We start from the raw sequence: 72,089 nt of genomic DNA, 5'->3' as shown, positions 1-72,089 counted from the left end.
CAGCATACCTGGAAAGAACACCAAAACTAGATGAGGACACAACCATTGTCAGACTCGTTGACAATTTGTAATTTTTGGTACAGCAGAGATGCTTAAGAAAGACACACGTACACATATGTATTTAGTAGAAAATGAGTACTGTCTTTACTTTTTTTTTATACAGCATTGTTAATTAAAACAAGGGGAAAGAAAAAACATCCTTTTTTCAGCTTAATCCTTATAAGCATGGATAAACACTTTTAGGAAAACTTTGTTTATGATCATAGTGTTCCATATTTTTTATCAATTAATTTGTGATTAGTTATTTCTAGGCAAACACACACATATATATATAAATTTTACACTTGGCAGAACATTTTTTTTCCTATCTTAAGACAGCAACAAGGACACAGTTCAAAGAGTTCATACTTTCTCACAGAACTGCTTGTTTTGCTAAGCACAGCAAAACTTAACTGTGTGCGTGAGCTCACAAACCATAAAAACTACAAACCAATATCCTTAATTAACAAAATCCTTCACAAAATACTAGCAACCATAATCCAAAAGCCCATTAAAAGATGACTCACCAGCTGAGGATATAGCTCAGTTGGTAAAGTGCCTGCCTCAAATGCACAAGGCCCTGGGTTCAAACCCCAGCACCACAAAATAAACAAACAAAAGATGACTCACCATTATCAAGTGAGATTACACTCAGGAATTCAGTATGGTCCAATATATGCAAATCAATGAGTGTGATATATAACATCAACAGAATGAAAGACAAACCATATGATCATCAACAGATGTAGACAAGGCATTTAATATAAAGCAAGATTCTTTCCATGATAAAAGCTGAAAAAATTAGCTGAATGTGGAGACACATTACCTCAAATCCTATTTGCTCAGAAGCCTGGGCAGAAGATTGCCAAGTTCAAGGTCAGTGTGAGAATTTAGGGAGACCCTGTCTCAAAATAAAATTTTTAAAAAGGGCTAGATTGTAGCTCAGTGATAGAAAGCTTTTCCAGAATGTCTGAGATCCTGGGTTTAATCCCTAAAACCAGAAAAACAATAATGATTTAAAAACAAAAGGAAGGTATTATTAAGAATTGCTCCCTGTTTATTCTCTGTGTATCTTTCTCTCAACTCTCACTGAAACTGTACCCACTAAGTGCGTACTCCTAGGCCTCACCACACCTGCTTGCTATTAGCACAGCCCAGGAGAGTCCAACCTCGTCTCTAAGCAAACACACCTATTCATGTCTTCGTAACAGTGTCATTTCCAGTGTAAAAAAGACTACTACTATATCTGTTTAGACTAATATCTCCTATTTAGGCCTAATTTAGTGCACTACAGGCACTAAGATAAAAATTTAACAAGAAACAACAACAGTTGGATTTGACAACTGATGACTCCAAGACCAGAGAGGGGCAGGAGGAACCAGGGCAAAGTTCCCTTTGATGTTTCAGGTGTAGCTGATGGAAATACCATATAGAAGGGAAGAATGGAGGATGTGGTTTCACTTAAGATTCATAGAGCCTGAGGGGCCCTCAAGTAAGTGAACCATTGCTTTAAAGGCTGGGGAAGAGGCCCACACAACAGAGAAATATGTAGGAGTCTCAAACCAGTGTGCAAAATACGAGTCCAGGGGTCCATTTTTAGAATACAGTATTTAGCCTTAAATGTAAACTGGTATAAGAAAGGCAACTTGTAGCCTATCTATCTAAATACCTGGAGCTTCCCAATCTGTATCCAATCATAGCCATTTTAACTTAGCCCTTTTCTTTACCTTCCTCAATTTTAAAATTAACCACAATTGCATAGATCATGACCCCGAGCTCCTCCTGCCAGAGCAAGGGGCAGTACTGCATTAGGGATAAAAACAGGTGGACTGCCCACCAAGTTGTGCTTGCTTATTGGACTTTGTTCAGTAGCACACACTTCTGCAGAAGTAAAGTTTGGCCTTGCCCAGCTACTTCTGAGTATGTGTCTGATTCCTTGAGGTACCCTGGTACTTCTAATACCACAGGGCTCAATAAGACAAGAATGGCAGAGTAGGTGAATGAGGAACAGGACAAAACACCTCGATAATCTTTGTTAATGAGAAAAAAATAGAATTCAGGGAAAAGAAGAAAAAAGCACGAGTAAGGTCATGACAGAAGACTTGAATAAGGCAGATACAAGAACAGCTTTGGAGTTGACTACCATTTAAGTTCCTGGTGAACTTTTGAAAAACTGAACTAAGACTAAGGAAGGGTAGGTTAGAGTGCAAATGAGCACTAGACACATTTATCAGAAAAGACAACTTTGGACACTCTGCATTATGATTTACATACACAGACAATGTAGCAACATACTGGCAGTTATTTAAAGCCCTGTACCAGACTCTGTCCTCCACACATTCCAGGTCTTCCAAAGCTATGTGGGACCACATGGTTTTAGCAACTCCAGAAAACTGTTTTAATTGATTTGTTTTAGCACTAGATTCTCTAATACTAGATTCTCTAATACAGCAGAATGCTGTGACTCTGCAGTCTGGCAGTGAAGCACTGTCCACAACATCTATGCAAGCCTCTGTTTTAGATTACATATGCCAGGAGAACTTAGCGTGTTCTCCTCTTAGTGTCAATTCCAGCCATATAAAATAGGTCTCTTGGCCATGGTATCAGAAAGATCAGAAACCAAGTTGCATGAAGTTCAGGTGGCTCCAAGGTTTTATAATCTGGCTCTATCAACGTATCAACTTTTATCTTCTTTGTGATGTTAAATTTATTTGATTCTAATCCCATTTGAATTAAGGAGTAAAAGCTCCTAAAATACACTAAAACAAGCTGAGGAATACAACTTACCACAGTGGTATTCATTTTCTTTGTTCCTGGAGGCAGATAGGAGACTATGGAATTACAGTTGGAAGACAAGGTGAATGGAAGGAATCATGAGAGTTGGTGTGCCTTGTTCCTAGGTTCTCTTGTACAAAGATCTCTACACAGTAGCTGGTGGAAAAGAATAAAAAAAAGGCTAAAAACCAATAACAAGAAAGCCTCCTTTTGTGACTGTAGTCCCTTATATGTGAGAATTATTGAAAATATCTTGTTAAAGGAACACTAGCAATTCTATTATTGGTGAAGATTAAACATACAATTTATCCTTAGGTTAATGAAAACACTCATTTGCCATTGATTTAGTAATAATGTTAACATGATGAAATAATGTAAAATTTTAAGGATGATTGTTTAATGAAACTAAAGAAAGAAACACTATGTAATCACTAAAATTTAAGTTACACAACAAAACTTAGGCAGTGTTAACTGTTTTCCCAATAATACAGATGGATAATGTAGCACTCTGTATTAGTGTTTCTGTTAGAACATCTCTTGATTTTACATATTTAAATTTCATAGAAAGCATGCATCTTACAACCTATTGTCTTTTCCGAAAAACAGCATGGGAATACTGTGCATCTGCTATAGTACACTTTTGAGTACCACTCCCTAGGGTGTGTCTCCGTACATCTTCATCTCCATATTAACCCTAACCCTTCCACAATGACCCTGGGCTTCACCATTTCAGTTGCTCTGGCCAATGGGACAATAATAAATGTGATAAAAATTCTTTTTGAAAAAGAATTTGCCTTCTTAGAATCCTGCCTGACATTTTGTGAAGGTGCCTGGAGCTAAACTGTTGGATACATATGGCCAGCACAAACCAGCAGACAAGAGTAAAGCCATCTTCAAGGAGCCAGTCGTTTAAGGGACAAGATGACTAATGCTTCATTAGGGATCCCAGTCAACACCAGCAAAGGCATTGCCCAGATGCATCCAGCACAAAATGCTGATGCACAGAATCATGAACAAATGACATGCTTCCTTTTTTTTTTTAAGCCCAGAAAAATTTTGGTGATACATTATGTAACGAACAGATACCTGTGATCTTATAGTATTCAATGTTTTTAACATACTGGTAGAGCAGTGAGAAATAATTTAATGATATGCCAAAAATAATCAAAAGAACTTCATAATCACACATGAGTGATTTCATAAGCACAATAAATATTAACCAGAGAGACCTCAGCAAGACTTAGGCACTGAGGCCATGGGAATCAAACAGAGAAACTGGCAATCATGTCTACATTTTTATATTGTGATCTTATCACTTATGTGTTGCTAGTGTACTGTTTTAAGAAACTAGAAGTAAAAGCAATTGTGCTTAATTTCCCATTTTAAATAATGAAAAAATAGGCCCCTATTGGCTGTAGCACTCATGAATTTCAAGAACAGATTATAGACATTAAGTTAAAAAAAATCTGTATTATCTCCTAGGGTTCATACAATTCACAGAAAACCACTGGGATTAAAAGGATAAGCATGTTCAAAGCAAAAATCTTCTAAAATAAAATTTGTTTAAAATTGACTGCTGAAACTTACCTCAAAAACAACAGATTTTACTTCATTGTGGCAAAATAGGTAACACTAGTCAAAAAGCCAAGATGCCCGACACCTACAAAACATGAGACCTGGTACTGTTCACTTACTACCACAAATCCAACTTTCTCTACCTTTCTCATCAGCCAGCAAGATGCTGGCAAACTTCTTGAATTACTAGGAAGAACCCCCAGGATATAGAGAACACCATTAAGTCTAGAGAACAATGTGGTGAAGATGAGGTTTGGGAACTTAATTCTGTACATAAAGAGGACAGAGTAAAGTTATAGAAGTGTTATGGAGCAATGTAGATAGGATTTGCCAAACAGGACAGGCTGACCCTCCACCCCAGGCATACCCTCACTGTCCCAAGAATAAGCAATATTTGCTAGGCCCTTCCCTAATAGTCACAGCCCACCTTAAATTGCTCTTCCAAAAGTTATCCAGAACTTCCAAATAGCATCCTGTCTCTGATAGCCTCTGGATGAGGTAGTATTGCTCAAATCTTATTCACACTAGGTGGTAGTATCAATAATTATTTGGTCCACATCAAAGCAGGACCTTCTCTTTTCTTAATCTCCTTTGCCTGGGCTGTTAGAGAGAGGATTCAAGTTGCAAGGATATTCTTTAGGGTGGAATTTTTATTCATGAAGCCTCCTACCTCATACTATATAAGGACTACTTTGTTCCAAAGAAAAACAGGACCACCATCCAGTACCCCAATATGCCTTGTAGAACTCCCTGTCCCTGGAAACGAGGTCTTCTATGAACTCCCTAAACTCACACCAGGAGTGCTAGGCAGGCTATGAAATGCTGGATTAGATTCAAAATTTTCTTGCCAGAGACATTAATAAATCACATGATGGACTGGGGTATAGTTCAGTGATAGAGTGTTTGCCTGGCATATACGAGGCCCTGGGTTTGATCCCTAGTACAAAAACAACAATAAAACTCCCACAAATACTAACTTTGCTTAGGACACTTTACAACTGCTTCTCTGGGAATTCAGTGGCATTCACTAGTAATAAAAATACACTCATCTTACATATGGGTGAACTGAGTGTCACTCAGGTTATGAGAAGACCCTGCAGTGGTAGAGCTAGAATGTGAACTCACACTGCACACCTTTCAGGCTTAAAACCCCATCATCATCCTCATCTTGGACTCAACCACACTATTCCAGAGCTTCCGAGTCAGACTTTGTATGTCTGGAAGCATGCTCCCAGAACTGTTTTCTGGCAAAACACTAATTTGAAACATGTGCAGCTGCAACTTCATCATCCCCAGACCTGAAGATCCCACACCAGTGTCACCCTTCCTGACAGCTATCTGAAACCCTAGGGTTCCTTGAAGCCCCTGGCTTGTCTTCCAACTTTCACCTATCTTCAGGGACACAGAGTTCAATTTGGTCTGCAGAGAATCCTAGGGAGAGCCACACAGTAAAAAATTTCTATGCAGAAGATGGTAGACTGAACGGAGTTGCACATATACAGAAGGAACCTGGAAGAGTCCTCCTCCCTCCTGGACCTCTCCCAGAGATATCATCATATTTCCTACGAAACTCTGAGCTCTTCCATTAGGAACAGGAAGTTTTGTTATCTTCCCAATAGAGTGTCCTGTTAGTAGGAAACCAGGTCCTAATAAACCAAGAAGGGTCAATTATTCATGTAACAGCCAGGTGGAATTATTATTCCTTATTAAATCTGGTTTAACACCCTGGGATGTTGCAATAGTAATAAGGAAATCTGGATGTTGAGACAATTAATGACATTAAAAACAAGCTTTGTTTTAGTACTCATATTAGTATCACTACCACAGAACCCATGTTTACTTTTTACAGATGCATGCCAAAACATGAAAAAATGTTAGATTTGCTAACAGACAAAAAAAATGGCAAATCTCTACCAAACACACTAATTTGAGTTTTCCTTGGATTATAATACAGTTAGAGAAACTGCTCTTGTGAAAATAATGGAATAAATGGCAGGGTAATATGGCTGTGTTTCACAGTCCACATGCATGTTTAAACTTCCAGTGTCTACATTATTTACCCTAACTATTCCTTCTGTGGCTTCTGCTACAAACTAGACAAGGACATGGGGTTTCTCAGAGTTCCACTGACAATGAAGTTTCTCCTCAAGCAGGGAAATGCCCAGCTTGAGCAGGCGGAGGTGATGTGTGCATTGAGTGGTATTTAGTGAAAGGGGAATGAGGTTTGTGGGAGGGGTGTGAGAGGCTTGACTCTTGCATAAGAGCCTGGCTGGCTCTTTTCCTATATATGCATTGCATTGTTCACATGCTTCTGTCTCCCTTGATTAAAATGACCCCAACTCTTCCATATATCTAGGGAACCCAGCCTGGATCCTCTCAAAGGCTTCTGTCCTCATACTTTGAAATTCTCATCTCCCTTCCTCAGAGCTGTGGATCCTGGATCTCTCTCTTAAGCATCTATAGGTATGGTACCTGGGATCTGTTAAACAGGTAAATGGCATTTGGTGAGGGGAGTTGGCAGCACCTCTGGGATATGGGATGTTGTTCCTTCACTTAGTGGGCCTGGTTCTTCTATTGACAGAATTGGAGATGGCAATACACTTATGTGTGCAGACCTCACCCTGAGCCAGTTTGTAATAACAGAAAGGATAACAATACAACCCCTCTCATCCCTCTACAAGAAGTCCTCAGAGGCAAGACATGGTAGCTCAGGGAGGATACCAGGTGTTCTCAGCACAAGCCACAGGTTCTATTATTCAAGGTTCAAGTTCTCACATCTTTAAAAAAAAATTATTCCTAAGTATTTTCTTTTTGATATCATTATAACTGGAATTATTTCCCAAACTAAGTTTTTGGGTTATTCTTTATTTGTGTACAGAAACAACTGATATCATACATTGATTATGTGTCTTGTTACGTTGTTAAACTTGTTACCTGCACATATGTGATCCTAGTACTCTTCTTCCAGTCTATATATCTTAGAATTATTTTCCTCTTGTCCTGGCTACTACTCCAGTACAATTAAGAACAGATATGTGAGAGCATGTGTTTATCTTTTGTAATCTTAGAAAACAAATATAAAGGGGGCTGGGGTTGTGGCTCAGTGGCAAAGTGCTTGCCTAGCAGGTGTGAGGCACTGAGTTTGATTCTCAGCACCACATAAAAATAAAGTTACATCCATCTACAACTTAAAAAAAAATTGCTGGATCTTTGGCTTGAATTCTAATTAATTTCTTTTTTTTAAGAGAGAGAGAGAATTTTTAATATTTATTTTTTAATTTTCAGCGGACACAACATCTTTGTTTTTGTATGTGGTGCTGAGGATCGAACCCGGGCAGCACGCATGCCAGGCGAGCGTGATACCGCTTGAGCCAAATTCCCAGCCCCTAATTCTAATTAATTTCAATTTAAAAAAAATATAAAGATTTCACCATAAAGTGTAATACTGATTATGGAATTTTATGAGGTCATTTTCAGCTTGAGTAGTTACCTTTTCTTCCTACATTATTGAGTCATCATGATAGGTTTTGAATTTTGTCATCCTGTTGTCTCCCTCTACTGAGGTGATATGTTAAAAATTGTACTGTTAGACTATTATATTAAATGATTTTTGGATACTAATCCATCGTATATTCCAGGGATGAACAAACTAGGTGACAGTATATATTTATCATCATATGTTGATGGGTTCTGTTCACTTATGTTTTTTAAGTATTTTCATCTCTATATTTTTTTCTCCTTCTCTTCCAATTCCCCCTCCCTTTCATTCTACGGATTGAACCTAGAGGAGCTCTACCACAGAGCTACATTCTCAGCTCTCCTTACACACACTTCTACCTCAGGTCTCTTTGGAGGAAAAATGAAACTAAGACACCAAGAGAACTAAGCAAATCACAACATCCCTTACTTTAACCAATTCCAAGATACTGGTGGGAACCTCAGCCCGACACTAGCCCCTATAAGCCAGAAAAAGGGAGGACAGGACTCCAAGGCTGACACATTCACCTGACACACGAGATGACAGAACAACCAGGCAGCAAACTGTGCAACTACCAAGAGAAGACAGGAGCTATAAAGATCACCCCATCCCCAAAACGAATTCCAAGAGTAAGTATGAAATTTCTGATAGTAATAGCCTTCCCCATATGTAAACCAGAATTGTTTAACTGAAGATAATAATGCATGCCTATTAGCTTTAGAAGAAAAGATATGTTTAGGCAACAATTATCAGAAGTACTTTAAAACAAAGAGAATATCACCACATGCAGCCACAAAGTACACCAGGTGCCTTACATTCCAAGGTTGCTGCTAAGGAGGAAAGAATCACAGTACGTGACTTCTACAATCAGATTGAATTGGTCACCTTGTCAAGCTGTTGCTGACAGAATAGTTTTCCAGATTTGCACAGTTTTGACCGCTACCACTTGATATTGGCTACATTGGCATGATGCAAATGGTCACACAGATTTAAGATGCAAGGAAGCTGGGTTTCCTTCTGCTGTTGAGAGAAACCATCACAAACACAATGGTTAAAGTAACAGAAACTGACACTCTGGTTGGAGTGGCTGATGTGCATCTGGATAAGTGATGCTACACTAAACCAGTGTTAACACGACCGCACTCTTTCCAGAGGCTGTAGAAGAGATTGGTCTAGCTTATGGTGACCTGTGTTTGCTTTCTCTAAATTTAGAGGGAGCCCTCAAGTGTGAAGACAGGCGAGCTTTTCCAACCCCACATGCATGGCAGAGCCTCCAGGGAACCTGTCCTCATCCAGTGCTTGCCAGAACTAGGAAAAGGCAGCTCCATGCACAGGAAAATAATGGAAGGGAGGGGACCTTGGGAATGCAGAATAGAGTAGGTGGTGGAAGACCCAAAAGAGTGAGACATGGGGAGAAGACAGCCACGTACACTGCCTCTGATATCCTGCACAGGGAAAATTTAAGAAAGATCCCAAACCAGATGAGCTCATTGGACACAGGCAAACCCAGACAAAAGAGCAGAGGACGGAACCATGTTGGGACTGAGGGCCATACTTGTGTTTCTTACCAGACCCTGGAGCCTTTCCCAGCTCCACTAAGCCTGAGATCATCCCAGTTCTTACCCCTGTTATCCTTTGCATACCCATGTTCTTCCCCATACAACCCATGTGGAACACCATATCTACTTCAAACCCCAGGGTATATACATGTCAGTTAACTCTGTGCGTATATTATTCCCTCCTAAACCTTCTCTCAAAAACTCTGTACTGTGAGTTTTTGTGGTCATCTCTGTGAAACAAACACTTTCATCATGTCACATCAGCATGTCTCCATGCTCTCTTCCATGTGCTCTGCAAAGCTAAGGCAATTGTAAGACCTACCCAATTTGATCCATTAAAAAATAATGTCCTCTTTGTGGCTTCAGAGGACTGACTCCTCAGGTAGAGCAACTTGGGGTATATGGTGCTTCCCTGAGTGACAGAGGAACCTATGCTGGTAGTGGTTTTGATAGGGAACAGACAAACATGAGCAGTGGGAACAGGAAGTTAAGGGTTTAATTCTATAAACTGGGTCCACTGTGCTGATGGCCACATGCTTTCTTTCCTATGAAGCAATTTACTATAGCCCTGCCTGGCTCAAGTTGAGAGTATTATTACCTTCCTCAGCAAACTACCTTTTATATGCAGGCCCCCAAATGCTGAAAATAACAAAAGTTAGCTTGAAGGGGGAGGCTTTTGTGACCTACACACAGATCAGATCCCAGAACTCAGGAAGCTAAGAATAATTGCCCTTAACAATAAAATCTGTAAGAACAGGTTCCGATTAGAACTGGTCAGCATAGGACAAAGTGACCCAGAATTGTCATAGCAGTGTGGACTTGAGACTCTGCTGTCATCTTGCTTAGTCCAAAGTCAAGAGGTAAACCTGGGTGGGTAGGATTCTCTGGAAACTTCCTGGAACCCCCAATAAAACTGGAGGGAAGGAGAGGCACTCTGTCCCTTTCCTTTCTGAGAGAACCCAACTTTCTCCCTTGAGTATGTGTCCTTTACTTTTTCCCACCCTTATTAAACTTATACCTGTTACTCTGAGTGACATGTCTGAAATCGTTCTTGACTTGACCACAAGAATCAGGTTTTGAAAGGGGGTGCTTGGTGCTTCCTAAGTATTGCAGAAGGCCCCAGCCTATAACACTGAATCATGATCCAGCTTGGATACTGGTACTTTCCTGCTTCCCTTGGAGTGATTCATTGGACATGGCTAGTCCTCTGGTCCTGCCAAACTCTCAGGGAGCTTGGGGATGTGGAGACTGGGTGAAATGATAACATTTTCAATACTTAGCATGAACGTCGTACCCATACTGGGAAACCCCTGCATTCTCAAAGCAATCCAATAGTCCCTTCTCCCAGCCTGTAAACAGGTGATAAAATAATCCTCTGTGAAAGATAAAGCCAGATGCCATTAAATTGGCAAAGAATGGTTTTAATCTGTAATATACTGTTGCACTAGGAAAAAGAGTCATGTAAATTCAACTTCAATTTGTACAGAGGTGATTTTATAAGAAAGCATAAGTGCCACCTTCAACTTTTTAAAAGCAGGTGGAGAAACTCTAACCTCTGCTTGATCATCATTTCCTTCTTAACTGCTTAGTGCCTTCTTAATATTTGCCCCAAGGTGATCATTAACTCTACCTGAAATCACCATCCTGGGGGCCACATAATGACAAGCAGAAAAACTGAATGTGGAAGTAAAGGAGATGGGAGACAGTCTGACAACCCAAAAGTGAGGAGGAAGAACCAGAATCTGGGCTCTGAATAGACTGAAGGATTTGGATCCCAGCCTGCAATTCCTGGAGTTCCAATACTGCATGTGAACCACACATGAGGTCCAAGCAGGGGGTAGGAAGGTTTAGGGGAAGGAAAGGAGAGGCACAGTCAGAGTTGAGGGGAAGGCGATGAAATAGGAAGTTCTGGAATAAAGAGAACAAAAAGCTCCTGCTATAGTTGGAGCCAGCACTTTTGGCTGGACATCTGAATTGGCCTTAGTTGTCTCGGTAGTTTTAGGTACCCTAGTCTCCTGTTCGTTCAACCCATCATCAACTTTTAATTCATAGTAACTCCACACCCACCGATTCTGTCTGAATAATATGGGAAGATACACTGATGCTTAGATCTTTATTCTAGGCCTGGGGCTGTGAAGCAGTGGGCTACTGCAGCACAGGACATACAAGAAGATATCGAATACACACACACAGGCATGGGAAGAAATGAGACTCATTAAGACTGGCCCTTTCCTTCTCATAGGCAGATGTGTGTATTGTAAACAAGGGACAACACAATGAAGGCAGTTCATAGGGAAAATGAGTTAGCAGCAATTTGAGGCTCAAGGTATTTTTGGAAGGCAGCCCATGGTAAGAAATACATTTTATATCATCCTAGTACACACCTATACATCCTTGAAAATTTCAAAGACATTCAAACAAAATAAAGCTTATCTTTCAACGTGTGAAGTTCTCTGATGTATTATTTTGCATTGTGTTCTATTTCAATTATAAGTAATCATCAGCTCCCCAGAGTCAACTCTACCTGCAATTTTAGAAAATGCTGCGTTAGGGCTGGGGTTGTGGCTCAGCGGTAGAGCGCTCGCTTCGCATATAGGAGACCCTGGGTTCGTTCCTCAGCACCACATAAAAATAAATAAGCAAAATAAAGGTGTTTAAAAAAAATGCTGAGTTAGAACAATGCATCCAATGGTCAGGTACTGCCTGTTCCACCTTCCCCTGCCTCAGTTCCAGATGGTGAACTCACTAAGCCAGCCCATCTTCTTCTATGTGTTGGGATGGGCAATGTTACATTTTCCTCTAAGACTTTCCAACTTTGGTACCACATACTTTGATTTTCAAACAGATCCCCTTTATCCAGTGGCAGAGTTTAATCTTGCCGGCCTAAGAGTCACTCTCCTACTTTACAACATATCTGCACTTAATCCATTTGAGAATTTTATCCGGAAGCCAATTTTATTTCAGAGGTCCTGGAAGGGTAGCTCTCTGTTATACCTCAATATTTCTCAGCACTGCTAATCAAAAGAATAATAATAATAATAATAATAATAATAATAATACTTGGTTCCTATATCATAATACAAAAATTCCACAGATTTAAAAGCAAAATGTAGCCTGGTGGCGTACCCTGTAATTCCAGCAACTAGAGGAAGCTGAGCCAGGAGGATCATTAAGTTCCAGGCCTTCATCAGTAATACAGCAAGGCTCACAAGCAACTTGACCAGATTCAAAAACAAAAACACGGGCATGTTTTAAATTTTTTAAAAAAATAAATAAAAAAAGCAAAAGCACAGGCAAATTTTACAAAATGAGAGTAAAGAAAACCCAAATTCATTAAACAAAAATTTAAAGATATTGAACATATCAGAGGTAGTATCTTCAAGTTCTGTAGAAAAGCAAGATCTCTCGGGGAAAGAAGAGACCATAGAGGTCCCATAGGTCCTCTAACACAGGAACCCACACACAAAGTGAAGATTCTCCCTCATCCTGTCCTCCCCACAGTGTATAGAGGGAGATACACGGGGCTGCAAGCTCACATCCGCCTAGGAGGGCTCCAGCAGGGCTGAAGTCTCCACGCAGAGACCGGACCAGAGACCACGGTTCAAGCTGCTGCCCAGTTCACCCCACAGCCTGAGAGGACAACTCCCAGCTGCACAGAGGGCTCCAGCGGGGCAAAGTCGCCACTCAGAGAGGGACCGGAGCCCTGGGTTGTGGCTGCCGCCCAGCCCACCCACGGCCGCGGGTAACCAATGTCCGGTCACCCAGGAGGACTCGGCCTGCAGGAGGTGGTCCCGCCACAGCCAGCGCGCGGTTCCCGACGGGTGTCGCCGGTCTCAGAACTCGGCGGCACACTCACCATATCCGGCTTCCGGGGAGGCTCGCGCACTCGGGGTGGATGACAGGGCGACTGGGGACGGGCAGAGCCTCCGAGGCCTGCCAGGCGGAAGAACGGATTCCAATATGGCGGAATCCGGGAACCAAGATCCGGGAGGTTAGGAAATCCTGCCTTCTCCTTTCTAGAAATGTGCTTGATTGGACAGTCCTCATGCACATGTCCCTGATTGGATAGAGCTTGAGACCCCGCCTTCTTATGAGAGTGAATGGATAACCTTCAGCTGAATGAGGCCAAAATAACATTCTTTGCTGGATCTTTCCATTCCCCCTACTATGCAGGTACATTTGCATTTTTAACCTTGTATATAAGATCATATCCATTTATCAATTGTATGTGTATGTATATGTTAATCACAAATGGACAGAGTACAATGAAAAGAATTTTTAAATTTCCTGTAATTTTGGTGTCTATTCTTGTGAGGAGGAACTTGAAGTAAACAGTCACTTAAGAAAACTATGTGCAATACAAATAATTTAAAATTTTCTTGGATTTTTATATTAAAAATTAAGAAGATTGCCAGGTGTGGTGGCACATGCCTGTAATCCCAGCCGCCCAGGAGGCTGAGGCAGGAGGATTGCGAGTTCAAAGCCAGCCTCAGCAATGGTGAGGCAGTAAGCAACTCAGTGAGAGCTTGTCTCTAAATCAAATACAAAATAGGGTAGAGGATGTGGCTCAGTGGTTGAGTGCAGCTGAGTTCAATCCCTAGTACCAAAAAAGGATGAAATTGTCATATTTTAATCCAAAATATTATCATTGTTATTAACATAAAATTATTGTGACATCTATACACTAAGTCTTGCTACTAAGTCTTCAAATCTCACATTGTTGTAAGGCTCTAGCACTGTCCAGCTGAGCAGCTACATTCCAACTTTTTGAGCTATAACTCCCTGACCTCAGGGAGGTGAAGGGCTTGACCTCCATTTCATACCACATGTGAGGGAACAGAAAATCTGTAAGGCACCTACTGTTTGCCAGACAACTTGTAATCAACATGTCACTGAATATTAGCATCCTGCCTATCACTATTAGTTTATCCATCACTAGATGATAGGTCATCCCAAAATATATTAGCTTATAACCAGTGGTCAGCAATTTATACTGAGCTCATCTGGGCTCCTCCTCCTGTATGTGGTTAGCTGGCTAGGTGGCTCAGCTTCAAAGTGTGATCTGGCTGTCATCTGAGATACCTATTCTCCTCCCCTTGATATCTCATCCTCCAGTAGGCCAATGTGGGCTGGTTCTCATGGATAGCAGGGTTCTAAAAGAAAAAGAGAAAGCATTCAAGACCTTTTGAGCCCTGGCACCATACTGATACACTTTTGTCATCACAGCTTTGTATGAGTTGTAGCAAATAAGGCCATCCCAGATATAAGGTTTGGTAAACAGACTCTGTCTCTTGATGGAAGCAGCAGTAAAAGCACATTGCCAAGGTAATTTCCTGTTTCCATGATTTAAAGTTTAATCTTTTGGTAGATACTGTTGAGTTATGCAGGCATATATGTAGAACTGCATGCATGTGATTTGGCTTAAGCTCACATAGTACCCCATGCTACAGGAGAAACACACATTGGTAGCCTGACAATTAAGTCCAAGGCTGAACTGCAAAATAAGTTTGCTTTAATCTATTTAAACTCTGAAGGTCAAGGCTTTGGGAAGATCTAAAGACATGAGATTCCCTCCTCTTCCCTTGTTTGCTCTCCCATCTCTGCAAGAGGGATGGGCCTTGGCCCAGCAGAAAATGGATAGAATGATATACCTTTGGAGGCTTCCTGGTGGAGTTCCCTGCCATCTGTCAAGGCATTGTCTTTCCCTGTTCTTGACCCTGAGGAGAAATATTGGTAGGTAAAAGTGTTTCATCATCTGTGGCATGAAATGGAGCTTCAAGTCCTGCACTTCCCTGAGTTCAGGGGAGGAGTCAGCTTTCAAAGCTGAAATGTGACTGGTCTGCTCTGACATGTGCAGGAGGCTTAAAATAGAGTGAGCTTTGAAGATTTATAGCAAAAGTATATTTACTTCACAATAATTACATATTGATACATACTATAATGATAATATTTTTGATGTATTGTTATTACAGTCAACTTTATCTTTTCTTTTAGTATTTTAATGTGAATACTAGTGCCTCCCATTTTATTAGTGTTGGATATTGCTGCCTTAGGGTATTGCTTCCCAGTTCTAAGTTCATGCTACTGCCTCACAAGACCAAAGATCAGAAAAGCTATGGAAACTTTAAAAATAATATTCACTACATTCTTTCCATTTGTGAATAATATGTACATTCACATAATTAAAAAGTTGATATGACCTTGTTGGGCCCATAAGTTGGAAAGCAGCCTATGTTAGGAACTCTTAGGGTTCAGCACTCTGAACCCAGATGTTGCAGTTGGCACGCTAACCATGCTCAGCCTTATCACCATGGTAACCTGGCTTCCCTTGTGTGCTCAGCCTGTTCCTTTCCTGCTGTTTTTCTGCCATTGACCTTTTAGTCCATGGGTCGCCACTCCTAAGCATGTTGCTAGCTCATTGGGTTATCTGACCCTCAGATCAATCTGCCCAGTAACAGGATATACATACCTTATATATAATCAGAGAGATGATAAATTATTGTACAATGGTACATTAAGAATTGTAATGCAAAATAAATAAATAAATAAATAAAAATCATTAAAAAAACCTTGCCTATGCAGTAATAAAGTAGATTGAGTTTTTTTTTTAATCAAATGGGGTATAATTTCTCATTTTTCTTTTTTTTATTGGTTGTTCAAAACCGTACAAAGCTCTTGACATATCATATTTCATACATTAGATTCAAGTGGGTTATGAACTCCCATTTTTACCCCAAATACAGATTGCAGAATCACATCGGTTACACATTCACATTTTTACATAATGCCATACTAGTAACTGTTGTATTCTGCTACCTTTCCTATCCTCTACTATCCCCCTCCCCCCATCTTCTCTTTCTATCCCATCTACTGTAATTCATTTCTCTCCTTGTTTTTTCTTCCAATTCCCCTCACAACCTCTTTTACGTAGTTTTTTATAACAATGAGGGTCTCTTTCCATTTCCATGCAATTCCCCTTTTCTCTCTCTTTCCCTCCCATCTCGTGTCTCTGTTTAATGTCAATCTTCTCTTCCTGCTCTTCCTCCCTGCTCTATTTTTAGTTGCTCTCATTATATCAAAGAAGACATTTGGTATTTATTTTTTAGGGATTGGCTAGCTTCACTAAGCGTAATCTGCTCTAGTGCCATCCATTTCCCTGCAAATTCCATGAATTTGTCATTTTTTTAGAGCTGCGTAATACTCCATGGTGTATAACTGCCACATTTTTAATCCATTCATCCATTGAAGGACATCTGGGTTGGTTCCACAGTCTAGTTATTGTGAATTGTGCTGCTATGAACATCGATGTGGCAGTATCCCTGTAGTATGCTCTTTTAAGGTATTCAGGGAATAGTCCGAGAAGGGTAATAACTGGGTCAAATGGTGGTTCCATTCCCAGCTTTCCCAGGAATCTCCATACTGCTTTCCAAATTGGCCACACCAATTTGCAGTCCCACCAGCAATGTACAGGTGTACCCTTTTCCCCACATCCTTGCCAGCACTTGTTGTTGTTTGACTTCATAGTGGCTGCCAATCGTACTGGAGTGTACAGGTTGTAGAATCACATTGGTCATACAGTCAAGTATATACACACAGCAATACTAGTGTCTATTTTATTCTGCTGCCCTTCCTATCCGCTCTTCCCCTCCCCTCTCCTCCCATCACTTCTCTCTACCCAATCTAATGTGACACACTTTTTTCCCCCTCACATCATCATACATGTATTCTGTATAATGATGAGGGGTCTCCTTCCATTTTCCACGCAATTCCCCTTCTCCTTCCCTTTCCCTCCCACCTCTCTTCCCTATTTAGTAGTAATCTTCTTCTCATGCTCTTCCTCCCTATCCCCTTTTGAGTCCTCCCCCTTATATCAGAGAAGACATTCAGCATTTGTTTTTTAGGGATTGGCTAACTTCACTTAGCATAATCTGCTCTAATGCCATCCATTTCCCTGCAGATGCCATGATCTTGTTATTTTTTAGTGCTGAGTAATATTCCATTGTGTATAAATGCCACATTTTTTTTATCCATTAACCCACTGAAGGACATCTAGTTTAGCTCCACAGTTTAGCTATTGTGAATTGTGCTGCTATAAACACTGATATGGCTGTGTCCATGTAGTATGTTGTTTTTAGGTCCTTTGGTATAGTCTGAGAAAAGGACTAGCTGGGTCAAATGGTGGTTCCATTCCAAGTTTTCCAAGAAATCTCCATACTGCTTTCCATATTGGCTGCACTAATTTTCAGTCCCACCAGCAGTGTATGAGTGTACCTTTTTTCCCACATCCTTGCCAACACTTGTTGTTGTTGTCTTCATAATGGCTGTCATTCTTACTGGGGTGAGATGGTATCTTAGAGTAGTTTTTATTTGCATTTCTCTGATTGCTAGAGATGATGAGCATTTTTTTCATATATTTGTTGATTGATTGTATATCCTTTCCTGAGAAGTGTCTGTTCAGGTCCTTGGCCCATTTATTGATTGGATTATTTGTTTTTTTGGTGCTTATCTTGTTGAGCTCTTTATATACCCTAGATGTGTGAGGGGTAAAAATATGTTCCCAGGATGTAGGCTCTCTATTCACCTCACAGATTATTTCTTTTGCTGAGAAGAAACTTTTTAGTTTGAATCCATCCCATTTGTTGATTCTTGGTTTTAATTCTTGTGCTATAGGAGTCTTATTAAGGAAGTTGGGGCCTAAATCCACATGATGAATATTAGGGTCTACTTTTTCTTCTATTAGATGCAGAGTCTCTGGTCTAATTCCTAGGTCCTTGATCTATCTATTTTGAGTTAACTTTTGTGCATGGTGAGAGAAAGGGATTCAATTTCATTTTGTTGCATATGGATTTCCAGTTTTCCCAGCACCATTTGTTGAAGATGCTATCCTTTCTCCAGTGCATGCTTTTGGCACCTTTATCTAATATAAGATAGTTTTAATTTTGTGGGTTAGTCTCTGTGTCCTCTATTCTATTCCATTGGTCTACCAACCTGTTTTGGTGCCAGTACCATGCTGTTTTTGTTACTATTGCTTTGCAGTATAGTTTAAGGTCTGATATAGCGATACCACCTGTTTCACTCTTCCTGCTTAGAATTGCTTTAGCTATTCTGGGTCTCTTATTCTTCCAGATGAATTTCATGATTGCTTTTTCTATTTCTATGAGGAATGCCATTGGGATTTTGATCAGAATTGCATTAAATCTGTATAGTGTTTTTGGTAATATGGTCATTTTAATTATATTAACTCTGCCTATCCATGAGCAAAGTAGATTTTTCCATCTTCTAAGGACTTCTTCTATTTCTCTCTTTAGGGTTCTGTAGTTTTCATTGTATAGATCTTTTACCTCTTGTTTTAAGTTGATTCCCAAGTATTTTATTTTATTTTTGAGCATATTGTGAATGGGGTAGTTTTCCTCAATTCCTTTTCAGAGGATTTGTCACTGATATACAGAAATGCCTTTGATTTATGGGTGTTGATTTTATATCCTGCCACTTTGCTGAACTCATTTACTAGTTCTAGAAGTTTCCTGGTGGAGTCTTTTGGGTCTTCTAGGTAAATCATACCATCAGCAAATAGTGCTAATTTAAGTTCTTCTTTTCCTAAAGTTATTCCTTTAATTTCTTTCATCTGTCTAATTGCTCTGGCCAGTGTCTCAAGAGCTATGTTGAATAGAAGTGGCGAGAGAGGGCATCCCTGTCTTATTACAGATTTTAGAGGGAATGCCTTCAGTTCTTCTCCGTTTAGAATGATGTTGGCCTGAGGCTTATCGTACATAGCCTTTACAATGTTGAGGTAAGTTCCTGTTATCTCTATTTTTCCTAGTGTTTTAAACATAAAGGGGTACTGTATTTTGTCAAATGCTTTTTCTGTGTCTATCAAGATGATCATATGGTTCTTATCTTTAAGTCTATTGATGTGATGAATTACATTTATTGATTTCCGTATGTTGAACCATCCTTGCATCCCTGGGATGAATCTCACTTGATCATGGTGCACGATGTTTTTGATATGTTTTTGTATTAGACATACCAGAATTTTATTGAGGATTTTTGCATCTATGTTCATTAGAGATATTTGTCTGAAGTTTTCTTTCTTTGAGATGTCTTTGTCTGGTTTTGGAATCAGGGTGATATTGGCCTTGTAGAATGAATTTGGAAGTATTCCCTCTTTTTCTATTTCCTGAAATAGATTGTAGAGTATTGGTATTAGTTCCTCTTTAAAGGTCTTGTAAAACTCAGCTGTATATCATTTTGGGCTTTTCTTGGTTGGTAATATTTTGATGGCTTCATCTATTTCCTCACTTGATATTGGTCTGTTTATGTTGTATATATCTTCCTGACTCAGTCTGGGCAGATCATATGACTTAATGAATATATTGATGCCTTCACTATCTTCTATTTTAATAGAGTATAACATTTCAAAATAATTTCTAATTATCTTATGTATTTCTGTAGTGCCTCTTGTGATATTGCCTTTTTCGTCCAGTATGCTAGTAATTTGGGTTCTCTCTCTTCTTCTCTTCATTAGCATGGCTAAGGGTCTGTCAATCTTATTTATTTTTTCAAAGAACCAACTTTTAGTTTTGTCAATTTTTTCAGTAGTTTCTTTTGTTTTGATTTCATTGATTTCAGCTCTGATTTTAATCATTTCTTGCCTTCAATCTATGATTATTTTGTAAGGTATATAGGGACAGAATTTTATTTTTCTTCATTTATATCCATTTGATTTAGCAACATTGGTTGAAAGTTTGATAACAATGTGAAAAAGCAAAAAACTAAAAATTTAATAGAACATACATACATCATCTACTATATCAGAAGATGTATCATACACCTCTTTCTATCTTCACAACATCATGTAGTATAAGTCCTTATTTTTAATTGAGAAATGAAGAAAATGATATTCCAAGAGCTGAGCATGCTGCTCAGAAATAACATCTACTAATCAAAAGAGCCACAAATGCAGTGGAGGAAACCAAGCCAGATATTTCCCTGGGGATTACGACTGAATCATCAGAGTCACCTTTTACTGAGCAAATACTCTATAAGACCTGAGGTAGAAATGTGTGTAAGGAGAGTATTTTTGAAAGTAACCTCAAAGAGTAGGTGCAAGGAAGTAGGAAAAGTGAGACAGGAAGGGAGGAAAAGGCAGAGAAAGGTGTGCTGCTGAGTTGTGGACCACTGTGAGAAATCAGGGTTCTGGGTAGTCCCTGAGGGTCCAGGTTGCAGGCATCTCAGTGATCCCCTGAGCCATGGGAAGCTGACACCTCTGCCTCTCATGTGGCAGTTGCCATCAGCCACATTGACCTCCCTGTGAATGAGCCAAGTGAACTCTCTTGGACTTGGGAAATAATTGTGGCAAAAGAATCGAGAGTCAAGGCTTAAATTGATTGGGGCTGTGTCCCTGTGTATGGGGTCTGTCCTCCAAATCAGCAGCTGGGCTGAGGGGCAGAGCCAGGGCCCTCAGAGGACCTGTGCACTTTAAAAGTGGCATTCAAACCCCACTGCAAGTCTCGCTTTCCTCTTAACTCCTCAAGGCTGGCAGCACCCTCTCAAGTAGAGCAGCAGCTGGAACAATTAGTAGAAGAATCAAGGTCCTGCTGCTGTAGCTGGTGCTGAGGCTGTACCCGATGTGACTTCTTCATACATTTCTTCAGTTTTAAGTTGGCACAACTGAACACTCACACTTAGGGCTACGTGGCACACAGGGAAGGGACACTTGTTGGAGAAAGCACACATCTGCATGTGCTGCAGCACACCTTTTAGCATTTTCTACTAACCACATGGTATATTAACTAGCACTTGCAGAATTTTATGATATTTAACAGTTTTGTGAATTATTTTCAGACAGTTTCAGCATTTGCCTGTGAACATGAGAATGACAATTGGGGAATTTAAAGCAAAGCAAAAGTTTCAGCCACCCAGATCATCACAGCATGTGCAAAGCCCACTAAGCTCACAGGTAGTAACAGGACTATTCAGAGGATACCATCACTTGGTTCAGTTTAACTTTGTTTACGAGTTGATGCATCACTGCCCAGGGTCCATTACAAACATAGTTCCCAGGTCAGTCAACTTGTTCAATTCTAGGACTTCCAGCATGCCCTGTGAAGAGCTCTGTGCATCTACCCCCAACCCCCAGCAAAATCACAGGAAATTGCTAAACAGAGCAACAGCAGCAACAGCCAGTCATGTTCATTCATTGGGAATGGTTCCAGGATGTATGAAGATGTAAAAGGCAGTGTAACGCTCAGTTTCTTCTTTTTACTCTTTTTTTTCTTTCTTTTTTTTATTGGTTGTTCAAAACCTTACAAGGCTCTTGACATATCATATTTCAGACATTAGTTTCAAGTGAGTTATGAACTCCCATTTTTACCCCAAATACAGATTGCAGAATCACATCAGTTACACATTCACCTTTTTACATAATGCCATACTAGTAACTGTTGTATTCTGCTACCTTTCCTATCCTCTACTATCCCCCCTCACCTCCCCTCCCATCTTCTCTCTCTATCCCATCTACTGTAATTCATTTCTCTCCTTGTTTTTTCTTCCAATTCCCCTCACAACCTCTTTTATGTAGTTTTTTATAACAATGAGGGTTTCTTTCCATTTCCATGCAATTCCCCTTTTCTCTCTTTCCCTCCCATCTCTTGTCTCTGTTTAATGTCAATCTTCTCTTCCTGCTCTTCCTCCCTGCTCTATTTTTAGTTGCTCTCATTATATCAAAGAAGACATTTGGTATTTATTTTTTAGGGATTGGCTGGCTTCACTAAGCATAATCTGCTCTAGTGCCATCCATTTCCCTGCAAATTCCATGAATTTGTCATTTTTTTAGAGCTGCGTAATACTCCATGGTGTATAACTGCCACATTTTTTAATCCATTCATCCATTGAAGGGCATCTGGGTTGGTTCCACAGTCTAGCTATTGTGAATTGTGCTGCTATGAACATCGATGTGGCAGTATCACTGTAGTACGCTCTCTTAAGGTCTTCAGGGAATAGACCAAGAAGGGCAATAACTGGGTCAAATGGTGGTTCCATTCCCAGCTTTCCCAGGAATCTCCATACTGCTTTCCAAATTGGCTGAACCAATTTGCATTACCACCAGCAATGTACAAGAGTACCCTTTTCCCCACATCCTCTCCAGCACTTGTTATTGTTTGACTTCCTAATGGCTGCCAATCTTACTGGAGTGAGATGGTATCTTAGGGTAGTTTTGATTTGCATTTCTCTGACTGCTAGAGATGGTGAGCATTTTTTCATGTATTTGTTGATTGATTGTATGTCCTCCTCTGAGAAGTGTCTGTTCAGGTCCTTGGCCCATTTGTTGATTGGGGTATTTGTTGTCTTATTGTCTAATTTTTTGAGTTCTTTGTATACTCTGGATATTAAGGCTCTGTCTGAAGTGTGAGGAGTAAAAATTTGTTCCCATGATGTAGGCTCCCGATTTACTTCTCTTATTGTTTCTCTTGCTGTGAAAAAACTTTTTAGTTTAAGTAAGTCCCATTTGTTGATTCTTGCTGTTAACTCTTGTGCTATAGGCATCCTGTTAAGGAATTTGCAGCCTGATCCCACAATATGTAGATCGTAGCCAACTTTTTCTTCTATCATAAGCAGAGTCTCTGATTTGATATCCTGGTCCTTGATCCATTTTGAGCTCACTTTTGTGCATGGTGAGAGGAGGGGATTTAGTTTCATTTTGTTGCATATGGATTTCCAGTTTTCCCAGCACCATTTGTTGAAGATGCTATCCTTCCTCCATTGCATGCTTTTAGCCCCTTTATCAAATATAAGATAGTTGTAACTTTGTGGATTAGTCTCTGTATCCTCTATTCTATACCATTGGTCCACCCGCCTGTTTTGGTACCAGTACCATGCTGTTTTTGCTACTATTGCTCTGTAGTATAGTTTGAAATCTGGTATTGCTATACCACCTGATTCACACTTCCTGCTCAGAATTGCTTTTGCTATTCTGGGTCTTTTATTTCTCCATATGAATTTCATGATTGCTTTATCTATTTCTACAAGCAATGCCATTGGGATTTTGATTGGCATTGCATTAAACCTATAGAGGACTTTTGGTAATATCACCATTTTGATGCTGTTAGTTCTGCCTATCCATGAACAGGGTATATCTTTCCATCTTCTAAGATCTTCTTGTACTTCTCTTTTTAGGGTTCTGTAGTTTTCATTGTATAAATCTTTCACCTCTTTTGTTAGGCTGATTCCCAAGTATTTTATTTTTTTTTTGAGGATATTGTGAATGGAGTGTTTTCCTCACTTCCGTTTCAGAAGTTTTGTCACTGATATACAGAAATGCTTTTGATTTGTGCGTGTTGATTTTATATCCTGCCACTTTGCCGAATTCATTTATTAGTTCTAGTAGTTTTTTTGTAGACCCTTTTGGGTCTTCTATGTATAGAATCATGTCATCTGCAAATAGTGATAATTTAAGTTCATCTTTTCCAATTTTTATGCCTTTAATTTCTTTCGTTTGTCTAATTGCTCTTTCCAGTGTTTGGAGAACTATATTGAATAGAAGTGGTGATAAAGGGCATCCCTGTCTTGTTCCAGATTTTAGAGGGAATGCCTCCAATTTTTCTCCGTTCAGAATGATGTTAGCCTGGGGCTTAGCGTAGATAGCTTTTACAATATCAAGGTAAGTTCCTGTTATCCCTAGTTTTTCTAATGTTTTGAACATAAAGGGATGCTGTACTTTGTCGAATGCTTTTTCTGCGTCTATCGAGATGATCATATGGTTCTTATCTTTAAGTCTATTGATATGGTGAATAACATTTATTGATTTCTGTATATTGAACCATCCCTGCATCCCAGGGATGAATCCTACTTGATCATAGTGCACAATTTTTTTGATGTGTCTTTGTATCCGATTCGCCAGAATTTTATTGAGGATTTTTGCATCTAGGTTCATCAGAGATATTGGTCTGTAGTTTTCTTTCTTTGAAGTGTCTTTGTCTGGTTTCGGAATCAATGTGATGTTGGCCTCATAGAATGAATTTGGAAGAACTCCCTCTTTTTCTATTTCCTGAAATAACTTAAAAAGTATTGGTATTAATTCTTCTTTAAAGGTTTTGTAAAACTCCGCTGTATACCCATCCGGTCCTGGGCTTTTCTTGGTTGGTAGTCCTTTGATTACTTCTTCAATTTCATCCATTGATATTGGTCTGTTCAAATCGTGTGTGTCCTCCTGACTCAGTCTGGGCAAGTCATATGTCTTAAGAAATTTATCGATGTCTTCACTATCTTCTATTTTATTGGAATATAGGTTTTCAAAATAATTTCTAATTATCTTCTGTATTTCTGTGGCGTCTGTTGTGATATTGCCTTTTTCATCCCTTATGTTAGTAATTTGAGTTCTCTCTCTTCTTCTCTTCATTAGCATGGCTAAGGGTCTGTCAATCTTGTTTATTTTTTCAAAGAACCAACTTTTAGTTTTGTTAATTTTTTCAATAGTTTCTTTTGTTTCAAATTCATTGATTTCCCCTCTGATTTTAATTATTTCTTGCTTTCTGCTGCATTTACTATTGTTTTGCTCTTCCTTTTCTAGGGCTTTGAGATGAAGTGTGAGCTCATTTATTTGTTGGTTTTTCCTTTTTTTGAGGAATGACCTCCAGGCGATGAATTTCCCTCTTAAAACTGCTTTCATTGTGTCCCATAGATTCCGATATGTTGTGTCTGAATTTTCATTTATCTCTAAGAATTTTTTGATTTCCTCCTTTATGTCTTCTGTAACCCCTTGATAATTCAGTAACACATTGTTCATTTTCCATGTGATATTTGATTTTCCCTTCCTTCTTTTATCATTAATTTCCAGTTTCAATCCATTATGATCAGATAAAATGCATGGTATAATCTCCACCCCTTTATATTTATTGAGGGTTGCCCTATGGCATAATATATGGTGTATTTTTGAGAAGGATCCATGTGCTGCTGAGAAAAAAGTATATCCATTCGATGATGGTTGGTATATTCTATATATGTCAGTTAAGTCTAGGTTATTGATTGTGGTATTGAGTTCTATAGTTTCTTTATTCAACTTTTGCTTGGAGGTTCTGTCCAATGGTGAGAGAGGTGTGTTGAAGTCACCCATAATTATTGTGTTGTGATCTATTTGATTCTTGAACTTGAGGAGAATTTGTTTTATGTATTTCGCAGCACCGTTATTTGGTGCATAAATATTGATAATTGTTATATCTTGTTGTTTAATGGTTCCTTTCAACAGTATATAATGTCCTTCCTTATCCCTTTGGATTAACTTAGTCTTGAAGTCGATTTTATTCGATATGAGGATGGCCACACCTGCTTGCTTGCGCGGACCGTGTGCGTGGTATATTTTTCCCCAACCTTTCACCTTCAGCCTGTGTATGTCTTTTCCAGTCAGGTGTGTCTCCTGGAGGCAGCATATTGTTGGATTTGTTTTTTTAATCCATGTTACCAGCCTATGTCGCTTTATTGGAGTGTTTAAACCATTAATGTTTAGAGTTACTATTGATATATGGTTTGTACTTCCAGCCATGTTTGATTATTTATCTCTCTCTTTTTTTTAATATTTTGTTTGTTTCTCCATGATTAGCTTTCCCCGCTCCGTCTGTCTTTACTGAGGTACTTCCCACTGTTGGCTTTGGTTATTGTTTTCCATTTCTTCCTCGTGAAGTGTTTTGCTCAAGATGCTTTGCAACGCTGGTTTTCTGGCTGCAAATTCTTTTAGTTTTTGTTTATCGTGAAAGATTTTTATTTCGTTGTCGTATCTGAAGCTTAATTTTGCTGGGTACAGAATTCTTGGTTGGCATCCGTTGTCTTTCAGTGTTTGAAATACGTTGTTCCAGGATCTTCTCGCTTTCAGCGTCTGAGTTGAAAAGTCCGTTGTTAACCTTATTGGTTTACCCCTGAATGTAATCTTTCTCTTTTCTCTTGTAGCTTTTAATATTTTCTCTTTGTTCTGTATATTGGATATCTTCATAACAATGTGTCTTGGCGTTGGTCTACTGTGATTTTGTATGCTCGGTGTCCTGTATGTATCTACAATTTGTATATCTGTTTCCTTTTTTTATTTCTGGAAAGTTTTCTGCAATTATTTCATCTAGTAGATTACTCATTCCCCTGGTTTGAATCTCTATCCCTTCTTCTATCCCAATGACTCTTAAATTTGGTTTTTTTATATTATCACATATCTCTTGTAGGTTTCTCTCGTTATTTTTAACCAGCCTATCTGAGTTGGCTAGACTCTTTTCCAGATGATATATTTTGTCTTCGTTATCTGACGTTCTGGCTTCTACTTGCTCCGCTCTATTAATGATACTCTCATTTGAGTTTTTAATTTGGTTTATAATTTTCCTCATTTCTAAGATCATTGTTTGATTCTTTTTTATAGTCTCTATCTCCTGATAAAGATGCTTAACTTCTTCTTTTATCTGTTTATGTACTTCATTCTCAATGTGTTCTTTCGCTGCTTGAATTTGCTGTCTCGTATCCTCTTTAAGGTTCCGTTCCATCTGTCTCAGGTGATCCATGAGTTCTTTATATGACCATTTTTCTGATGACTCTATATCCTCCTGAATATTTAGGCTGCCCTGCATTGTTTGCACTCCTTTTCTTCCTTGCTTTTTCATGCTGTTCATATTGTTTCTTGTTCTGTTTGACTGCTGAGTTACTGTTTACTCCTATAAATTTATTTGATGCTTGGGAGGAAAGGTATTAGAAGGGATGGGAAGAAGTCACTAAAGAGAATGAGAGTAAGCAGGTAGAATTCAAGGAAGGGGGAATAAGAAAATTGGAAAGAAATGTAAAGGCAGGAGAAAAGAAGGAAAGAACAAAATAGAAAATTTAAAAGAATTTAAAAAAATAATAATAGTAGAAATGAAAAATGAAATTAAAAAAATAGAATAAAATAAAATAAGATGGATTAAAAAAACATTTAAAAGGACAGAAAAAAAATTATAAATGTAGTCCTAGAGTTCGATTAACTGCTCTTCCAGTAGATGGAACTATGCCTACCGGGCCAAGTCTCTCCTCTCAGTAGGCGGGAGTCAATCACTGTGCAGCAGTTCTTCCTCCTGGACTGGGTGAGTCTCCACTCCTGCTGTGGGCGGGGCCTTTCCCAGAGCTGGTCAGGGGTCGTTTGCAGCACTGGGCTGGCAGGTGGGGGGTGGTCGTCTGTAGCTCCAAACCACCAGAGGAGGTTCACAGAGTCGGGCCGGCCGGGGCCGAGCAGGCAGCGCCCGCTCCCCCACTCACTGCAAGGTTGCCGGCAGCAGCTGCTTGGAGCCAGCCGGTGGTGGTTCACAAAGCCACGGCGGGCGTGGGCCCTGGCAGGCAGCACCTGTTCCTAAGTTTGCTGTAGCGTGTGGGCGGCAGCAGTTCACAGAGCGGGGTGGCGGGGCCCAGGCGGTCAATGTCTGCTCCTATGTTCGCTGTAACGTGTGGACTTTAACCACCCGGCAGCGGCCGGTGGTGGATCACGGAGCCTGGCCGGTGTGGGCCCAGGCAGGCCACGCCCGTTCCTAAGCTCGGTGCACCCTGTGGGCCGCTCGTCTGGCAGCGGCCAGCAGCGGTTCACAGAGCCAGGCTGGTGTGAGCCCAGGCAGGCCCGCCCGCTCCTATGATTGATGCTACGTGTGAGCAGCGGCTGGCTGCGGTTCACAGAACCGGGCGGCGGGGGCCCAGGTGGTCAATGTCTGCTCCTACGTTCGTTGTGCATGTGGGTGTATTAATGAGTCTCTCTGATCCCCTTACCACGGACGCATTGAATGTGCTGCCTCTTCGCCGGCGGCCATGTTGGGCTCTCCTCTTCTTTTTACTCTTAACTGAGCTAGAAAGCAATAGTATGAAATTACAAATAAAACATACCCTTCTTCCTATACCATATGGAAATGTAACATATTTGCTAATTAGAATACAAAGAAGTTGGGTGGCAGTGAAGCTATAATGGGTTAATGTGACTCCAGGTGATAAATCAGGAAAAAAAGAAAAAATTCAAATCAAGAGAGCAATGGATAATAAATAAGGTTAAGATGACTAAATTCATAAATACCTTTTACCTCTCAGCTTTTTCAAAAGGCAAAACACCAGGGAAAAATAGAAGACTCAGGTAAATTCAGATATTACACAGGAGATGTTACTATCTCCCTTAGAAAAACAAAATTATATTTAGAGAAAAGTAATATGAACAATTATTATGTCATTGTATTAGGTAATTCACATGAAATGGGCCAGTATCTGGAAACACAGACTAGACACAAGATAGAAAATAATGTGAAGAGACCTATCACAAGTGCAGAGGGTTTCATCAGCAATAATTATTGGCTGTACACCAAGAAGTCTCATGTCCCTGTTATAGTACACTGGAGAATGCTACCAAACACTGGGGGATATAATATTAGTTCTTCCCCAGTGCTCTAAAACATGAATAGTAGAAGCAGGTCTCATCTCATTTTGAGTCAATAGTGCAGCGATGCCAAAATTGTACAAAATTATTCACAAAAAATAATAAAAAGGGACTGGGGCTGTGGCTCAGTGGTAGAGTGCTCACTTAGCATGTGTGAGGTCCTGGGTTCGATTCTCAGCACCACATAAAAATAAATAAATAAAATAAAGATTAAAAATAATAACAAAACTACTTATTCTGGGCTGGGGATGTAACTTAGTGGTCTAGTGGTTTTGCCTATAGCCTATGAGTTTATGTGTTTCATTCCCAGCATGCAAACAAACCAAAAAAAAAAAGCCATAAAAATTCTTTTTTAAACAAAAATAATTATTTTTTTAAATGTAGTTCACTTGGCTTTGTTGTTTCAGGGCCTTTGGTGAGTCAGTGTCATGGTGGGAGTACATGCTTGAGCTGAGCTTCTCACCTCAGGGTGACTGGGAAGCAGAGAGAAAGCACAGAGACAGAAGATACCCTTCATGGTTATACCCTCAGTGACCTGCCTCCCCACTACCCCACCTGTTAAGGTTTTACTACTTTCCAGCAGCCCATGTGTCATTGCTAGAAACACCGAGGTGCCACAAGAATTCAGGCATGTAGATGGGCATGGCAGACTCTACTCCTGCCAGAAGGGTGTGCCACCAAACCTGGCTGGCAAGTGCTGGGTGGACAGTCTGCCTGCTTTTATCCCTGACACAGTGTCTGAAAGGCCAAGGTCCGTCGTCGGAGATTAAAATGCACACACAAAGATAGCAGTGACAAAGATGAAGCACTTTACTGCAAGCTGGTTCTAGCTTATATAGAAAGTGAGAGTCAGTTATCTTAAACCAGGAAGCTCCCGGGGCCAATCATACTAAAGGTCAGATCATCACCTACGGTGCATGCACGTCTACCCTGCATAAGATTCATGGGGGGCACGAGCTGTCCACGATCACAGAAGATGGGAGGACCAATTAGAAAATTTTCAAAACAACTTGTTATCTGCCCACTGGCAACTTGCCTGCCGCCATGTTGCATTAGGGGCTCCTTATCTAAAAGGCCCAGGGAGTTCTAGCCGCCCACTGGCAATTTGCCCACCACCATGTTTGAAAGGCCCGGGGAGTTCCCAGGGAGACCCCCAACAGTGTCACCCCTTGCCCTGATAGGAGGAGGTCTGGGTTATACTCTGTCAGTTGGCTAATTTTAAAATTGGGGTGGGCAAAGGGAAGGGCTAAAGTTAAAATGGGTACAATTGGATCTTACCAATTAAGGCTTAGTACTATGTTCTGAAAGTGGACGACCAAACTTTCTGTTTCTCACATTATGAATCTACATATGGATTAATCCTTTGATGAGGCAGAACCCTCACGATCCTATCACCTCCCAAAGACCTCCCCTCTGAATGCTGCTGAACTAGGGACAACGCCCTCAACATATGAATTTTGGGGGGACATTTCACATCAAGCCATAGCTTAGCATGTATCACTTCCATTTATACACCATTGGCCAACCAAGGCAAATGGAAGATTATAAATGATCTTTGAGTTTCACTGTGAGGGGATCTGTAATCCTTAGTCATAGAAAACCACCACAGTTAATACTATGTAAGAATCATGCCCCAACCCCCACCAGCCCCCATCTATGTGGAAGCTTATTCTAAACCCAAATATGATTGTATTTGGAGATTGTGAGAAACACACTCACCTGTCCAAACCCAAAGAATGGATTGAGAGACAAAGGTATGGAGAAAGCAAGACTTTAATGATGATCTTGCAAGATCTGGTGTCTGAGGGAGCAGGCACACCCAGAGCAGTTGCAATCAGCATTTTATCCTTTAGTACATAAGCCCCTCCTTGCCCCTGCACCCCTACTGTGGGGTATGCCATCACCTAGGTTTTACTGTCTCCTATTGGGTTTTTTAAAGAAATGCATCTTTAATTGTCCCCCACCTCCCTTTGTTCTCTTGTAGCTGGAAAGCTTTCTTGAGGTGAGTGCATCTTGCAGTTTACCTCTCTGTTGGTTCAGCAGGCCCTTTCCCCTCACCTCCTATCTGTAAAGGGACTGTGAATTTTCCACACTCTAATGTTACCTCCTTGTAACTTTCCATTCTGTTCTCTCCTGCTGCTTTTCTTACCTCCCGTATTTATATTCAAGGCTAAATACTGTATTTTGAAAATGGCCACCAGACTTTCCATTTCTCACGGAGATGTCATTTGGGAGGTAGTTATGGTAAAATGAACTCCTCAGGGTAGGCTATAGGATTGATGGTGTTGAAAGGAGATGGGATTCTCTCTCTTCTTCCATGAAAGGATATGTGTAAGCCAGGAGGAGACCACACCAGGAACTGAATCAGCTGGCTGCTGGACCTGGGTTCCCAGCCTGTAGAACTGCCAGAACCAAGTTTCACTGGAGCATCTCAGTCTGTGGTATTTGTCTTGGTATCCCAGCCGCTGAAGTAGGGAGGGACACAAAGATTGCCTATCATACATTGTCTGTGTTTGCTTACTTTCTCATAGCAACTTTGAATCAACTTGTTTGCATCTACAAGTGTGTAGTTTGTATGAGATAATCACAGTGACTGGCTTAGGGAACACTGATATCCCTATGCACAATTTTACTTTTTATGAATGTCTTTTTATTTGCTTTTTTTTTTGTCTTCCATTTTTATTCTCCTCTCATCCACTTGCCTACCTTTTGTTGTCTTGCTGGAAGATTTTTCTTTTTTTTTTTTTGAATTTTTTAATATTTATTTTTTAGTTTTCGGTGGACACAACATCTTTATTTTATTTTTATGTGGTGCTGAGGATTGAACCCAGCGCCTGGCGCATGCCAGGCGAGCGTGCTACCACTTGAGCCACATCCCCAGCCCCCATAATGCATTTCTTGATGTCCTAACCTTAGGATCTCAGTAAGTAACCTTCTTTGGAAATAGGATTGTTACAGAAGTAATTCTTTTTATTATTATTATTATTATTGATTGTTCCAAACATTACAGAGCTCTTGATAAATCATCTTTCATACATTCGACTATTGGGTTTTGAACTCCCATTTCTACCCCAAATACAGATAGCAGAATCACATCTGTTACATACTCACATTTTTACATAATGGCATATTAGTGACTGTCTTGATCTGCTACCTTTCCTAACCACTACTATCCCCCCTCCCCTCACCTCCCACCTTCCCTCTCTGCCTCTTCTGCTGTTGTTCAATTCTCTCCCTTTTCCCCCCTCCCCCTTGCCCCTCATAACCTCTTATACTTTTGTGTATCATTGAAGGTCTCCTATCATTTGCATATCCTTTCCCTTCTCTCTCCCTTTCTCTCCCCCCATTTGTCTTTGTTTACAATTAGTCTTTTCCTCATGCTCTTCCTTCCTGTTTTGTTCTTAGTTGCTCTCTTTATATCAAAGGAGACATTTGGCATTTGTTTTTCAGGGCTTGGCTAGCTTCACTTAGCATAATCTGCTCTAATGCCATCCATTTCCCTCCAAATTCCATGATTTTGTCATTTCTTAGTGCTGCATAATACTCCATTGTATATAGATGCCACATTTTTTTATCCATTCATCTATTGAAGGGCATCTAGGTTGGTTCCACAGTCTAGCTATTGTGAATTGTGCCGCTATAATCATTGATGTGGCCGTATCCCTATAGTGCACTCTTTTAAGGTCCTCAGGGAATAGTCTGAGAAGGGCTATAGCTGGGTCAAATGGTGGTTCCATTCCCAGCTTTCCCAGGAATCTCCATACTGCTTTCCAAATTGGCCTCACCATTTTGCAGTCCCACCAGCAGTGTACAAGTGTACCCTTTTCCCCACATCCTCGCCAACACTTATTGTTGTTTGACTTCATAATGGCTGCCATTCTTACTGGAGTGAGATGGTATCTTAGGGTGGTTTTGATTTGCATTTCTCTGATTGCTAATGATGGTGAGCATTTTTTCATGTACTTGTTGATTTATTGTATGTCCTCCTCTGTTCAGGTCCTTGGCCCATTTGTTGATTGGATTATTTGTTATCTTATTATTTAATTTTTTGTGTTCTTTGTACATTCTGGATATTAGGGCTCTATCTGATGTGTGGGGGGTAAAAATTTGTTCCCAGGATGTAGGCTCCCTATTCACCTCACATATTATTTCTCTTGCTGAGAAAAAAAATTTTAGTTTGAATTCATCCCATTTGTTAATTCTTTGTTTTAACTCTTGTGCTATACGTATCTTATTAAGGAAGTTGGGGCCTAGCTCCACATGAGGAAGATTAGGGCCTACTTTTTCTTCCATTAGATGCAGAGTCTCTTGTTTAATTCCTAGACCCTTGATCCATTTTGAGTTAACTTTTGTGCATGGTGAGAGATAGGGATTCAATTTCATTTTGTTGCATATGGATTTCCAGTTTTTATTGATGTTTTTATTATTTTATGGATGTTTGTATATATGTAAAGACTTTAATATGTGGTATTTATAATCTTCTACTTTATTGAATATTCCTATTTTGAGTCACTTTTCAGGAGATTCTTTTACAATCTTTAATTTTGTTTTCCCCTTTTTGTTTGTATTAATGTCTCTCAAGTAGCACTCAGTGCTGTGATGATGGAGAATGCTTTTCCTCCCTGTGTCCACTTGAACTGTCATGCTGCCTTGGGTCTAAGACACATGTGTTCACATTCAGGTCATGCCATCATATTGAAGGTGCTCATTACAAGTGGGATATTATTTTTAAAGACACTTCCTCAGAGTCTATAATGGGTGACATTTGGTTTTCCACAGTGCTATGTGTATTCATTTATTTCTTAATATTGAACTTGGCTTTAATGCAGAAATATATTTTAAATGTTCTTCTGCACTTCTCATATCTTTATCTTCCCATCAAATTCTTCTTTCAACTTCTAGGTTTTCTTCAAGCCATTTCATCCACTTATATGGCTTCAGCAGTCCCTGAGGTCTTGCTGCTTCCTGAATCCTTAATTTACCTTTGACCTCTCTTCTGAGTTGTGGACCATGCATCCACTTACCAGGTGGGCATCCCTACACATCTGATTACAGGGACTTCAAACACAGCATGTCTGAGACTGCCCATCATGGCCATTGTTGTATTTTCCAGCCTGGGTCTACACTGCTGCTTATGCAGATAGCTTGGGAGTTAATGCCTGTTTTTGCAGTAGGCATTTACTTTCAAGCTGAAATTAGTACCATGTTCTATTTCTACTTTTTCCTTTTTTTTTTTATTTTTCTAGGATGAGTTCTCTATGCTGCATTCTTAATGCTCTATTCCCTGGTGTAGGTGGTCATGTGTCACCAGTTTCTTCTCTGACTCTCCTATTAAGATTTTCCATTCTCTTTAGGGGAAGACTTCCAAAATGCAGATCTGTTTAATCTAGAATGGAAATACAAGACTTCCTGTGAGAGTATTTTAATTAAAAAATTTTAGATGTTGACGGACCTTTATTTTATTCATTTGTTTATCTGCTGTGCTGAGAATCGAACCCAGTGACTCACACATGCTAAGCAAGCATTCTACCATTGAGCCACAACCGCAACCCCTCCATCCCCCACTGTGAGAGTACTTTATAATCTATCAATAGTTTCTAAGAAGAGTGGGCACATGATTTTTTAACTGTTGGAATTAGGCAAAGCATTTATATTCACATCATTAGGTTGTTAGTCCCCGACACACTTGCTGCCTTTACCACATGTCACAGCCTAGGCAGCCTCACCTAGACTGACACCACTGTAGTTCCATTAGCCTGGCGTGGGTTCTTTGTAATTTCACAGTCTGATTCCAGGGCCAGGACACATTCATCTAAGTGAAATACATGCTGGGAACATGGATCAATCTGTTTTTCCCCTTCTTCCCCACCCTATCTTACTACAAATATGTGGCTTAGTTTATTTAACATAGTATTTCAAGTATGTGTTCATATTGAAGTCTTCACACTAGATTTATCTCCTTTTAGGAACAGAACTTTTTTTACCCTGTTTCTGCTGGGAACAAGGACACTTCTAAATCTATAAAGGAAATTCTATAATAGTGATGTAGGGTTACCAAATTAGTACAAAGACAAGGTATTTTTATTGGTATTTTCCTCTCCCATAATACAAATCAAGCTGTATCTTATAAAAGACATATGTAAGACACACATTCACACAAGAGTGAACTCTGTACTTCTGTTCTGATCCAGGGTGGAGGGCTTGGGTTGAGGAAACATTTTCCATTACAGGGGATGGTGTCCTTCAAGTATGTGTCTGTGGACTTCACTTGGGAGGAGTGGCAGGACCTGGATGAGGCTCAGAGTACCTTCTACAGGGATGTGATGCTGGAGACCTACAGCAGCCTGGTGTCCTTGGGTGAGTGAAAAGCCCCAGTGATCTTATTAGAAGCAATTTCATTGTCAGTATTTAGAGGAATCATTTTTAAATTTTAATACTACTATTATCTTATTTTTATTTATCTATCTATTTATTTATTTATTTATTTATTTTAATTTTGAGTACCAGGAATTGAACTCAGCGGTACTTGACCACTTAGCCACATCCTCAGTGCCCCCCACCGTTTCAGCCCCCCAACTTCCTTTTTATTAAATTTTATTCAAAGACAGGGTCTCACTGAGTTGCTTAGTGCCTTTTTTTTTTGCTGACGCTGGCTTTGAACTTGTGATCCTCCTACCTTAGCCCCCCAACCTGCTGGAATTACAGGTATGTGCCACCTCCTGTTACAGGTGCACCTGTACCACATTCATTACCATCTCTTCTCCACTCTCCCTCCCACACAGCCTTTCCAAGTTTACCTTATATATTTTAACTTACACATAGTAATTGCACATATTTATGGGGCAAAGTGTGGCATTTCAGTACATGTATATAGTGAATTACACAAATTATCAGTAATAGGCAGGTTTGTATTGGAAACATTTAAAAGCTAATAGATATTTTGAAATATTTAAAAAGCTGCTCGGCTCTTTTATTTATGCTTCTCTGCTGCAGAATATTAAAATTATTCTCCTATGCAGGTGCACCACCACATGCATTACCATCTCTTCTCCACTCTCTCTCCCACACAGCCTTTCCATGCTCCAGTAACCACCATTCTCTGTATCTTTGAGATAAACTTTAGCTTCCACTAATAAATGAGAATATGCAGTATTTGTTTTTCTGTACCTGACTTATTTTACTTTACATAAATGTCCTCCAGTTCCATTCATGTTGCTGCAAATGCATATTTTAAAAACTGAATAACAGTCCCGTGTGCATACATACCACATTTTCTTTGCCCATTTATCTAAGATGGACATCAGAGTTGATAACCTATCATGGATTTTGTAAGCAGTGCCACAGTAAATGTGCAAGTGCAGGTTCCTCTTCAAAACAAGGAATGAGTTTTCCTGGATACATATACACCATACTGCTATAAATATGGTCATTCTGTTTCTAGGTTTTAGAGACATGCAGACTGTTTCCCATAGTGGCTGCACCAGTTTGCACTTTTAGAACCAGTGTGGAGGTTTTCCTCTCAGTGCCTCCTGGCCAGCTTTTTTGTTCTGTGTCTTAATAATGAGCACCTAAAAGTGGTGATGGCTTGTTTAGATTCTGATCTTTTACCTGATAATTATGGTGTTGAACATTTATTCCTGTGCTCATGAGTATTTGTGTGTCCTCTTGAGAATGCCTGTTCAGGTTACTTGTCTGTTTTTTAACTATATGATTTTTTTTCCATTGAATTGAATTCCTTATTTTTTCCAGAAGTTAATCCCTTTTCAGATACTTTGCAAATATTTTCTCCCATTCTGTAGGTTAAATTTTTACTCTAGATAGTAGAACTTCCACTCTGGATAGTTCTTAATATTAAATGTATTCCTGCATTAAATACACATAAGAACTTTCACTGTAGATAATTCTTAATATTGAACTTGGCTTTTGTGCATGAATACATTTTAAAAGTTCTTCTGCAGTTCTCTTGAGAAATGTCTGAGATTCTAAATATTTTCCAGAAGGCAATCCCTTGTCATTTTTCAAATATTTTCTTTACAGTTTTTAGTTTGTAAACTCCATTTGTTAATTTTTGCTTTTGTTGGTTTTTTTTGCAAGATCAATGTCTGTGTTTCACTGGTATTTTCCTCTAGTAGTTTAATCATTTCAGGTCTTAGGTATTAAGTGTTTGATCCACTTTGTTGATTTCCCTGTCTGGTGAGAACGGGGTCTAACATTGCATACGGATGATCAGTTTCCCACAATTATTGATGAGCTTACTTTCTAAACATATATTCTTGCTACTTTGCTGAAAATCAGTTGGAGATTATATATATATATATATATATATATATATATATATATATATATAATATCTTATATCTTAATAATGGTTTAATATTGGTTTCTGTTATGTTCCATTGGTCTGGAGTCTGTTTATGCCAGTACCATGCTGTGGTTTAATATTTTTAGTTGTAGATGGACACAATATCTTTATTTTGTTTATTTATTTTTTTGTGGTGAAGAGTGAACCCAGTGCTTCACACCTGCTATAAATACTCTTATCTATCACTGAGCTACAACCCCAACCCACCATGCTGTTTTGATTATTATCCCTTTGTAGTTTGTTTTGAAGACAGTTATTAGAATGATTCCAGCTTTGTTGTTTTTGTTTAAGTGTGTTTTGACTATTTGAGGTCTTTTGTGCTTCCATATGATGTTTAAGACTATTTTTCTAGCTATGTGAAGAAAAGTTATATGAAGATTACATTGAATATGTCATTTGCTTTGGGTATTAAGGGTTTTTAGCAATATTAATTCTTCCAATACATGAAAATAGGATGCATTTCTTTTGTGTGTCCTCCTTAATTTATTTTCATCAGTGTTTTGAAGTTTTTGTTGTAGAGATCATTCACTTCTTTCATTAAATTTGTTCCAAGGTAGTTTTTTAAAATTAACTATTTCTTTCATGTTTTCTTTCTCAACAATTCTGTTTTTGATGTATAATAAGGCTACTGATATTTGTTTGTTGATTTTGTACTTTCCAACTGAGGATACAACTGCATTCATTTATCAGTTCCTGCATTCATTTATCAGTTCTAATAGATTTTTTTTTATTTTGGAGGAATTTTTGTATACAAATCTCTGGTTTTTTTCTGTATACAAATTCATGGTGTTTGCTAATAATTATTTAACCTCCTCCTTTCCTACTTGGATGCCCTTTCTTTCTTTCTCTCTTCTTACTGTTTGAGTCAATGTGTTCAGTCCTGTTTGAAGAGCAATGGAAGCCAACACCTTGCCTTATTCCAGATCCTGCCAGAAACAATCTGAGACTTTCCCTGTTCAGTATGATGTGGGTTAGAATTTAATATGCAGCCTGTATGTTCAGGAACATTACTTTTAACTCTAGCTTTTCAAGGGTTTTTATAATAGAACGGTGTTGAATTTTATCAAATACCTTTTCTGGGTCTGTTGACATACATGAGTTTTTTTGATGCTGAGGACTGAACCCAGGGGCACATAACCACACTGCTGCATTCCCAGCCCCCCCTTTTTTTTGTATTTTATTTAGAGACAGGTCTTGCTGAGTTGTTTAGGGCCTCACTAAATTGCTGAGGATGACTTTGAACTCAAGACCCTCCTGCCTCTGCCTTACAAGTTGCTGAGATTATAGGTGTGTGCCACCATGCCCAGGAAGATATATGATTTTTAATCCTCATTCTGTTTATGCACTGAAATTACATGTATCGACTTTCATATATTGAACCATCTTCCATTCCTGTGGTTCACATGGGGTCATTATTTTTAAACCTTGTGCTGTGCTGATGGATTGAATTTGCTAGTGTTTTACTGAGAATTTTAAATCTATGGTCATCAGGCTATTAGTGTTCTTGTGCAGGTTTTGATATTAGGGCAATGCTGGTCTCATAGGATACATTTGGAAGGTTTTTCCTTTATTTCAATATTTCCAAATAATTTGAGAAGAATTGGCAGTTGTTCTGTGAACTTTTGATAAAATTTAGGAGTGAAGCCATTTGGCCCTGGGCTTTAGTTTGTTGGAAGTTTGTTCCTGATGTGCTCTCCTTGGATACATCCATTCTGTTAAGGTTTCTAGATCCTTATGGTTCAATTTTGGTTGTTATGTGTGTCTAGAAATTCATTCATTTCTGGATTTTCCAATTATGAGTGTGTGGTTTTTCAGGATATTCCCTAGGGATCTGCAGATTAGTTGCAACATCTTTTTTTTTCATTATTGCTTTGATTTATTTGAATCTTTTTTCCTGGTCAGTATAATTATCAGGTACTTTGGAATGACTTGATCTCACTTTTCCCAAAAAAATCTACACAGAAAAGAAGATTTTCCTTAATGCACATGAGTCTTGAGTTCTCCTCATAATACCCTAGAGGCCTGGCAGGGGCACTGAGAATGGGTCCTTATGGTCATTTAGTTTGATTTTGCTTAAAGAATCTCCTACAATTCCACAAGCTTCAGACCCCACCAAACCTGGATCTCTCCTCACTTGACACTATGGGCTTAGCAGTCATATGAACTTGTATTAAAGAAAATGCTATTGTTTTCTGTAAGTATGCAAACACATCCTAGTCTTCATATTTCTGGGAAATGTGTTCACATACTATGAATACAGATCTGTTTACTAGTTTGTCAAAAGTTGTTTTTAAAAAACTCCAAGTTCAAATGCCCATAAAGACACTGATCACTGTTTCCAAGGCTATTTCCCCATGCCTACATCAATGCATGGTTTCCTATTCACAGGGAGCCTTTCTATACACACCAGGTTGATACAGATCAGACTCACTATAGGCAAACAACGAGCATGTTACTGAGGAAAGAAGAGCCTGACTCAGTTATAATATCAGCAAAAGTTTAGTCCCTGTTATTCAAGCCTTTATAGACAATATTGACCCTCTTAGCACTCATAGCGTTACTTGAGATTGAACATGTTCCTTTAGCAATAAAGAGTGTGGACAGCATTTATCAAATAAGGACAAACAATCAATGTTCACTAAATGACTTGACTACTGAGAGAAAACTCTTGGAGAGTTTGACAAAGACACTATTAAATAATTTTTAAATAAATGCTCAAGACGTTATATTCCTAGAAATGGGAAACTGTTAAGAGCCTCCATTCTGCATGTCTGTGATTTATACAAAGTACTTAGGTTTGATTGTGTTCTCAGGTAAGAATAACTTATACATGGAAAGTGCACAGTGCTGCAGCAATGGTGGCGATCGGAACCCTAACGGGTAGTGGCAATTGGTTTTCTGCTTTGGTGATCCTGGTGACTCTCCTCAAATCCCTTCTTATTTCCACCTACCATTCTACAGATTTTGAAGTACACCTCAACTGGCTTGCTATCACTCACAGTTTGCCAAAATCACATTGGTATTATGAGGCAACTTCAGAGTGGACCTTGGCTTATCCCACTTTTTTGTGTGGTTTGAATACGTCCTGTCACTTGTTGCCAAATATTTTGATCAAGTGATGCATAATGTTCATAATATGAACTACTGCAGTTTAAGTACCTTATTTTTTCCAGAGATTTTCTGTCATCTTTACAGATGCACTCTTTGTGTATGCTGTCTATGAGATAGAATTATATCACTACATCCAGCTATCTTGATTAATTAAGTTGCCTAGCCTGACCTCAGAGTTGCAGTTCTCCTGCCTCAGCCACTGGTATTACAGATATTCATTTCCAGTACAATGGATTCCTATTTTGATTAATGTTGCTCTGCATTGCACGGTTATTTCAGAAAAGGCATGTGGAAGGAGCATTTTTCTTTGCCGTTCTCCTACATTTGAAGCACATCTACTTCTATGTAGCACCAGTTTACAGTATATACCTGCTACGCTCTTACTGTTTTGCTGCAAATAAACCAGATGGGTCTGTCTGATGGAAAAGTTTTAGCTTTGTCTGTGTTATTTTGCTGGGCCTCATTGTTTTCCTAGTTTCTGCTCCTTCACTGGGTCCTTTCCTAGCCTTAAACCAGCTGCCTCAAGTCTTTTCCCAACTCTTTCCTTTCTAGAGGGGCCTCTGCCATGAATACTGGGCTTCAAACTTCTGGGCCTTATACAATGCTTTGGACAAAGTTCTGTCTGTCATTGGTTTGGAATTGAAACTTCTTGATCCCAACAAGATCCCTAAGGCCTCAATGGCAAGTAGCCATACTCCTCGAAATTCTCCCAATGATCCTTTTGTCTGTGGAAAAAGCAGGAGATGCTTCAATTTTTCTGATTCTGACCACAACAGGACATTATTCCCTCTTCCCTCTGCTCTTCACTGTCCCAGAACTTCCCATTAAAATCTTACTCATGTTATTATTCTCCATCTATAGTATTACTTCACTGAAGATTCTATTCAGAAAAGAAAAACCTCTTTTTAATTGGATGGAAATTTTCTACCTCCTTTCCTTGGGGATTCTGGAAGTCTGCTGTGAATTTGTATTCCCTTTTACCTCCTGGAAGCTGAAGTGCACCTTTTTTCCCTTTGTTACTGACTTCAGTGTATTGTGCAGTGGGCATCACACATGCTTGATTCATACTGTATGTTTCAGTGTTGACTGGTCCTCCAATCAGAAAGACAAAGGAGCAATGAATAGAGGAACTGCTTGGAAGTAGGCAAATCAATTATTTCATGGGAAATTAATCAGAACTTGAAGAAAGTTGCTTGTGGCATGAGCCATTCATTTTAGAAGATCTGTTTAGAGAATCATTCTTCCATCATTGGCCTTGTCGAGCCTAGCAACCTGATTGTTACCATGGTAAGAAGCTACTGCTCTCCATAAACAGTGAAATTCATCTGAAAAAAAATCTCATCTTTCTCTGTTAAAATTGTCTGAGATCATTCAGACTGCTATGTTTTCTGAAAGCTAACAGATTCTGATTAACCGCATAATTATTTGTAGACTATGTCAACCATTGTCAGGATATAAAGGATAATTAGACTCCTCTACTGAAGGAAACATAATTAAAATGGCATTTTTTATTTCTGCAAAAAAAGAATATCTTATACACTACAGTTGTCTTGCTCTTAGGTGACACTGTGCATATTTATACTTGAAACTGGTAATACTGTGCAGGAACTTGTAGGATTAATACACTATAACAAAGATAATAAAAAGTAATGCTTTCCACAAGGCTTTAATGAAGAAAGTATACAAATCTTCAAATCAAGGTATCAATATGGAGATTCCTCAGGTCAAGCTATTACTTGAACATCATGGGTTTGCTTCCCATGTAGGCCAACAAAATAGATTGGTCTGCACCCCCAGTCATGGTCAGGGACATTTCCATGAGTGATTTTTTGAACGTAATGGAGAGGAGGGAAGACATCAATGGAAATGGATGAAAACAAACATTATCTCTCTTAGAAGAGTGATTCAAAGTGTACATCCTACCTATACTGATCCAGAATTTCTTTTCTTGGAATATGAAGGGCACTTTTGACTGGAGAAGAAAGCAAAAGGAAGCTTCTGGAGAAAAATTACAAGTGTGGAGATTCCAAGTCAGACCTACCCACTGAATTGACTCCATGGATCTGTAAGTGTGGCCACACCTCAGATATCACCATCAAGAATAAAATGTACTTCAATATGTACTTCAATCCTCCTTAGAGTAGTGGGGGCAAAGAAGCTGTCAGGTAGAGTTTGTGCTTTACCTAATGGAGAAAATGATGCAGGTGTTAGATTCTAACTGTGCAGTTGCTACATGGGAGAAGAGTGAACCCCATGTATCAGAGTGACAATCCATGAGACAGATTTAAAGAACTGGACAAACAATCAAAACATGGACATTTTATTATTCTCCCTCTTCTTCCTCCAAATACCCAGAAATTAATAAATGGCAGATTCACAGGGAAAATGATGAAACATTTTTTTCTTCCTCCAGTTGTATCTCCCAGTAGGAAGTGAAGGAAATGACAACTGCTTATACAGAAAACAGAACTCTAACTCAGAATCTGTGTTCAAAATTCCCCTAGAGTTCCCTTCAAGAGAACAGTTCCACATAAAACACTCTCATTTGACTAAAAGAGTTTTAGAAGGCAGCCCACGCAGTTGCTCATATTTTTTAAATATTAGATCCTGTGTCATAGACTATAGTTGCAGTCCACACAATTTGGTTTATCCTCAGGGACAGAGAGAGTATATAGAGAAAGAAAAGATAGAGAAAGGGGGAGGAGTGAAGGGGAAGGGAGGAGGAAAAAGTAAACACAAGCCAATGGTACAGGCTATCTAGAAACTTACCCTCCCTGCAAAATTCATCTGACTCAAAAATCTCCTGCTGATTAAAAAGATCATGTAAAAATGTACATGATCTCTGAGAGTGCAACTTCCAGCAAGTCCTGTTCTGGAATAGCTGCTCTCATGACCAAACCTCATGCAAGCTGACACATAGAGAAGAATGGTTTCCTCCTGAGAACCGGCTATAAATGGAGGAAAAATGGCATTCAGTCTGTGTGGGAAGAAGACCTATGCATTTTTTTTAGATATGTATGTGCATCTCATTACATTCATGTTGGTTCTCAAGAACATTTCAGTTTAGTCATAAAGTCTACAGGAAACTACTAAAGTTTAGCCAGCAAAAGCATTGAGCATCACTGAGGTCCATGGTTTTGTATTGGAACCTGATTTTCCACCCTGCTGGCAATATCCTCATTAAAATTTCTCAAACACAGGAGGCTGAGGCAGGAGTACTGCAAATTTGAGGTCAACCTCAGCAAACTAGCAAGGCACTAATCAATTTAGGGATACCCCATCTCAAAAAAAAAAAGGCGGGGGATGTAGCTCAATGGTAAAGTGCCCTGGGGTTTAATCCTCAGTAAAGCAAAATTAATTAATTAATTAAATAATTTAATTTCTCAGAGGATAGCACAGACATGAGAATAGCTCTTAATGACTTGGTAATAACAGATTTCAAATACAAGTTTTAAGTGTCTTACTTGTGTACACATACACACAAACACACACACACAAATAGCTCTCAAATCCTCAGAAAACAAAGAAATATTAGCTTATCTATCTTACCTAATAAGATTAATAACATTTATTCTCCATTATTTCTTTTTTTATACTTGTAGATGGACAGATTGCCTTTATTTTATTTTTTTTATTATTATGTGGTTCTGAGGATCAAACCCACTGCCTCATGCATGCTAGGCAAGCACTTTGCTGCTGAGCTACAGCCCCAATCCTATTCTCCATTATTTCTACTTCCACAATTTGTACTATCAGAATGGGAGCCCTAAGGAATTATCAAATGTAATTTTTCTAGTCTCTGTGAACCTTTGAAGCCACAAGCCATTTAAATATAATCTTGACATTTGAAGAACCATCAATAGCAATCTCTTCCCTATGGAGATTGACCTTATTATCTAAAATGTTCATGGCAATGTCAATTTATTTTTTAACATTAATTTGAGTACTAAATACAACAAATTAAAAAAGAGGTGATACATGAAAAAGCTAGCACTGAAATTTACAGAGTCATCCAGAAAGCCACAGAAAGCTGAGCGTAGAAACACATTCACTGCAGGCAAGTGTACTGCCCCTGCCCACAGAGCACCTGCACATGTGATTCTTTAGCAAGAATGCTCAGTGTCAGAGGGGGCATCCCCTTGGGTTCCAGGGAATGCAATACCAATGGAAAACAAAGAATAAAACTGTTAACAACATCAATATTATGCAATTAAAACTAAGGAAACAGGAAAGGCAGCGAAGCCATCTGCTCCTCTCATGGCAAAGTTTTCTGAAGCCACATTTCCTCCAGGTAATAGTGACATCCAGTGACTTACTTTTAAATTGTACTTCAGTGACTGTGTGTGGAATTATCTGGCAATTCATTTCTACAAGCAAATTAATTAGTCTAGTTATTTTTAAATCTCTTAGCAAAATAACAATGTTTTCTTGCAGGACTTAATGATTAGGTTTTATGTAAATATTCCATTTTAATTAATTTGTGGAGGTGATTACACAAAGCTAAGTTAAAATTGTGTCTGAAATGCAGGTCAGTATTTGCATGTTCATTTGTTTCAGGGACTCACATACACTAGGGTCTTAAATGAGTGAAATGAAATCATTAAGCCATTTGGCACAGAGGGATGAATGATGGAAGAGTAACTTTGCAATGCCTTTCCCTTCAGGCTAAACTTTCCCATGATGACAAAACTTAATCTGAATACATGGCAGCAAAGTGACTTTCTTGAAAATCACATTAATTTGTCCTCCTGCCCACAATGTGCTTTCTTTCTTCTTTTTTTTTTTTTTTTTTTGAGGGGGGAATGGTACTAGGGTTTGAACTTAGGGACACTCAACCATTGAGCCATATCCCCAGCCCTATTTTGTATTTTATTTAGAGACAGTGTCTCCCTGAGTTGCTAAGTGCTTCACTGTTGCTAAGGCTGGCTTTGAATTCATGATCCTCCTGACTCAGCCTCCTAAGCCCCTAGGATTACAGGAGTGCACCACCAGGCCCAGCCACAACTAATTAAAAAAACTTAATGAGGAATGGAGAGAGTGAAAGACATGAGGAATGTTTTAAAAATTCCTCAAGAATCTACTTATTTGCATGATAGGTTTTAAATTCACCATTTAATATTAATTTTTATTATTTAAGAATTACAACAACCTGTTGTTCCCTAATAAATTTTGCATCTTATCACTATTTTCAATTCAATAAAAAAAATAAAAAAATTAAAAAAAAATAAAAATTCCTCAAGAAAAGAAAAGGCCTGTGATCCAGATTTTTAAACCTTTTTTAAAAATTGTCAGATTAAAATGCCTTGAGGTCTGCTGAAAGCATTTGGCTAGCATATCATAGGGTTAATGCAGAGCAGAGCAATCAACATGACTACCTTGAACCCACAAAAATCAGAAACAGAACAAATCACAAAATACAAGCATTTGAACTCTTAAAACAACCTGAATGACAAACCATTTTTCAACTAAGCAAAAGCTCTCTACGGAGAGGAGCTGGTAATCTCCCAGAAAATGCCATAAAAATCCAGATTTATTCTTGTACCTGATGCTGTGCCTGCCAGTGCAGTGCTAGAGTTCTCTGGTCCACTCTACTCTGCAGAGTAGCAACTGCAAGGATCTACACTATGTAGGACAGAGCCAGTTCAACCTCTATTACTTTTTCTTACATAGTTCCTATGAAACACATTTGTAATGAAATGGCATAAGTTGCAAGTTTCTATTATGTGCACTCACCTCATCTCACCTGTCAATATTCTAGCGCTAATCTGAGGTTTCACTAGAACTTGCACTTACTCAAAGAATATACAAAACAGCAGCCTACATTTAGATTCACAAAAGTCAAAACATGCTTCTTATACTTTAGATGCAACAAGAGGAAAAACAATTTTAGTGGTGGGATTTGGAGATACTTTGAAAGCTGCATTTTCAGAAACAGACCACTGATTACATTTGTCAATATTTATTAACAATAACAACACAATTTCTAAGTTTTCAATATAAGTTTAAAATATCTGCTGTACTTACAAGTACCCCCCACCACTACTGTGCTGCAGGTCTGCAATTTCAAAAGAGTGAGCATCCTGAGCAACGTTCCAGGAACAGGGTTCACGTCCACATTATCTGAGGTTCCTCCATCCCATATCCAATATCTCACTCGATGCAGAGGTCTCTTGGTGCACATCCTCCCTGCCTTTTCTCTCCTCTCTGACACGGGGTGAAGGTGGAACTTGCAGACACATCCACTCATCTGCCATTTTGCACTCCTTGCCCCACACACCTGCAGAGCCCCACGTCCAGGCTGCTCTGGTGGTAATACAGGGAAGTGCAGGCAAGGACAGTAAATCTTAAACCTGGCTGGCTCCTAGCAATGCTAGGGAGGGAGAGGTACACACCCACTTTTCTGGCTAGTTTATCCTATGTTTCCCACTCTCAAGAGAATAACATTTCCATATATTTCAGTCTAAAGAGGCCAAGTATGATGAGTGATGCTTGCTCACTAACTGGAAATAGCTGACATTTATAGAATACTTCATCCAACAATAGCACAACTAACATTCTTCTCAAGCTCACATAGAACTCCAACCAAGATGGATCACATGCTAGGATATAAAACAAAACTGAACAAATTAAAAGAATAATGATCACACAAAACACATCCTTGGACAACAACAGAGTAAAGTAGAAAACTATATCAGAATAATACACCAAAATTCCCAAAATATTGAAGATCAAACCATAGACTTCAAAATAACACATAAGCCAAAGTCTCAAGAGAAATTAGAAAGCATTTTGAAAATTAAAACTTTTGGTCAAAATTTGAGGGATGTAGAGAAAACAGTACTTAGAAGTAAGAGTTTAGCACTGGAAAAATATAACACTAATAATTTAAGCATCCACCTTAAGAAAATAGAGAAAGAGCCTAAATAAAGCAGGAAAAAAAAGAAACAAAAATTAGAAAAAGAATCAATGAAAATTTTAAAGGGAAAGCAATATTAAAAGGTCAACAAAATTAAAAGTTCATTTTTTGAAAAGACCAATAAAACTGATAAAACCCAAGCCAAGGTAACTGAAAGAGAAGGGAAAACAGCAAAGAGAGAAGAAAAAAAAGGTAGAGGAGAAGGAAAGATAAGAGGAGAGGAAACAGACATAAAATATTTTAAAACTACTAATGTCAGAAATAAAAGAAGTTCATCACCACTGATGTCATGGACATTTAAAAGTTATCAAAAATATTATGAAAATTATGTATGCTTATGAATTTTAAAATGCACTGATTCCTTGAAAGACACAAAATACCAAAATGCAGTGTCTTCATATATTCATGAAGCTATGTGACAGAAAAACACAAACCGGGTGGATTGATGTTATTTTGAATTGACCAGAAACTTATTTCTCATCTTACTGGAGGATGAGTGGATTCAAAATCAATGCAAGCCATCAGCAGTTTCAGTGTCTGATGAGGATCCACTTCCTGCAATATGGATGAATGTGTTCTCACATGGCAGAAGGGGTGAGGATCCCTGTGGCTTCCCTTATCAATGCACTAATCCCACTCATGAGGTTCCACCCTCAGAAATTAACTGCCTTTCAAAGTCCCTACCTCCTAATATCATCACATAAGAGACAATGTTTCAACTAATATATCTTAAAGGGATACTAACTCAGTCTACAGCATTCACAAAAGCAGAAATAGATAATGTTAAGTAGGTTTGGTTTATATCTAAAAAAAAAGGGTGAATAATCAACAGCCTTCCAATGAAAAAAACACCATGTGCAGATAACTTCACTGTTAAATTATACCAAAAATTTAAGGAAGGAATGATGACAATGACTTATAATCTCTTCCAGAAAATGGAAGAACATAGAACATTTCCCAAATTATTCCATGGGGCTAAATACCAAAACAAGATAAAGGCAAAATTAGAAAAAAATACATGCTGACCAATATCTTTCAGGAACATAAGATTTTTTTTAAATCCTCAAAAAAAGTATTGGCAAACAGATTCTAGCAATACATAATAACAATTCTACACCAAGACCAAGTGACATTTACTCCAGGTGTGCAAGACTAGCTTAACATTCAAAATATAGTTAAAGTAATTAACTCATCAATCAGACTAAAGAAGAAAAATCATTTGATCACATAAAAAGGTCCAGAAAATGCATCTGACAAACTTCAATGCTCATTCATGACTAAACTTTCAGGAAACTAGGAATACAATGGAAATTCCTCAATTAGATTTAAAAATCTATAAAAAAAAAAATAAGAAACCCAACAGCAATGTAATACATGATGTGAACAGCTGAATGATTGCTCCTAAGATCAGGAGGATGGCATGAATACCCCATTTTACTGTTCCTGGATTCTTAGCTAATGCAGTAAAACAACAAAAAATAAAAAAATAAAATGTATACAAATTTGTAATAAAGAAATTAAGTGCTTTTATTCACAGATGACTTGATTTTTTATGTAGAAAATCTCAAAGATTCAACCAGAAAAACTTCTATAATTAAGAAATGGCTATACAATGTTCCATGATATAAAGTTACTATACAAAGTCAACTACTTTCCTATATACCTTCAATGAACAATGGGAATTTAAAATTAAAAACACAATACTATTTGCATTAGTATCAAGAAAACGAATACTTTGATATAATCTGGTAAAATATGGTCAGAGTCTATATGAGTAAAATTTAAAAATTCAATTGAAAAAAATCAAAGAAGATTTAAACAAAGGAAAAGATGTTTCATGCTCATAGATGAGAAAAACCAATGCTGTAAAGAGGTCATTTCTCTTCAAAATGATCTATACATTTAATACAATTCAGTGAAAACACCAAAAAATTTATTTTGTGGAAGTTAACAAACTTATTCTAAAGTTCTTATAGAAAGGCTTAAGACCTATATAGTCAACAATATTGGAGAAGAAGACAACACTTATATGACTTGCAAATTGATCCATGGAACAAAACAGAGAATCCAGAAATGAAAGCACATAAACACAGTTAACTGTTTTTTTACAAAAAAAGCAAAGGCAATTCAATACAGGAAAGATAATTTCTCCACACCAAGTAAAATCTTTGTATATTTTATGTTGAAAATAGAGGAAGAGGAAAAGGAGAGATGAAAAAGCAGCAGCAGCTGAAAAAAAAAGAAAAAGAAAAAATTAATCAAGATATGATCTGTGCTATTCAGTTTTTCATTGCTGATACTAAAGTACCTGACACAAATTGGAAGAGGAAAGATTAATTTTGGCTCACAGTTTCAGAGGTTGAAGTCCTTGTCTGGATGGTTCCATTTCTTGGGCCTGAGGTGATGCAGAATATTATGGTGGAAGCATTTAGTGGAAAAAAAAAAGCTTTTCAGTTCAGGGCAGCCAGGGAGCAGAGAAAGAGAATCAAAGAAACAGGCAATGGAGAAGATAATCGCCAGGTTAGTTCACAAGTGACCTACTAGTTCCAACTAGGTTCTGCCTCCCAGAAGTCTATTCAGCTATCAATAAATTAATCCTTTGATGAGGTTAGAAAACTTAGGATCCAATAATTTCCTAAAATCCCCGTCTGTGCAACTTGATGCACTGGGGACCATGCTTTCAGCACATGAGCCCTTTGAGATCCAAAACCATAACACTAGATCCAAACCATAACACTAAAACAATCCTTACTCCTTTTAATAAATATTTATTCAACCTGCATCTTAGATGTAATTTTTATTAACATTATTAACATATTTTAAATTGGGAACTCATAATTATAAATATTTATGGGGTAACATGATTTTTTATGTATGTATACAATATGGAATTATTAAGAGGTCAAGCTTATTAACATATCTATCTAGTCATTCAATGATCTGATATTTTTCTGGTAAAACATGTTAATCTTACTTTTAGTTATTTTGAAATATATAATAAGGTTCTCATTAAATTTTTCTGCATATGTTATCCAGTTTTCTCAAAACCACTTGTAAAAAGGCTGTCTTTTCTCCAATGTATGTTTCTGATATCTTGTCAAGGATCAGATGACTGTACATGTAGGGATTTATCTCTGTGTCTTCTATGGTATTCCACTGAGGACATGTCTGTTTTGATGCCAGTGTCTTGTAACAATCATTTTACTCTCTACTTCCATGAGTTAAACTTCAAAACCCAAATTTTAATATAAGACATTTATAAAATAACATTACAAAGTGTCTAGGTGACCTTGAATTTGACAGTGGATATTAAAATTCAATAGCAAAATATAATCCATGAAAAAATACTAGTAAATTGTAAGTTTGATAAAATGAAAACCTTTAAGAACCTGGAAGGCTGAGGTGGTAGGAATATATGAGTCCAGTAGTTTAGAACAAGCCTGGGCAATATAGTGAGATACCATCACAAATAATGCATGAACCAATCAATCAATCAATCAATAACTATACTCTGGAAAAAAATTTTGAAGGAATAAAGAAACAAATCATAGACTGGGAAAATATATTTACACAACAAATATCTTCTTAAAACTTGCATCCAAAGTATAACTCCAAAAATACAATAATAAGGAAAAAACACAATTAGTAAATAGATTTTTTAAAAAAAACCTGAAAACCCATTTTACCAAAGGAAATCTACACATGGAACAAAAGCTTATTGAAAACTATATAATACTATGTGTCATTAGGGATTTTCAACATGACACTACTATGCCACAATTGAAATGGCTATTTTTTTTTTGAAAAATGACAATATCAAATACAAGTGAGAATATGAAGTAAAAGGAACTTTCATGGGTGTTGGTCAGAATGAAAAGTGGTACATTCACTTTGGAAGACCACTCTGAAGTTTCTTGCAAAGACATAGTTTTACTTTGTAATCCAGCAATTTCATGCCTAAGTATTTGTCTTAATGAGTCAAAAATTTATGTTCAACAAAAGCCTGCACATGAATATTTATGGAAGTTTTGTTGATAATCACAAAATGGGAAGCAACCCAGATGTCTTTGTCCTGGTTAATAGATGAACACACAGTACTTCATGCATACAACAGAATATTACTCAGCAATAAAAATAAATGAGGTATGAATCCATAAAAAGACATGGAGGTATTATAAATGTATACTAGTAAACGAAAGATGGTAGTCTAAAAATGCTATGTACTAGAAAGTTTAAACTATACAACATTTTGGAAAAGGTAAATTTATACGGAGAGTTAGAAAACTCAATAGTTACCAGGAGTTTAGGAGGAAAGAGGGGAAGGATAAATAGGTGAATCGCAGGGGATTTTAGGGTGGTGAATGCATTCTATCATTATGCTTTCTATCAGAAGCTGCAAAACTGTGTAACTCAGAGTGAAACAATGTAAGTTATGGAATAGAGCTAATAATGTAGTGCCAATTTGGGGTCATTAATTGCAGCAAATGTGTCCCACTAATGCAAGATGAAAATCACAGGGGAAAGTATGTGATGTAATAGAGAGGTAGGTATGGTGTGGATACATGTTACTGCATGTATTATCTGACAATTAGTTTGTATTGATAAAATTTCCACCTTAACAGCAGAAAATAAAAACAAACAAGAAATTAATGAAGTCAGAGAAAAAAAGAACCATCAGCACAGAAATCAATTAAGTAAAACACTTCTAAAATCTATAAAAACAAAAGCTGTCTCTAGAACAAATAAAATAACCTTGATAAATCTTTAGAAGAATGATAAGTAAATTTAATAATAGACACAAATTACCAATATTAGGAATGTGAGACATTATATCACTAAATATTCTATGGATATTAAATGAAAAGTCAACTTGTCCTGTTGGCACATTCTTATAATCCCCATGGCTCAAGAGATTGAGACAGAAGAATTGCAAGTCTGAGGCCAGCCTCAACAACTTAATAAAACCCTAAGCAACTTAGTGAGACCCTGTTTCAAAATAAAAAATAAAACAAAGAAAAGACATAGGGATGTGGGTTCGCTGGTTAAGCACTTCTGGGTTCAATATCAAGTGTAAAGGAACACCTGTGGAGGAATATCTGTAAGGAGGTGCACAAAGAACAGACACAGACACACAAGTACAAGCAAACAGGAGGAGTGGAGAGGAGCAAAATGAAGTGATGATGAAGAAGTACAGAAGTGAAATGACCACTCTTCCCTGCCTGGGAGTTTATAACTCAAAGAATATATACTTCCTGTTACTATGACTATATTCTAATTAGTATTTCTTTAACCCAAGTGCTAGCCAACTGAGGTAAGATCCCCTTAATACAAACACAGAATAATTTCTCTCCAAGGACACTGTTAAGGAGACCAGATAGTGACTGCTTAGTTGTCTAATTACCTCACAGGGAGGAGGCTGGGTATGCCAATTGTGGGAATCAGGGCACCAGTTAACCCCCCTGGGAATTTGCTCACCAGGGGAAATGCTTCCATGTCTATTTCCATGGACAGAATATCTACAAACAAGCACTCAACCATATTCTCCTCAAAAAAAGAATCAGAAAATATTATGAATTACTTTATGCCAATAAATTTGACAACTATTATAAAATGAATAAATTCTTACAAAGTTCAAAATAAACCAAAATTTACTCAAGAAGAAATAGATTTGGTCAATTGTCTTGTATCTATAAAAGAAATAGAAATTTTAGTTAAAAACCCTTGTACCAATACCAATCCAATCTCAAGTGGCAACAATATTGAATTCCAATTACAAAAGGAAGAAGTAATAAAATTTTACACAAAACTATAAAGAAAGATGAAGTGCTTTTCAACTCACTTAATGGCTCCAGTATTATTTTCATGAAAAAAACCAGGAATGAGCATTGCAAGAGAATATTATTATAAACTAAGATCACTAATTCCCTAATGATTCCCCCCAACACTCCCACCCCAACCCCCCACACAATGATCTTGGATGCAAAAATTCTAACCAAAACTTGGCAAAGAAAATTCAACAATATATGAAATAGGTTAATATATCATACCAAAGTTTTTCTTAGAGATGCAAAGTTGATTTAACATTCCAAAATTGATCAATGCAATTCCATATCAATGATATAAAATGACATGTATATGTAATATCCATATATATACACATATATATTCGTAAAATCAATAAGTGTAGAAAAGTATTTCCTAGTAACCCAATATCAACTTCTGTTTAAAATTTTAGCAAACTAGAAATATAAAGTAAGTGCCTCAATCTGACACAGGGAATCTATTAAAAACTTATCAGAAACACAATACTTAATGACAATAGACTGAATACTTAACCAAATCCTCAGAAACAAACGGGGTTTTGTACATATCATTTCTTTCTGTTTGCTACTAAAGAGTCTGTAGATGTACTCAGTTAAGGGGGGGAAAACACTAAAAATCATACTAATGAAAAATTAAAAAAAATAAATTAACTTTATTTGCAGAAAACATGAACATTTATAGTAAAAATCACTGAATCTTTTAAAAATGTCTGGAAGTAATAGTAAAATTGCAGGATTCAAGATCAACCTACAAATAAAAATCAATTGTATATATGGTAGAAGTGAATGCTCATAAATAGAGATTAAAAAAAAAAGATAACATTTTGTTGTGGGTCTATAGCTCGGAAAACACTCTCAACTGAATTTTTTCCAAATTGGAGAGTCTTTATTTAGCTAGCTGGCGACTGCTCCCTGATGGACCCAAACTGTTTCTGCCAGGAACAGTACAGGGTGCAAGTTCTATGGGGTTTATAAGGGGAAAAACAACATCCTGGAAAATGTAGATGAAAGCAAGCAAGGAGGACACAGAAGCTAAAGTTAACAATCAGCCACCCAATGCATATAATCACATCCTTGTTCCAAACACATGCAGTACAAAAATAAACAACTTTTATAAGAAATAAGTTATATAACTAGGGTTACATTTTGGAACTTCCAAATGGAGTCACTTAGGCAAGGTTTGTTTTGTTTTGTTTTGTTTTTAAGTTGTCAATAGACTTTATTTATATGGGATGCTGAGAATTGAACCCAGTGTCTTACAAATGCTAGGTAAGCGCTGTACCACTTAGCCACAACTCCAGCCAAAAGCTAAATTCTTTTAAGTACAGTCAGGATAACTTAACATTATTTATCCTATTATCTAATCTTGTCTTATCTATTAATATCCTCCATTTTAAAGGGTGCTTATTGGGCTGATCCATAATCTAAGTTGGGCTATAACAATTAAAGAAAGCATCAAAAATGTAATGTGTGTAGGAATAAATTTTACAAACCTCAATCAAGGAAGCAGGGCTAGTGGGAATCAGTGCGCAGTTGCGGGTGCGCCTAGTGATGAGGTCCCCTTGGAGCTTCTGTTAGAGGTGTCTGGGCTGCAGGGAGTATCTGGAAAGAATGGAAGAACTTTACCAAGTCCCAGAGCTGGACGTGGCTGCTGGTCCTCTGCTTCCTGTTTGGATGCAATGTCCTTCTGATCCTCCTTCTGACCTTGTCCTCCTTCATGTCCAGAGTGCTGCAGAATGATGCAGAGCCAGAGCTGCAGATGAGGACAGAGATCCAGGATATGAAGCAATTGTTCTCCATGGTCAACAAGATGGATGAGTTTGCCAGATATGCCAGGCTGGAATGGAAGATGAACAAGATGGTGGACCAGCTCAAGACTTATGTGAAAGCACAGACTGCTCAACTCACCAAGATAAAATGATTTTTAAGTGTTGCTTTCTGTACATTGCAAGCTACCTTGATGATGTCACTCATTTGGAAGTATTATTCTGCCCCTGTGACTGTTGTGCTGAGGAAATGGATAACACCACTAGACCTCCTGGTAGCCTTCCCTGCTAGAGCAGCAGGTGCTGTTGTAATTATTAGTTGGATTTTAGTCTGTAACAAGTTGTGGTGACCCCTTGTACTTTACCCTTTCAGTCGAAAAGAAAGATGAATACCACTGTGGGATTTTGTTGTTGTTGTTAAACTGGGGGTTGAACTCAAAGGTTCTTTACCACCTAACCCCAGCCACAGTCCTTTTTATTTTTAATTTTGAGACAGGTTCTTGGTAAGTTGCCCAGCCTGACCTCAAGCTTACCATCCTCATACCTCTTCCTCTTGAGTTTTTGAGTTACACTTGTGCCCCACCGCACCTATCCCAGCTATTATGACTTCTAAAATGATTCTCTTATTAGGTTAAAAGTCTGATTGCTGCTTAAAAAGACAAAACAAAAAAACCCAAAGTACATAGGGTAGTTTTGTATTGAATATGTTCTTGGGCTTTATGTGAGATTCTTGTAAGAATCCCAGTATTCTACAGTATTCTACAGTAACACCAGATTTGAAACAGGATGGGGGCCTACATGCCTTACTCCTGATTTGCTCTATTGGCACATTGTGGTCCTGTTGCCAACTGGAAAGTCAAAATTTTCTAAAAACTTGAATACTTTAAAAATATTTTAATTTATATATTTTTTAGTTGTAGATGGTGCTGAGGATAGAACCCAGTGCCTCACTCATGCTAGGCAAGTGCTCTACCACTGAGATACAACTGCAGCCCAAACTTAAGTACATTTATATCTATTTTAGAAAGTTTTATTACAACTACTAGAACTTGAACATTTGGTTTATTGTCTCATGTAGTAAAATTGAAAGAATAACACTAATTGACATTGTGTGTTCTTTGTGTCTAAAGTCATTAGTTGGATGAACATTTCTATAGTGTATATCATCTACTTATTTGCAACTGTTAGTTTTTCATTACAGTGTTTTATAAATGTACTGAAGAGACCATAATGCATTGTTTTGTCATTGACCATATGACACAGAATGAGAATTCAGTAATGAACTTTCCTATGGTTGGAAGAATGATTGATATTAGAGTAGAAACAGAAGATCTGTCATTGATCCATAAATGCTCTTCAGCTGGGAGTAAATGTTCATATAATTAAATACCTATAACTATAAGCTACCATAACTTCTATATTATGATATGTAAGTAAGTCATTTTATGTTGCCTTTATAAGGTATATGGGTAAGGTTACATTTATAGTTTTCTATTTTTTGATTCTTACTCTTTGTTATTCAGAAAGTTTTTCCTTGGAACCTATTTTCGCATTTAGCACTATTTTGGATGCTGGAAAATATATAATAGCATTTTTATTTGGTATTTAATATATTTACTTTTAATATTGGACAGGTTGTCTATCCCGTTCTGTTTTAGAACATGAATATATCTGTAGGGATATCAAATTTGGGTTAAAATAAATAAAGGACCCAAACAAAAAGCACTTAAGTTAGAAAACCACAAGCCATTATATAAAGAGCATAAATCATGCTGTATTTTGTTAAGTGGGTCCACATTTAGAAGGGGCTCACCCTGATTATGAATAGGCTGAGTTCTTTTGTAAGTCATGAGTGTCATAATCAATCAATCTATCTATCTATCTATCTATGTTTAGTACAGTAATATAAATATGCAGAAAACTTACACATACATGTGTACGTATGTAATAGGGCTTCCAAGAGACAGAGCATCATTAAATGATTATAGATATTTGTAGATTTTTAAGCTGAAACAATCAGTTCACACTGGCTATTATTTTTTTTCAACATTTTTAAAATTTGTGCATTATAATTGTACATAAGAAGGATTTGTGTTATATATTTATACATGCACAAAATTTAACAATATAATTTGGCCAATATTGCTTCCCAGCACTTCTTCCCTCCCTGCCTACCTCTCAACCCTTGGTCTTTTTCTTTAATTATCTCCCTTTCATCTTCCTGAGATCATCCCCCACATCTTTCTATTTCTTTTTCCATTCTAGCTTGCACATATGAGAGAGAGCATATGATCTTTGATCTTCTAAGTTTGACTTATTTTGTTTAGTATTATGGTCTCCACCCATTTTCCTGCAGATGACATAATTTCATTTATTTTATGGCTGAGTAAAGGTTCATATTATCTCACTTCTTTTTGAATTCCTAGCATTAGGCACACAGGGAAGCTAGTGTTAGTCCATCATATTGATGATAGTAATAGCACAGCCCTCCTTTCTCATTCGCCTCCAATTTTGGTGTTCCTCATGTTTGCCTGCCATGATCCTTTGGGTGATCTTTCATCCTTGTGGTGGAATAGTATGACTTGCAGTAAGGATGAAGGATACTAAGCCAGAGAAGGAAATAGATGGCTGTGGAGGGAACTCCATTAGTTTGACTCCATGTCCATCATCTTTTTTCCTTGAGAAGCGTGGGTGCCAATTTTAAGCCAGAAAATGACGGCAGCATGAGGATTGCCTTCATCTTATAAAATTTTATTCTTCTTGTATGTATCACAGTATTTTTCACATGTGAACTATAATTCTGTATGTAGTATAATTTTGATAATTATTTGACTTTCTCATTTTTTTCTGGTTGGGGATATGTTAGTATTGTAATAAGGTTTTTCATTAATGAAATAGGTGGATTAGATCAGGTGATTTCTAATTCTGATTTCATCTTTGATACACCTTTTAATCTTTTACAGTTATTTGATATGTGTTTCTTTGTTCCTGAGCACCTAAAAACATTTTTTATTCATTCTATTTAGTTGTACATGGCAGTGGAATGCTCTTTGACACATCATACATAAAAGGAGCATAACTTCTCAATCTTCTGGTTGTACATGACATAGACTCACTGATCATGTAGTCATATATGCACATAGGGTAATTATGTCAGATCCATTCTGCTATTCTTTCTACCTCCATTCCTTTTCCCCTTCCTTCACTCCCCTCTGCCTTATCCACAGTACCTCTGTTTGTCCCTAGGAACCCCAACCCTTATTGTCAATTAGCATCTGAAGTTCAGTGAAAACATTCAGCCTTTGGTTCTTTGGGATTAGTTAAATTTGTTAAGCATGATATTCTCCAGCTCTATTCATTTATCACAAAATTCCATAATTTCATTCTTATTTAAGGCTGAGTAATATATGGTTGTGTATGTATACCACATTTTCTTTATTCATTCATCTGTTGAAAGGCACTTAGACAGGTATTATAGTTTAGCTATAACATTGATGTGGCTGCATCACTGTAGTATTCTGACTTTAAATCCTTTGGGTATGAATCTCCATGCTGCTTTCCATAATGATAAATTGAAAATTTGCCTTCCCACCAGCAAGGTATGAATGAACCTTTTTTCCTACATCCCCCCAACATTTATTGTTGCTTGAATTCCTGATAATTGCCATTCTGACTGAAGTGAGATGAAATCTCAGTGTAGATTTGACTTGCATTTTTATAATTACTAAAGATGAATATGTTTTTCATATATTTGTTGATGGTATTTTTTCTGCTGTGCAGTGTCTGTTCAGATCCTTAGTCCATTTATTGATTGGGTTATTGTTATTGTTGTTGTTATTATTAATATTATTATTAGTAGTAGTGTAAAGTTTTTGAGTTCTTCATATATCCTGGAGATTAATGCTGAAACTGAGGTGCAGGTGGTAAAGATTTTCTCCTGTTCAGTAGGCTTTCTCTTCATATTATTGTTTCTTGAGCTGAGAAGAATTTTAAAGGCTGCTTCTTTGATTCCATCCCATTTATTGATTCTTGATTTTACTTCTTGTGCTGTACTGGTGTTGTTAAGAAAGTAAGTTCCTAAGCTTACATTCCTACTTTTTCTTCAGTTAGTTGCAGGGTCTCTATGTTCTAATGCCTAAGTCCTTGATCCACTTTGAGTTGTGTGCAGGGTGAGAAGTAGGGATTTAATTTCATTTTGCTACATGTGTATTTCAAGTTTTCCCAGCACCATTTGTTGAAAATGCTATCTTTTCTTCAGTGTTTGTTTTTGGTGCTGTTTTATAATATTAGATAACTGTACTTATGTGGGTTTTTCTCTGTGTCTTCTCTTCTTTACCATGGTTCTGGTACTGATTGTAATGCCTCCTGCATCACTTTTCTTGCTAATGACTGCTTTGCCTATTCTGATTCTCTAATATTTCCAAATGAGTTTTATGGGTGATTTTTCTATTTCTACAAAGGAACTCATTGGTATTTTTATAGGAATTGCATTGAATCTGCAAAGCACTTTGGGTAGTATGGTTAATTTGACAATATTAATTCTGCCTAAGATAGGCAGAATTAGGGCCTGGGAGATCTGTCCATCTTCAAAGGTCTTTAATTTCTTTCTTCAGTATTCTGTAGTTTTCATTGTAGAATTATTTCATACCTTTTCTTATATATATTACAAAGTATTATATTGTTTTCTGAGGCTATTTTGAATGAGATAATTTTCTAATTTCTCTTTCAGTTCATTTGCCATTGATATATAGGTACATAAATTATTTATGGGTGTTAGTAACCCAATGGATTTTGACGTATTGTATCCCTGTTCCCATTTATTTCTGAAATTTTTTCTCCCCTGATTGTATCTGTTATCCAATCCTAATCCAGATTTGTATATTTTAACCTCCAGGCATTAAAAGGTTTGTTTCTTGTCATTAACTTCTTATTTCTTTCATTTATGATCTTCCAGGGTGCAAGAAGTTACCTCTATTTCTTGTATTTACCTTGTACTCAAAAATATGATGTTTTTTGGTTCAAGGAATTGAACTCAGAGGCACTTGACAATTGAGCCATATCCCCAGCCTTATTTAGATACAGGATCTCACTGAATTGCTTAGCATCTTTTGTTTGCTGAGGCTGGCTTTGAACTTGCAATCCTTCTGTCTTAGATTCCTGAGCTGCTGGGATTACAGTTGTGCTCCACCACACCTGACAATATGAACTATTTCAAAGAATGGCCATTGTTTCATGGAGAAACAAATGAATTTATTGTTGCTGGATTAAATAGTCCATAGATGTCTGTTCAGTCTATCTGATTAATGTTTTCCATTTAGTTCTGAAGAATCTAGGCTGGCAAGTTTTTCTTTTTGGGTGGGCATGGTACAGAAAGGTTTCCCCAAACCTCAGCAGTGCAAAGAGTATGCACTGTGGTCCTCACAAGGCCTTTCATCTGCCACAAAAACTCTGTGTTCCATATATGGCTCCTTCCAATTGTCACCTCAACCACCCCCCCAACACTAGACCATTTTATAGGAATCTTGTTTTGTTTAAAAGCATTGACCCAGGTGTTGGTTATATGGCTTAGTGGTAGAGTGCTTTAGCATGTATGAGAACCTGAGTATGGTGCTTATCTCTTTAAAAAAATGACTTGCCAAAATTATTTTTGCCAATGAAAAAGCTTATCAAGGGAGATTGAGGGATACTGGCTGATGTGGGCCATATGTGGAGGTCCTTACCTGAAAGCCTAGAGGAGCAGAGAGTCCATGAGTGTCTCCATGCATCTATTCACTCATTTTGCAAATTTGACTGAGTCCTGGAAGATAAAGTGCAAGTCAGTTATGTAGGTTAGAACAGTGTCCAAGATAGTATGTCTGGTCTCCTTCATTTCTGTTAATATTTAGGGGTAAAATAAATTAAGTACAATAAATACAATAAAGAAGGCTCTGTAAAGGACACAAACTAGGCATTCAGTGTTCACGGTTCCAAGACTGGCTTGCTTCTGAGTGAGGGGTTCATTATCCTGTGATGGCAGGAAAAGTGGGAGCAAGGTGCTACCAGAGGCATTGGATTAAGTACAGGGATATGAAATAATGCCACAGGCCCTGAGGGGAGGGAGCAAGATCAAGGGAAGGTACAAAAGGATTATGGAGATCATTGCCTGGTCATGGGGACTGTGGACCATGGTGAGTATTTTGAACTTTATTCTAAGAGGAATAGGAAGTCATCTGTGCCTGAATCAGGGTGGGTGTCATGGGTTGGCTCCTGCTATAAACTTTCTTCATTGAACTGATTTTGTTTTAACCCAACTGTTATGTTGTTCTCCCATTTTCATTATATCAAGGTCTCTAATTTTGTTGGACCATTCATTTAATGAAGACTTTTTGTGTTCCTTGTGTGACCACGTTTCTCTGATTCTTCTTGACCCTAGTAGCTTGAAAAGGTGCATGCACATTTGAAGAAACCATTACTTCTCCCAGACTTAAGGACTTATTTGAGGATGGGAAAGCTTTTTCCTGCAGAGCAGTACGGGAGAACATGCTGACCTAGTATAGCACTGGTCTAGTGGCATGGAGCAACATCTTTGTTATCTGGGGTTGAAGGATGCATTGCTTCTCTTTTAGCGGGCAGAACTGTTGGAAACATGAGAACTTTCATGGTCATTGGTGGCTAGAGCTATGGGAAATCTAGAGTTGCTATAAGAACTATCTGGGTCATAGAGAGTGCCTCTAGATCCATGCAGAGAAGACTAGAAAAGGTGAAAGACATATGGGCCAGGCAGTGTGCACACTTTGGTGCAGTGTCAGCTGCAGGCATGTGCAATGTGGACAGGCTACCTGTGGGCAGAGAAGTAGTAAGGAAAAGCTAGGACCAAGGACAGAAACCAGGGCTGGCAAAGAGTGCCTATGAGGTGGTACCTAGTTTGTTAAAGCACAGGACTGTAAGATCAGATCTGATTGTAGACACCTAGGGCTTCAGGGAAGGACCAGAAGTAGAGATTTGCCTGGCTTCTGTGTATCTACAAATCTGGGGCCTAATCATGGTTGCATAAATCTAGAAACCTCACCTGTGAATTGAAGTATGGTGGCAGGGACATGGAGGTGTTGAGGATGGCTGTAAACATGCACTATTTTTTTGTGAGTGGAACTGAGGAGAAACGTGTGCAGTGGAACAGAACAATTCTCTTCAGGCATAGCTACATGGTGGTGGGGATGGTTAATGGGACTCTGGGTGCTTACATGTGTTAATAACACCATGAACCAGAGCTGGTGACACATGTGTATGTAACTTCAGAGGCTGCTAAATATGGCAAGGAGTGGCTCGTGACAGGTGTTGTAAGTGGTATTGTGCATGTGCAACTGCTAGTCCAACATCTGGCAGTGTGCATGGATATGGCTGCAGGTGTACACCCATCACATGGGATTGTGCCTCCAGTATGGGCTGCAGCCTTCATGTTCTCTTGCACAGGAAAAGGCTGTTTGGTGACCTTGAGTCTGGATTTGTGGCAACTCTAGCTGAGGTTACCTTGGGTAGGCAGAATCTAGAGGTAGTGGTACAGGTGCTTGGAGACTGTGAATGCAAACACCTTTGAGGATTTTTGTAGTAGGGAAAGATGCAGGGTTCCTCTGTGGCTGTTGGTTTCCTCAGTGGCAAAAACTACTGCAGTCTGTTTGGAGCAAGCACCTGAAGTATGTAATGGCAAACCCTGAGGGAACACCAGAAATGAAGGCTAGAGTTGTTTACAGAAGGAGACAGTGCAGAGGTTGTGGGGATTCTGGGCACAGTAGCCAGTGGGGACCATGATTTCTTCGGCTACAAGTTGATCCATGTGTTGCACCACTTCTTTGTTTCAGGTCATCTCCAAATAGCTCATCTCTTCTTCTCTGCTCAGTAATCTGGGTCGGGAGAAACCGAATCAGGACATTTTGGTACTACACTGGAAAGCCTAGGGTGATGGTTGTTACACTATTCTCCTTTTGCTTTTAAGTGGAACTGGTGTGCTGCTTTCTCCCTCTTTGTGTTGAGCAGAGCTATGTCAGGGAGTGGATGATGCAGCAGAGTGACACTAAAATTGCTTTTGGCACAGTTATTCTGTTGTTTTCTTCTAATCTGTTGCTTTAAATTAAATGCATGCCTGAATTTTTCCAGATTTTTTTAATGGACATCTTAAGTCAGGGATCTCCTTTTCTGCCATTTACTGAATAAAGTAATAGGAAGAGTGCAATATTTGTTTCCTGCTGTGGACATAGGCAGCTGTGCAATGGCAGAGAGGATGAGTCCTGCCCACCCAGGTCTGGGTGTGGGGGGTTCTCACCTGCCCGCCATTGAGGCCCACCTGATTCTGGTGGGGCATCCCACTCACTGTATGGGTCTTGGGGGGTCTCAGAGCAGTCCCACCTGGTTCTTGGTGGGGTCTGTACAGAATAGCCAGGTGCTGATCACAGTACAGGGGGCGGACCTTCCAGGAGCCAATCACCTAGGGCCATGCAGATTCTGGAATGTGCCTTTGTGTTTATCAGTGTCACCTGGCAACGACGATTTTGCCAGTTGGTTGGCAGATAGGTGATGGCAGACCTGCTTTTGTAGGCCACTTGTCTTTAATTGTCTTTATGATGGATAGAGCCTGGAGAAAGTTTATTTATATAAGCCTGGGAATCAAGTTTTTCGGATATAACCCTCTTGGGGAGATCCACCAGGCTGCCCAAAATTGTGAACTGGGAAGAATTAAGCCTTATCTGGGATGTGGATGTAATGTTGATGGCACCGATCATAAAAATAGGTAATAGGGTCTGGGAGGCCAGGGACTGAGGGGTAAGGGACCAATGGGCTGATGGAATTGAAGCCTGTACCATCCAGGCTGTGCCAATGGGAGCAGAGCAGAAAGGATACCAGTTCTCCTTTCACCAGAATATTTGACTTTAATATTCTGTGGAGTCCTCAATATCCAGGACCTGCACACCTTGGAAGTTCAGTACCCAGGACTTCTAATGGGCAGCTAAACAAAACCAAATTTTTAACTGGTTTCCCAGACACTTAAAATTTCCCTATAAGGTCACTGATTTTTTAAAAAAAAAATAAATAAATACACACAACAGCTTTTAATGTACACATTTTCAAAAGCATTGAAAAATTTTCAGATGTAATCTATACCTGTTGTGTCCCAAGAGCCTCACAAGAACTCTGAATTGGGAAGATGGCTCCATGTTCTTTCTTCTTTTTTATATTTTTAAAATTCCTCCACACTAGTATATTTAGGGGTGTGTCTTCCACCTCTAAAAATAAGATTTTACTTATTTCTCACATGCTTCACTCACCAATTTATGAAATTCTTAGGATAACTTGGTGTCATCTTGATCATCCAACCATTTTCATAACAACAGTGTTGACAAGCCCTGAATTTTCTGCAAATACTTCATTAACATCTGTTAGTGAAGTTAACTACCTTTAACTACCTTTCCACAGAGGACACTAGAGTTCACTGGCAGCTTTCACACTTTCCAAAACACCAAACACAGCATGCTTTTTCAATTTTGTTATCACTTTATACTAAAGTAAAAAACAGAGGACACTAGAGTTCACTGGCAGCTTTCACACTTTCCAAAACACCAAACACAGCATGCTTTTTCAATTTTGTTATCACTTTATACTAAAGTAAAAAACATCTGCCAAAAGCTTCTCGCACAAAATTCCAAAATTGCTGATTCCACTGTTCCAGTACCCTTTCCTGTAGTTATCCATTACTGTGTATCTGTACAAGCATGAAGAGTAGAGCATTGGTTGAGAGCATCCAGGCAGTGCAAGCTCTCAGTCACCAGGGCCAAGGGAGTAGCACACAAAGGGTGCCTAGTCTGTACAGTGCTGCCTGCTGCTGCCCTACTGTAGCTTGCCCTACTCTGTTCTGAAGGAACTAAGAGTATCAAAGGTAGGCCCTGCTTGTGGTTTGTGCATTAGAATACTCATTGACCCCAAATGTGAGCTCTCTCTGTGCTTATCAATTTCACAAAAAAAACAAATAAAAATATCTGTACATTTTTTAGTTCCACACGCAGTCATTTAGGATCATGATGACACTAAGAAAATGTTTGCAATGAACAAAGACTTGCCATTCTGTGTATCAAAATACATTATTAACTTTCACAAATTACTTGTTTGCCAATGGCCAATAGATTAGTGACTGGAACAGGATAAAACGAATACTCAAATATCTGGAAGGGAGAGTAAAATGGAATTGGTAGGTAGTGGCATGCACAGTTTTAAATGTGGTACAACTATCATTAAATCATCTATTTGAGGAGCAATAAACAGCTCAAGCCATAATCAACAGCCCAATACCACTACTCTTCATCTTCAAAATATTGTAGCTGCGAAATTTATTTTATTTGTTAACTTAAATTCCTTCTATTGCCAAGGACATAGATATTTTTTCTATGTTCATATGTCACTTTCACTTGAGCATCTGTAAAATTAGAGTATTTTATCTGATTAAATTAGAATTCCAAGGTTGGAAATGTAGCTCAATGTTAGAGCATTTCTTGCATGTCAAAGCAAAGGGTAAGGGTGTAATCCCCAGCAAAACAACAACAATAACATTGTCATCATCATCAACATAATAAATTTTAAAAAGAGAGGTAGGAAAAAAAGAAGTTTTCTTTCAAATTCATTATTTCTTAGAATGCCTTTGCCAACATGAAGAAAGCATTTATGTTTTTTTCTAGTACATTTCTATATAGATGTCCTATAGTGAATTTCATCTATTGTAGATATTACTATACATACATTTCTTATATATGTATATTTCATTCTACATATGCAATTATAGGTTAATAATTTTGTTTTGGTGAGAATAGAAGAGAGCAAGTATAAAAGATTATTACTCCTGAAAAATATTGCTTTACTTTATAAAAGTTTCACATAAAAATACTAAACTTCTCAACTTTAGTATTTTTAAGTGAAACTTTTATAAAGTAAAGCATTAAAGAATTATTCTTTAATTCTATTCATTTGTACTTATAAAATGAATATGTTTTTAATGCGCAAGAACTGCACAGCTACTTATTTTGTATTTGACATATTCTACTATCTCAGAGAACTCTTACATAAAAACTTTCTAGGTGTGACCAGTTAATTAAAACTGACGTGATAGGACTCAATTTCAAATGAAACAGTTCTTCCTCCTTTTCAATCATGCATTCATGGAGGTAAGAAATTGTAAACGTCCCTTGTGAAAAATTAAGACAGTATTAAATACTGAACATTGAAAACACCTGATTCATATATGAATCCCATATATATAAATACTGAATTAATTGAACCATACTAATTCATTTGGGTTCTTTTTCTTTGGCATTAAGTTTGCTTTCGGTTTGGCTTTTTATTGTTATTATTCAGCCTACTTTACCTAACATACTTTTAAAACTGAATTTAAATGCCATCCATGTCATGAGAACTGCCATAAATCTATTGTTTGTCTCACATTTCACTTAAGGTAAGGCACCATGAATTATGATGGTTCTTTATTTTTTTTATGAAGAAAAAATTAAATGCTGCCAATTATAGTTATAATGCAGCCTGAATTATTAGTGGGATTCCATTGTCAGTGTTGTTAAAATGATAAGAAAAAAAATCATCTTAGACTCGTAGAAATACACAGTTTTAAAAATATATTTTTAAAAATCACTACAATACTACTAACTTATTAATTGAAATACTCTAAGTTGATAAAAAGCAATAATATTGATTACAATAGCTACCAATTATGGAGCTGTTGCTGGTGCTACAAAACCTTCAGATGTTTTACATAGATTCTCCATTAAGCATCCTGGTAGTATTCAGGGAGATACTCATTTTAATCCTTACTCTTTTAGGAAATTGAGGAAGAGTAAGACTGTGGGATAACTAGTACATCACAGAGTCTAAAGTAGAATTCATACCAAAGATGAGCTAAATCTCAAGTCCATCGTCTTTCTAGGCAAGTGGGCTGCTCTGCTCTGGGGATGTGGTTCTGTGGTAGAGCCCTTATTTACCTACAATGCTTCAGGCCTGGGTTCTATCCCCAGCAATATGAAAACAAAGCAAACAAAAATAAGTAAAATCAATGGAACCAGGCACAGTCGCACATACCCATGATTCCAGTGACTTAGGATGCTGAGGCAAGAGCATTGGAAGTTTAAGACCACAGTGGGCAATTTAGTGAGACCCTGCATCAAAATTGTTTATATAATAAAAATGTGCTTAGGATATGACTTATTAGTTGAGTAACCCAGGGTACAATCCCCAGCAGTATCAGAAACAAGAAATAAGAAGAAAATGTCAGTGGCATAGGCTGATCATTTATTAATAAAATAAGTAATGACAGCTACTAAATATTGTACCTTCTTCATAAGAAAATAGAGGAATTATGAGCTATTTAATGTTTATAATTGCATAAATAGTTGTATATTTCAAAAGGTACCTTATGAATTCCTAATAAAGCTTCTTACTTGCACAGAACCCCTCTACATTACGCCTGTGCCTATGGCAGACCAGCAGTGGTGGCTCTTCTAGTGAAGATGAAATGTAATGTGGATTTGTGTGACAGTGATGGCAACACACCATTGATGAAGGTAGATATACCAGTGGTTTTGCAGGAAAAGAATTTGATGAAATGCTTAGAAGAAAAATTGGTTAATGCCATTTAGTTATAAGTAATGAGTAAAACGTGAAATATTTTTCTTGGATTTCCAAAATTTACAATCTATTTCTTGGTTAAAACCAACAGGCCCTACAATATGACGAAGAGGAATGTGCAATTATTCTTCTAGAACATGGTGCCAATCCAAATGTTCACAACAACAAGGGTGAAACTCCACTCCACTATGTTATCTTTTATAGGAACACATTAATAGCAGCAAAACTGCTTTCATACAACGCAGATATTGAAGCCAAAAATACGGTATATACATCAATCACTATTATTTTCAAAATATTTTAAATTTTTCTTAAAATTACCAGTAATGCATGCTAAAAATACTGATCATAAGCAAATTTTCTTTTTATTAAAATACTAGCAAATGTTGGAAGTTCTCCTCGTATTCTTCCTCCTCCTTTTGTAGCTCATGTGTGTATTTAGTTTGCCTCCATCAGTTGAATCCACACTTAGAATTCAAGAGACTCATGCAGAAATCTGAACTTCAAGCTTCTGTGAAGGAACCTGATGCGGTCCCCTTGAGCCATAGTACTGTGTGGTGTGGTGTGCAGGGTTTGCCTCCCACATTCTGGGCACACATGTTCTTCAGTTTGCTTCTGGCAACTGCAGCACTTACTCCAATCACCTACTTTGCCTCTATAAATGAGGTTACAACTCCTCTTTTTTAATATAGTGTGATAAAGATTTCATAGTGTTTTCTACTGATATACAAGAATATGGACTACATAATATATTATGAATCTCTTTCATATGGGATTAATTGTTTGAATTTAGAATTTGGAAGTTAAATAGTTTTCTCTATATATAGTATAAAAATCATGTTCCCACTGGAATTTTTGAAAGGCTGATTAGGTCACTCATTGCTAGAATGGATAAATTATTACTAGAAGTAGATAACTCATGGATTTTGCCAGCTGTACTATGTATCAATCTTCAGCTTTGTTCCTTAAAAATGCAAATGTTTAGTGCCTTTCATGATGCTACAAGTAATCTGTGTAGATCAGCATAAATATTGATTATACACAAAATTTCTGAATTAAATTTTGCCTAAAATTATAAGTAACTTTAAGTAGCAATTAAAGTGGTTGAGAATAAAAAGAATTTTGGAAAATAACGAAGCATTATGTTACCAGGATTGTCGTTACAAGTGAGAATACATTTTCAATGTTATTTTTATTAGAGTTTATAGTTTTACATAGTAGTTGAATTCATTCCCCCAAAATCTTACATGCATGGAATTCCAGTTGAGTCATTGATTCCCTCTTTTCCTTCTGTCTAACCCTCCTCCTCCATTTTCCCCCTCCTATTCTCCTGGACCTCCTTTCACCTGTCTATTTATTAATATTTGGTTGATTCTTTTTACTTATACATAAGGGTGCAATTACCTGTGGTATAATTATATATGAATATAACATGAATTTTAAGATTTCCTTCTTCATTGCCTTCCCTTTTTCATTATCTCTGTGAGTCTCAATCTTCTTTTTCTACACTAATGATCTTCTTTATATCTTTTGATATTCTGTTCTTCATTTCTTTTTCTTTAATTAACTCCAGCTTCCACATATGAAACATTTTACCTTTGAGTTTCTTATTTGACTTATTTAACTTAGCATGATATTCTTGGATACCAACTCATTTACCAACAAATGACATAATGTATTTTTATGGCTCCATTGTATGTATGTGCACCAGAATTTCTTAATCCTTTCATCCATTCACAGGTACTTGGGTTAATTTCATAATTTACCTGTTGTGAATTGTTCTACTGTAAACACACATGTGACTGTATTAATATACAGTTACACGTAAAATTTTGTTTTACTAATTTTGGGAAAATACTGAGTCATGGGATAGCTGTTTCATGTTGTGGTTCCCTTAGATTTTGGGAAATGTCCAAACTGTTTTCCAGGGTGGTTGTACTAGTATGTAGTCCCACCAACAGTGTAAACGTGTGCCTTACCCCCACATTCTTTTTTTTTTTAACCAGGGAGAGAGAGAGAGAGAGAGAGAGAGAGAGAGAGAGAGAGAGAATGAATATATATTATTATTAATTTTTTTCATTTTCAGCAGACACAACATCTTTGTATGTGGTCCTAAGGATGGAACCCGGGCCACAAACTTGCCTGGCAAGCGTGCTACCGCTTGAGCCACATCCCCAGCCCCACATTCTTACCAGTATATATTACTGTTTGTGTTCTTGATAATTACCAATGTGCCTGGAGTAAGATAAAGTCTTAGTGTAGTTTTTATTTGCATTAACATAATTGCTAGAGACGTAGAAGACTTTTTTTATATATAGTTGGGATATTTTTGTTTCTTTTGAGAAATTTCTGTTTAGTTCTTTTGCTCAGTTATTGACTGGGTGGTTTTTTTGTTTGTTTGGAGTTTTAAAAAATATTTATATTTTAATTCTTATTGGACACAAATCATTGATTTGATTTATTTTATGTGCTGCTGAGGATCAAACCCAGGGCCTCACATGTGCTAGGTGAATGCTCTACCACTGAGCCATAATCCCAGATCTGTGTTAATTTTTTTTGAGTTGGTTTTTTCTCTTTGTTAATCCCCTCTCAGTGGATTAGTTGGAAAAATTTTTCTCCAATTGCATAAAAATAATATATTTTTGTATTGAACTTTCTGACATGTAAGATAAATATCTTTCAACTTATAATAAGAGAAGACACAGGAACAATTATGAAAAAGTAACATAGTGTACTCAGACTCTATCAATTTTAAGCAGAAATTCCTTACATTGGAATCTGGGATTCTGATTTCATAAATAAAAAAGAATCAAGTGGACTTGTATAACATGGAGAAAACTTCCATGTTGCCAGAAAGCTCTCAGAAATATATTCCTGTAACTTCAATTGTTCACATGTGAATATCTCCAATAAAAAATCAGTGTCAAGTAGGTGTTAAGCAATGGAAAAGCTATTTCTGTACTACTGGACATACAATGCACAGTTGTGTAAATTTTCTCGAACAGTAAAACAAGGAATCTTTTCTATGAGGCTTGGTATTACTGGAAAAGTAGACGTTCTTCAGAATATAATTTATACACCCTACTAGTGAGTTGAGAATTTGGCTTGTTAGTGAAATATAATACTTACATCCTTTACTAATATGTATTAGGGAATGGGTCTATTGGGATATAAAATACAGTTTATGTTCTGAAGATGCTCTTGGTTGAGGAGGGTTCATGTTATATAACTCCAAGATGCCAGGATGAATGGTTGACAGCAGCAAAGATCCATGGAAACAGTAAATGTATGAAGCAGTTTTAGAAATGCTGGAGTTCATGTGGCCACTCTAGGCAGAGGAGAGGCATCTCAAAATGAAAGAGCAGCACGTATGGAAGCAGAATGGGAAGAGAAGAGAATGGCTACTCTTAATTTACATTATTATTATATGCTGATGTTCATACAGTATTTTGTAAGGTTAACTTCAGTTGAAAAATAGTAATTTTGTGAATAAACTATATTTTTTGTTTTTCAGAGTGGCCAAACACCACTTTTACTCGCCATAAAGAAAAACAGAAAGATGATGGTAGAAGTTTTTATTAAGAATAAAGCAAACATACATGAAGTTGATGATAAGGGGAGGTATAGTACTTTATATTTTTTGGAAAAATGTTAATATTGTAGTAAAATCACTCAAGTTAAAACTATTAAATTAATGGGAATGACATAATCATTGGAATAGAGTGAAATTTATGAACATAAACTAAAATTAAGGAGAAAAGCAATTATTCAAACTGAGCAACACAAATAAGAGTATGTAGTATGATTCACATGCCCTTATAATTATTGGCTGATGATTACTATTTGATTTTGTTGATCACATAATCTTGTGTTAGCTAGAGTTTTCATGTTAGTTTTGTAAAATATAGACTTTTAGTTTGTGCTTTTATTCAGTATTGAACTTTTTAAATGTTCTGCAATATTTCATCTTCTGGTATAGTTTTCTTTTGGAAATGCTGTGTTGAGTATAGATAGACATTGAGAATTATTTTTCCTTTATATGACTATTTGCTTTAAATTACTTAATTTGTAGAATATTGATTTCAGATTTTTCCTAAGTGACGTCTAATTAGTCTTAACAAATTTTGAACATTTATAATGAAAAAGAGTGTAACATATGCTTGAAATCTGGTTGCAAGATTATACATGTAGCATTGATTTCAATGCCTGGCATATGCTTCTCAGAGTGAATGACTGAAGCAACAATTATTATTATCACCAGTGCTACTGTTATTATGTTATACCTGCAAATACCTTTTTTACTCCTTGACCTTTGGCTCACTGTGAGTTACAATATATTACATCACTCTAAGAAAGAAATGGAGCTTTATTCATTGAAATCTTTGCCAACTCCAGATGAATGACCTCATCATAATTAATGTTCATTGAAGGATTTTAAGTTTGTAACTCTCCCCTTTTGGGACATGTGATTTATTTTTTTATGTGTTTGTTTTCCTTTTAGACTTACAAATGATTTAGAAAGATAAAGATTTGATCTTCCAATATGTATATGTCTGTTAGTATATGTAAAGCTAGATGTCAAATTGGTAAAATGTATTACGATGGCTTTTTAAATAAACTTATTAAAATACCT

General features: G+C 37.7%; 2 pseudogenes; both read left to right on the top strand.

Annotated features, from left to right (window-relative positions):
- Positions 1-40,045: 40,045 nt before the first annotated feature.
- LOC144254675 (dolichyl pyrophosphate Glc1Man9GlcNAc2 alpha-1,3-glucosyltransferase-like) lies at positions 40,046-41,425 on the top strand (annotated as a pseudogene).
- Positions 41,426-54,759: 13,334 nt separating this feature from the next.
- LOC144249118 (guided entry of tail-anchored proteins factor 1 pseudogene) lies at positions 54,760-55,197 on the top strand (annotated as a pseudogene).
- Positions 55,198-72,089: the final 16,892 nt, after the last annotated feature.

The sequence above is a fragment of the Urocitellus parryii genome, chromosome 1, assembly GCF_045843805.1.
Source record: "Urocitellus parryii isolate mUroPar1 chromosome 1, mUroPar1.hap1, whole genome shotgun sequence".
NCBI lineage: Eukaryota > Metazoa > Chordata > Mammalia > Rodentia > Sciuridae > Urocitellus > Urocitellus parryii.
The sequence above is the reverse complement of the archived record's forward strand: the minus strand, read 5'-3'. Positions and strand labels throughout refer to the sequence as shown.